The 72,089-nt window shown below is 38.7% G+C and overlaps 4 protein-coding genes, 1 long non-coding RNA gene, 1 other non-coding gene and 1 pseudogene across 8 annotated transcripts; 2 read left to right on the forward strand and 5 right to left on the reverse strand.

Moving 5' to 3' along the window:
* Positions 1-2,088: 2,088 nt before the first annotated feature.
* LOC126592128 (uncharacterized) lies at positions 2,089-7,707 on the reverse strand. The gene is made up of 8 exons (XM_050257882.1): positions 7,642-7,707; positions 6,997-7,107; positions 6,232-6,397; positions 3,875-4,020; positions 3,220-3,450; positions 2,897-3,115; positions 2,629-2,771; positions 2,089-2,541 (listed from the first exon to the last, which is right to left on the reverse strand). Exons 1-7 carry the CDS (start codon positions 7,705-7,707, stop codon positions 2,643-2,645), a joined length of 1,068 nt encoding a protein of 355 aa, XP_050113839.1. The 3' UTR covers positions 2,089-2,541; positions 2,629-2,642.
* A 21,406-nt stretch (positions 7,708-29,113) lies between these two features.
* On the reverse strand, positions 29,114-31,602 carry LOC126593880 (uncharacterized; annotated as a pseudogene).
* Positions 31,603-41,973: 10,371 nt separating this feature from the next.
* Positions 41,974-42,872, forward strand: LOC126594519 (uncharacterized). 2 transcript variants are annotated; one of them, XR_007613314.1, is made up of 2 exons: positions 41,974-42,226; positions 42,321-42,872. It is a non-coding gene; the product is annotated as an uncharacterized LOC126594519 (long non-coding RNA). The 2 variants fall into 2 exon arrangements; XR_007613315.1 differs by having other exon boundaries at positions 42,383-42,872.
* A 14,745-nt stretch (positions 42,873-57,617) lies between these two features.
* Positions 57,618-58,283, reverse strand: LOC126594012 (glucan endo-1,3-beta-glucosidase, basic isoform-like; the record flags this gene model as incomplete). Its single annotated transcript, XM_050260209.1, has 1 exon — positions 57,618-58,283. A coding segment is annotated over one exon (666 nt), but the record flags the coding sequence as incomplete, so codon positions are not given.
* Positions 58,284-59,550: 1,267 nt separating this feature from the next.
* LOC126592054 (glucan endo-1,3-beta-glucosidase, basic isoform-like) lies at positions 59,551-65,009 on the reverse strand. 2 transcript variants are annotated; one of them, XM_050257811.1, is made up of 3 exons: positions 64,835-65,009; positions 63,381-64,280; positions 59,551-59,754 (listed from the first exon to the last, which is right to left on the reverse strand). In XM_050257811.1, exons 1-3 carry the CDS (start codon positions 64,929-64,931, stop codon positions 59,699-59,701), a joined length of 1,053 nt encoding a protein of 350 aa, XP_050113768.1. In that variant the 5' UTR covers positions 64,932-65,009; the 3' UTR covers positions 59,551-59,698. The 2 variants fall into 2 exon arrangements, with proteins under 2 accessions (XP_050113768.1, XP_050113769.1); XM_050257812.1 differs by lacking the exon at positions 59,551-59,754 and having other exon boundaries at positions 63,231-64,277; positions 64,841-65,007.
* Positions 62,368-63,294, forward strand: LOC126592053 (uncharacterized). The gene is made up of 2 exons (XM_050257810.1): positions 62,368-62,747; positions 62,927-63,294. The coding sequence occupies exons 1-2, from the start codon at positions 62,373-62,375 to the stop codon at positions 62,927-62,929; spliced, it is 378 nt and encodes a 125-aa protein (XP_050113767.1). The 5' UTR covers positions 62,368-62,372; the 3' UTR covers positions 62,930-63,294.
* Positions 65,010-65,511: 502 nt separating the features above from the next.
* Positions 65,512-65,661, reverse strand: LOC126594670 (U6atac minor spliceosomal RNA). Its single transcript, XR_007613393.1, has one exon. It is a non-coding gene; the product is annotated as a U6atac minor spliceosomal RNA (small nuclear RNA).
* Positions 65,662-72,089: the final 6,428 nt, after the last annotated feature.

A 72,089-nucleotide genomic window follows, 5' to 3' on the forward strand; every position in this document is an offset into this window, starting at 1 on the left:
TATCCATGAATAAATGCGCGTATATGAAATTCAATGGATGATTGTAACAATAACTACTAAGGAAAGGAAAAAATTCCAATTCAGACATGTAATTATCAATCAGATTCACATGACCATATATTTGTGTTTGAGGATTTTAACTAATGAAGATACTAGCGTATGCGTAACTCAAGAGAGAGAAACGATGTCTTTAGGTCACTCATCTCAGTTAGCACTCTAGCAACTTTCTTGTGGCAATCAAAACATCTCTTGTCTCCGACAAGAAAATAGGGAAAGTGGAAGCATATATCGATAGAGAATGTACGAAAATGGTAAGGGAAAGCATGCGAGAAAAAGTAAAAACAAGGAAATTTTCCGAGCCACAGTTTTCCAAAAATAGGTGATAGTGGAAGTATTCAAAACCATCACTTTCCTATTCCCAGTAGGATAATGACAAACAGTTCCTAACACTACATAGAGTGAAAATACATGAGAGAAATGAGGTGCATAAATGAAAGGAAAAAAAAAAAAAAAACATGGCGAGAGAGGTAGAAGAAAAGTAACAAAAAAATAAAAACTATTTTAAGGTTTTTTTATTTTCAAGATTTTATTTTTCCTTCATACTTCTTTCATTTCTCTTGTACCCCATACTTCCTCATATCTCAAGCACAAGAATAAATAAAATAAAACGAAATAGCTATCAAAAGAACCCTTTGTTGCTTGAAAATATGAGTACATGGTGAATATGTAAGCAAGATTCGAGCAAGTTCTCTTCTGGAGTTGCTACACTAAGAGCAGTTCCACCGAGGGTGTGATAGGCCAGCACACAACCAAAAAAATGGCCTGGCACCTAGGGAAGTCTCTCCAGCCCAGCAGATTGCCTGGCACTTAGCCCAAGCTGGTCTTCAGGCCAACCCAAAATTGACAGACCTTGGGACTGGCCCGTATGATGCCATGCTGATGCCAACTCTTCCCACAACCTTCAACCTCCAACTGGAGGAATCAAACACTGGGAGTGGATTGCCCGGCGGCGCGAGGGGTGGATCCAGAAGAAACGTCCTGGGCGGTGTGGAAGAAAGTGGCAGAGCAAAGAATAGAAGCAATAAACGCAAAGATCCCCAAACGAACCATCGCTAAAACTCCGGCCACCGCCAAATCCAGTAAGCTCTGGATGCTCAATCCCATCATCCACATCATTTCTTTCTAAGTTTAACACCTGATTGGCAAATTGGAAAATCTGAATTGGGTTTTTTTTTTTTTTTTTTTCAAATTTCAGCTTGTGAGAGGATTGTGTTGCTCCGACTCCATTTACAAAGGCAAGGAGGTAAGGATGCAGCAAAGGAACAAAAAGAGAAGGAGGAAAGAAATGCAACAAAATTACAAAATTGACTAGGCTATTTTTTGTTAGTGGTGGAGATGCATTTAACCTATTACTGTTCATTGGGGTCTATCACTGTTCATTGAGTGGATAAATGCGCTGGGTGCTGGTGCATTTTTGTTAGGGGTGGAGCTGCTCTAAAGGATAGGGATGACAAAGCCGCACAACGTTTCAGTCATGATTGAACTCATCATTCACAATAGTCAAACCTAACACTATTATCTTAAACACTTTGTGCGACGAAGGAGTATTTGTCGCGCAAAGCATTTCCAGGTCGCACAAAACCTATGGTGACGCAGAAATCGTTGCGCAGAATTTGTCGCGCAAAGGTCGTGAAGAAAGACCTTGTGCGACAAAGAAGTGCACATTTGTCATGTAGCTAAACAATTGTGTGACGCCTTACTGCTCGTCGTGCAAAAGGTATACGGACAAAGGTTTTCGTCTCACGATATAAGAGGGTACAAATGTGCTTTGTGACGAGAAATTTTTGGGGACGTCTATAATTCGTCTCGAAAATGTTTAAGTGACGAAACATGAAAGATGTGCGATGACATGTCTTCAAGTGTAATTTTAATAAAAAAAAAATATAATAAATGTAATATTATTAAAAAGTATATTTCATACAATTGACAAAAATAAAACAAATTAATGAATAGAAAAACAATTTATTTTTTTATGTAAATAACAATGTACGTACAAAAACAAATTTTAAAAAGAAAGTTGGAAAAAAAACTACGAAAAAAATGAGGCATAATCTATGGGCAAGTCATTCGGAGGTGCTTGGTAATTTTGCTGCTGGACGGGGTGGGGTTGAGGACGAGGTTGGAGGTCGATGGGTCTGATAGCTGTGTATGCTCGGAGTGAAGGGGCTTTCACGGCGATGGTGCCAAAAAATCGGGGAGACGGATCTCGGAGGAACTGAGGACTTGTAAAATCAATGACATTTGAGTCTTGTATGATGCAAGGTCATTCATCAAGCCAGCGACTTCCTGCGTCAAAGCCGTAACCTTGCCCTTCGACTGCGAGGATGAAGAGGCTCCACTCTCCTGCCGCCTAGCATTTCCCATCCCCCAATAATATGTCCCTAGCCTCCGACCAAAAGTCTGGTCCAACGTCTCTGTAAGGATGTGAAACCTCGCATCCTTAGGGGGATGCACAAACTCGATCGGCGTGTCCAGTAGAAGCTAGGAGGCGGACTCCTGAAATAATTAGTAATAGCAAACAATTTGAAATAATTAGTATAAGTCTTTAATGCATAAGAAATTACTTACATGAAGGGACTCGGTCAACTCATTCCTGGGCCGAACATAAATGTCAGCAAAGACGTCAATCTCCAAGAATTTTGAACCCTCATGAAATAGAAAAAGATAAGGAGAAGAGTTTTCTTCTCTCGATTGATCTTGTTCACCTTAGCCTTCTTGTGTTATACACAAAATAAACGTATTAGTTGCAATATTTAAAGAAAATAAAAAAAATTCATAATAAACAGTAGTAAAAATTTAAAAAGTAAAACGAAAGAAGTCCTAATTAAAAACGCACCACATAGCCCGACTCCTGAAAATGACCGCAGAGCCAAACCCAACTATCTTGTCGGTCCTCGAACTTGTTCGAGCAACCTTCCTCGAGAATGACCTGCGGATCATCAAACATCTCGAAATACTGGTGCAGATCACTTTTCCACTGCTTGTAGCGTTTGGAGAAGAGCCGATTGAGGTACGCCAACATGTCATCATTGATGTCATCGAAATTGTAGTTTGTCTGCAGTGTAACAAATATTACGAAAGTATTAGTAATAAAAGACATTAATAAACATAAATATATAAATTTTACATGCAAAGCATTAAAAAGGCGAAGATACTTACCCATAAATGATTGCGCACCGTGTTATTTGCCTCCTCCGGCATCTTCCAAGACTTCCACCGCATAGGGCAATAGGTCGGCACAACGTGCCCAATGTCGTGGACCAATGCACTATGCTGCTCCGCAAGTGGTGCTGCCCAATGTCGCTCATCGTATCCGATTGTGATACGACCGTTGGTCACCTGGGTGACCTTCGCCGTCTTTAATTGCCGACAAGGTCCCCATATGTTTTTCTTGGCCACAAAGAAATGAAAAATTAACATTAACCCAAAACTAATAACAAGTCCTACTAAAATTTCGGCATAGCCTTCCTATAATTAAAACATTTCCCAAAACCCTGAAAATAACATAAACAATATATGTATCCAACACAATGATCACAACTGTGTAATAATAGGTTCGGAACGATGACAACAATAAACAATATATATATATATATATATATATATATATATATATATATAAAATAACTTTTTAATCCTTAAATGACATAACTTAACAAACTGAACTTAAAATAACAAAACTAAGTTAACATGGGAATGAAGGAGTAAATTAGGATGGTATACCTGGTTGTGTACCCGAGGCATCAGTTGTGGATCTCGATGGCGACATCTGCTGCCGAGTGCAGGGGCAACGATGAGCATGTCAGGCGCTAACAAGTAGCGCCATCGAAGAAGTCGAAGATGTCGGCGCCTGTGGGATTGGACGACCAACTGGGTCAACTGGATTCACCGGCCTATGGTCCATCTCTGCTGGAGCAGTGGCAACAGTAGTAGGTGTAGTCGTCGGACGAGGTGTGACATCTACAAAATTGGAAATAAATTTGTTAGATTACAAAGATTTAAATTATCGTACACATACATAATAATTTCTACTTAAATTAAAAAACCCTATTTCTAAACCCAATTCAAGTTTGGCAGAAACAAAACTTAAAACTGCATCTACTATACACAAACTAATCAAATGGTAGCTAAGACACTATAGAAACTTATGAAGATAGACTTCTTATCTTCAATTGTTAAGGCTTTGTCCTTAGAACTTACATAGTTCCATATAATTAACCTTTCAAAGTAGACAAGCGTTAACCCCCCACAACTCAATGAAACTGATTAAGCAAGGCACAATTTGAATAGGCATTAAACCATTTTTTACTGACCGCCAAAAATTTTCAGAAAGTATATTCTGAATTAATTAGTGTAATGTCAGAAAATAAAATGTATATATGCAGGTATCTATATTGATGGGACTCAAAATAAATATTGATAATTAACTAATTTACCTGAGTGAGAACAAAACTAGGAGAATTTAATTAGTGCAATGTCAGAAAAAAGTTCTATAGTTTGCACCAGGAGAATCTAAAGTTATCGTTGCAGCGCATGCTCCTTCAGCCTTATTTTAATGCCCGTTCTCTTAAGGACTAGGATTATCTTCCCTCTTCTTTCCATCCCTTTCCATCCCTTTCCATTCCTTTCTCTCACATTCTCTATTTTGTCTTTTTCTTTCTATAAAAAATTAATATAAGATGTTGACATAGTTTAACCGTGACCGTTCAAATAGGAGAGGAAGGAAAGGGAGGGAAAAAAAGAAGGGAGGGAATCCTACTCCTACCCTTTAAGTCCTTGCTCGTTCATAATCCTAATTCCAGAACCTGAAGACTATTTATTGATTCCATCTGGCAGTTTAAGTATCTAATAATTCTTTAATTATATGTTTAGCACAGGTCAGAGCTGGTCCCAATTCTTGGTTAAAGATTGAATTTGTCATATCTATCTTATATTATCTCTATTATATTCGTTGATAGGAAATAATATTCATTGGATAAATTTGAACAGTACATTAAAGACGTTGACAAGTAAAAGATACCAAATGTAAAAGTAATAATCTCAAAAGTAAAACTTAAGGAGGAACAAAACCACATAAGTGTAAGTATTAGCTCACTTCACCAAATTAAAGCATAATCCTAAACCAAACTCATGCAACCCAAAATACTCGAAACTGTAAATTAGTGTCCAAAAATCCACAAATTGGTTCTCCCTTACTTGTTTCATCAATGTCTCTTCATATACGAGTTCCAAATAACAATAATGTTTTGGTTCTTATGATCAATAATCATGTATTTCATCTAGTACTAAGTCATTCAATCAAGAGGGAAAATAAACCCATACCGAGTTGATTTTTAAGTTGTGTAATTAGTGTTAACTAGTATAAGGCTACCAACCATTTCTTCTTACAAGTTCACTTGAATTGAACAAGTAAACTCAGACCGTTCACTACAATTTCATACATCAAAATGCACACCCAAATGGGATAACAATCCAAATTCAAATTCTATCAGTCACAAACAAGGTGAATAATCACCAGTATTAATTATAAACAAATTATAATTGGTTTGTGCACTAATTTAATTAGTTTCTCCGATACAATTTCCATTAAAAGTGAAGAAAAAAAAATCATAATTCCACCCAAAAAAAAACAAATTGCAACTGTTAAAACAAGAGGAACATTGCCAGATTTTTCAGCTCCTGCCAGTACATGTTTGAGCACAGACTCCAAAGTACTAACGTCATAAGGAACATTGCATGTGTTGTTCAATCTAACCCCCAGTGAAGCACCCTAAATCTATCCCCCAATTTAAGAAAACCTAATCTAACTTCACTACCCAAAATCGTTCCCCTAATGTAAGACCTAAATCTAACCCCAATTAAGAATCCTAAAAACTCTAATTTAAGAACCTAATGGCGCGTTTACTAATCCGTAATCAAATTGAGAGGAATCGGATTGAGGAGGAATTTGATTGAGGAGGAATTGAAATGAGGTGGAATCAGAATCAAATTCTTATTGAAATTGTTTACTAAAACTGTCTGGAATCGGAATACAATTCCATAAAGCTGTTTACTAATTCAGCAGAATCGGAATATAAACCAGTATGGTTACTAAAATGCCCTTGTCCCAAATCAAATATTTTATATACTTTTTTTTAATAAAATTTGATATAGTATATAATAGTAACAAACTGATTCTGCATTGAGTAACAAACTGATTCTCCATGAAGTAACAAACTGATTCTGCATGAAGTAACAAATTGATTCTGCATTGAGTAACAAACTGATTCTGCATGAAGTAACAAACTGATTCTGCATGAAGTAACAACTTGATTCTGCATTGAGTAACAAACTGATTCTGCATGAGTAACAAACTGATTCTGCATGAAGTAACAAACTGATTCTGCATTGAGTAACAAAATGATTCTGCATGTATTTACAGAGTTACTTTAGATCGATTGAATTTACTCTAGGTCGACTGAATTAATCAACTAACCGTTCCAGAACGTTAGATATGGTAGCGTGAAAATGGAAATAATACTCTAGGGTTAAAAGGATAATCTTGGAAATAATGAAAGTAGGTGAGGGCATAAAGGGAAAAAAGTTAGCATTTTGATTCCCCAAGCCATCCGGAATCCAAATACCTCCTTTATCTTAGGAATCCAAATCAGCCAAATATTGGAATTGGATTCCAAAATTTGTGTGGGACCCACTAAATTTTGATTCCTCCAGATTTAGTAAACACCGGAGTATACCGTAATCGGAATTCAATTCCGTTTCTTGATTCCGATTACCCTTACGTAAACGCGCCATAAATGTAACCCCCAATTTACGAACCCTAAATCTAACCCCATTGCCCTAATTCTACCCAATTTGAAAAAAAAAACCCCTTAATCTATAAACCCTAATTAACATGGTAAATAAAGAAAATTGAAAAAAAAATGAAGAGGAAATTACCTCTTGGGGACGAACACGCAACGACCGAACAGAAGGACGGAGAGATGAGGTGAGCGATGGAGAGAGGGAGGGAGAGACGAGGTGAGTGACGGAGAGTGGTAGCGAGAGGGTCTGAGGGAAAAAGAACTAAGGGTGAGAGAAGGGCTGCAATGGCCTTGGGAGAGAAAGAGGAAGGAGAGAGAGGGTATTGCGCGGGGAAAAAAAGGAAGAAGAGAGAAGTGAGAGGAGGAAGACAACACACGAGATTAAAAACATAGAATCTTGCGTGATGGATGCTTTGTCGCGCAAGGTTAAAAAATTCGTCGCACAAGTTTTTTAAAATTTTCGTGATGAAATCTATGTCTTCGTCGCGCAAGTGTCTGAAAATTCAATCTACCCGCGTACAATTAAAATGCTTTCGCGACCAAAAATTGTTATGCGCCGCGCAATTATGTTTAAAAATGGTTTTTTTTTTTTTAGAATTTTCATTACAATTTATTATAAAATACTAATAAAACAAATTTATTTACAAATTAATTAACATATAAAATGGCAATCATTCATACTATTTTTTCCAGCCCTATATATAATGCATTAACCATTTAATGTGTTTTACAACAAAAGTTACAAATAAATTGCATTAATCTTCATTCGAACTATAATAACTTTCACTTTCGTCGCTATCATCATTTTCAGTGTCCCATTCCTCATCATCAATAGGTACGTCGCCATCGTCGTTTGTGCGCACTGGACCATTGTATCGCGGAAGATTGTTGAGGTTAATTGTGATTGATTGAATCGGTATTTCGATTGAAGATACTCATTCTATCTGAAATGGTTCTTGATTAAGATTAGTATCTCGGAGTGTTTCCGCACCAATTTCCATCGAAGATTCTAGACGTTGGTCAGCAAAATTGTCGATGTCATCGTCAGTAGAGTCTTGTTCTAGTATAGCATACACATTCCTATGATCCATTTTTTGAACAACTTTCCAACCCGTCCCGACTTTAGGGTCATCTAGATACACTTTGTTTTGCCATGTTTGCTAAGATGTAAGGGTTATCATCGTACCAAGTTTTGGTAGTGTTCACTGATAGTAATCCATGATATTTTTCACACTTCCCTGCCTATTTGGGTTTGTATCAAACCATCAACACTTAAATAGGATCACTTGGCACGGGTCTTTGTAAAGCAATTGCATGACACTTGTTAGTTTACCATAGAATTCAATGTTTGTACTTTTGCCTCCACCTGGGACATGAACACCATTGTTTTGCGTACACAACTTGTCATCTCATGCAGCCGCTAAGAACTTGACGTTGTTGACATGGCAACCCGAGAACAATTCAACGCGAATCGGTCCGAACGTCAAGTTATATAACTCTTCACTATATGCTGAGGAATTAGATGCTTTCAATTGATTCACCTAATATTATACAAACAATTAAATTTGTTAGTTTGATGAAAATAATTGGTACAATATATGTCTGATACAAAACACTTCAAACTTACATATTCGAGAAACCATCACGGAAACAATTCACTGTGTTTCTTGGCATACAAATGTGAAGGATGTGCCTGCTTCATCATATCTTCATGCTTTTCTAGGTATGCCAATGCCTCATCAAAATTGTTGAGTATGAACAAATGTGCTATCTCCATGTCCTTCTTGGAAAATGACACGCCGCATATCGGATCTTTGAATGGTTGAGCGGTTTGGGCAAAAATTGAAAGTTTCTCCTTTCTCACACCCCTGTCATTATTGCGAGGAGGATGATTGAAAGTTGTCTCAACATCCTTTAAATACATTCCACAAAATGTAAGCGCCTCATATGCTACCCAAGCTTGTATAATTGATCCTTCAGGCTTCACTTTGTTTCATACACTTTTCTTCAAGTCTCCGAGAAGCCTGCCAAAATAAAACGATACGATACAAATTTTACTAATCATAAGATATTGATGAGGAATATATACCTTTCTATTGGATACACCTATCGAAAGTTGACTGGTCCAGCAAGCAATGCCTTATTCGGTAAGTGAACCATCACGTGGATCATACTTGTGAAGAAAGTTTGAGGAAATATTATCTCAAACTTGCATAGAACTTGCACAATATCATGGCGCAACTGATTAATGTCCGTCTGTCTCAACAATCTTGACGTCAATTGTGCAAAAAAAATAAAAATAAATTGGACAACAACATGATTGGTTTCACTGCATCGGCTGGCAAGAAAGTTGAATACCAACAGGAAGTAGGCGTTACAGAACCACAGGGCATGCCATATAACCCCTATTGCTCTACTCGAAAACCATTGCTCTACCCCAGAAACCATTGCAAGCATGAATTTTTTCATAACCCAATCCGAAACCATTCAACACCTTTTGAGCGTTTCTATGGTCTTTCAGCAAACAATTATCCTTTAGTAGCATTCTCTTGAAAACCCCTAAAAAGTAATCAAAACACTGGTTTGACTTACGATACTTTATTTTCCTGTGCATTAGTTCCACAATAGCTGTGAGAACGAAAAATCCCTCACACCTTGGGTATAACTCTTGGTTGGCATTTTTTAATAATTTTTCATATTCTTGGAATTCTCCCCTGTCCATTGTTGTAGAAACGTCATCTTTCACTTCCTAATTGGTATTTGTTGACGCAAATGGAAAATCATCATTTAAGATTTCCATGACTTGTTCATTAGGATCCATATTAGGATCAACATTGCCCACTCTTGTCACATAATATTATAGGTCTCTACCATTCCATTCCTTACTAAATGAAATCGAATATTTTCAATAGTTTCCCTTAACGTGTTGTTACGCTTCCTACAAGGACACTAGATTCTAGTTGCACCCGGGTTGTGTGTGCGTGCAAAGTCAATAAAATCCTCGATTCCGTTCAAGTATTCGTTGGCGCCTAGTCGGGTTATGCATCCACATTGTATCCATCATTCTTTGAACCACAATAACAGTACAACAATCACAACAACTTCTACATGATCTTGTCACCTTCTGTCTCCGGTAAGGGCCCTATCTCATTCAGGTATGCAAAATTATGTCACGTAATTTATGGCTACTTCGAATTAGATTTCGACGTGGAGAAATTTCATCAACATCTCGAAACAGTTCTTAAAGTGCACGACATAGATATGAAATATCTATGTGCCACCCGAAGAATGTACAAAGATGACACCGAAATCCCCACGACCCAAAATCTAATCCTTTAACTGTAAACTACGCGATATAACTTTGCATTCCCAAACTATCCAAATAATGGGACAATTCACAAATCAATTGGACCTTAGTTATACTTTCACATCCATGCGCGACATCCAACTAATCCTCAAATAGAAAACTAAGTTTTACTAAAAAAAACAAGTACAAAGTTAAGTACAATTAACTGTGTACATCACAACACATATTTCTACGTCACGTACAAATTTGTACATATACAATTCAACATTATAAATAATTATAACATAATTTGTTTTGTAATAAATATAATTTAACAACTTAATATAAACATAACACCATAATTTCAATATAATTTAACTAATTCATATTTTTTAAAAATAAAATGAAGAAAATACCTTCTAAATCGTTATCCACCGAGCGCTAGTCACACACAATATCCCTATACACAACGAATTTTACAATTTTAGTATGAATTGACATTGATAATTTTAAATGAAAATAACAAAAAACCCTTACCAAACACAACGAAATAGCTTGATCAGCCTAGAGATTTAGATGGACGAAGTTTTAGAGGAAGAAATTGAGAGAAATTGGGACTGACGGATCTTGAATTGAAGAAAAACGAAGGGAAATAATTGCAAAGGAGAAATATGCAGAAAACTGCAGTTTTCTACCTCTGCAACTAAAGTCACGTTATAAAGATTACTTTTGGAAGAATCACTTTGCGCTACGAACATAGAATTCGTCTCGCAAGTTTTTTTTGCCTGACAAAATATGATTTCATCGCGCAAGTGTCATTTTTTTTTGTTGCAAAATTCTCTTTTTCGTTTTCTTTATAATTTAATAATGTAATCTATTTGCGCGACGAACACTATATTTGTGGCACAAGTTGCATTATTTTAGTTAATTTTATTTTATTTTTCCCGTTTTCTTTCTTACTAATGTAATTTTTTAATCCAATTAAAATTATCAAACCAAATTATATATTACCAAAATATTTATTAAAACTTATTTATTAACTAAAATATATATTATAACTAATGTAAACTTTAAGCCTTCCATGCATGTAACATAAATTTAAAAAATAAAGTCCAACATAACGTTCAAATAAATCTTATTTCATAAATAAATAAAAAATCAAATTAGGTTCACTCTTCCTCTGGGTCATCAGCAGGGGCCTCGGCAGCGAAATTGCTTCTTGAAAAGGTCGTCGACATATTTCCACTGCTTCTCATCGGTTTCATCAACATCCCAAACAACATGTAATGGCAATACAATTCAATTAAATATCGCAAAAATATTATTTTTAAACAAAAACAATTACACATTCTTTAGTATAAACTTACCGATAACTCCTGAACCATGGAGTTCTTCAAGTCCATATGCATCATTTTCTAAGAGTTAAACTCGATAGAACACATCTCCCGCACCAATCCCCCTACATGCTTCAGCCAAACTTTTGTCATCAAACGAGGGCAAACGCTTACTTCGGTTAATGACACCACAACTTTCTTCATTTTTTCCTACCACAAAAATTTAAAACGTAATAGCCTATTAAAACAATAATTTCAACCATATCAAATGTAAAACAATTAACTCAATAATATTTTTTTTTACCTTTCCCTTCACGAGAGCCTTCTCCCTCCCAACCCTTCGTTGAATTTGAAACTGAATCGGCCATAGTTTGATATAAAACCTTCGCAAAATAGGGTTATGAAACTGTGTTTATATAAAACTCGACACACTTTGCGCGACGAACCCTTAGTCGCGCAAAGTTATTATAACTGCGTGCTTTAATGGGAGCATTTAATGCGTGATTGACCAGTCTGACCGTGTTCAGAACACTTTGCGTGATGAACAATAATAGTCAACGCGCTAAGTCCTCTTGTGCGACAAAACTCTTCGTCGCGCAAAGGTTTTTTTTTATATTTATTCCGATGTTTGCATGACGTAAGTATGTTTCCGTCGCACAAAATAATTAAAACCTTAAATAATTACAAACAAATATTCAGTTATAGTATTTATTCTACAAATAATTAAAACCTTAAATAAATTGAATTAATCCATTCAATTATTTAAAAAACCAAACAAGAATTAAAGCCTAATTAAATCCAAATACATAACCTATAAAAAAACCTAAATTTAAATATTGCCCTCATAAACTTAAATTTAAAACTCTTGTTTTGATGGTCCTCCCTTCCGCTCCACGTCATAACACCACCACTTGTAACCTGCCTTCAACGCCTCCTCCATCAACTTCATCAACTCTTCGTTCATATCATCATCAATAGTATACTTACACTGTTACACATATATGCATATAATTAATTCCAACATATAACAAAAAAATTCACAAAATTATTTATTTATTTATCCATCAACAGTATACTTACTAATAATTGATCCATCATTGCCTTCTTCACATTATCGGGCACATATTTCCAAGAACACCACTCAGCAGTAGGACAATTATTCTGCATGGCTACACCAATCACATGCGCGAACTCCACATGTTGCCTCATATCAAATGAGTTGGTGGGCACGCTCTGATCCCAGTTGTTATCCTCCATTCCAACATAAACAGAATTGTGAAGAATAATGAGAGCTGAAGTGTATATTTATAGGAAGGTTAGGACCTTTGCGCGACGAAGGCTTTGCCGTGCAAACATCTGCACTAAATGCAATATTGATTCCTTTGATTCACATGCACTGAATGGCTTGAGGAAAAACTGACAGTAACTTGCGCGACGAAGCCTTCGTTGCGCAAAGCTTCCCCCTTCATCGTGCATGTTTTTTGCGTCAAAAAAATTACCCACATTTTTTTCTTACTGACTTTGCGCGACGAATATACTGTTTTCGTCATGCAAAGTTTTTCATTGCGCAAAGTTAAATTTTCTTGCACAACGAAGTTCCTGTTTGTTGCGCAAAACCCTCTTGCGCGATGATTTTTTCTTTGTCGCGCAAATAGTTTTTCCTACTAGTGTAATAACTCTCACTTAGTGGAGGAATGCCCACTAGACCTTGTAATAAACGGAGGCTAGAGATTGTCTTTCAAGATTTCAGTGACAGTAAATAATTTAAATTTTATTTTGTGTAAAAAACAAACCAGCTAACTTTTAATAACGATCTGTGTGTGGCAATGAAATTTCCAATTGATTAAGAAACTGCAGTACATCAATTTACTAAACTCAATAAATATTTGAGCTTCTCATACAATGCCACCCTCTTATTTGCTTGGAAGGGGAGTCATTCCCATACTTTTTTCTTTTCAATCTTTTTGGTTTTGGTCGCACTAGTCTTTTTGTTTCTGGCAATCCAACTCTTGGTATGTAAAATTCCATAAAAAATTGCAATCTTTTCTAAAATGATAACCATAAATTCCCACGAAGTAATAGATGAACCATAACAGAAAACAGAAGAAACAAAACTTTTATGCGGCTATTAATTCCTTCTGCGTAGTATAGTCCATGAGATTGTAGTCTAGTTATAAAAACATAGTATGTGTCTATATGTAATAACTAGATGTTCTTCTTTTCATTTTTTTCTTTTTTTTTTTTTTTTAAAATTTGAAGTAGGAGAGGAGTAGGCCAGATTAGCTAATAGTTGATGAAGGGTGCAAAGCACCCACCCTCCCCGGAGAGCGGGGACCAAGACTTCCCGTAGCCCCCAAACCCACCCCTCTCTCTTCAGGTGATGACTGGATATTTTATTTTTTAAATACATGTTCTTTTGTCACTGTCGCATAGTAAGAACAACCCTACAAAAGTTGTTCTCCTTTATCCATGAATAAATGCGCGTAAATGAAATTCAATGGGTGATTGTAACAATAACTACTACGGAAAGGAGAAAATTCCAATTCGGACATGTAATTATCAATCAGATTCACATAACCATATATTATTTGTGTTCGAGGATTCTAACTATTGAAGAAACTAACGTGTGCTTAGCTCAAGAGAGAGAAACGATGTCTTTAGGTCACTCATCTCAGTTTGCACTCTAGCAACTTTCTTGTGGGAATCAAAACATCTCGTCTCCCACAAGAAAATAGGGAAAGTGGAAACATATATAGATAGAGAATGTAAGAAATGTTGGAAATTATATATTGTAATATAAATGGGAATTGTTATTGCCACTCTAAAATTCTCATTCTACACTCCAAACTTTCTATATTTAGAAAGAAAAATACACTTGTGAGGAGTGTAGAATGAGATTTGTAGAGTGCCAATAACACTTCCCTATAAAATATTGTAATACATAATTTTAATAATTGAATGAAAAATAGTGTTAACCATATTTCTTAGAAAGGTTATGTTATTTAGGTGCATTCCCTTGTCAAATGATGTATACTTATAAATGAAAAGTTACATCTCTTTAATAAGAAGTACTTGGGTGCTATATAAACTCATGAAGCCATCATCATTAATATACAAAATTAGAGTTAATTTTTACTCTTGAGAAATAGGGTTTCCCCACTCTATTTCTTTCATTATTCGTTTGTCAAATTTCGAGTCATGTCTTAGTACGGAATATATAAAGTTCGCCAGAGTCCGAATATTGAAGTGCTTTGACTTCGGTTTATAGATTGTTGAATCTTGGGACACGGACGCCTACCACACTACAAGCACAAGAGTAGGGGCGAAATTCTGTCTTTAGGACGTTGCATTTATGCAAGCCTCAATCTCCAAGTTTGTCAGTTTTTCTAACTTTCTCTCTAGTTGTTTATATTAATCTCATATCTAATTGATGTTGTTCTTTATGATTATTATCATTGGAATTATATTGTTATTTGTCATATTAAGAAAAATGGAATCATAATTTGTTAATTGAATGTGACAATCAAGATGTCATGTGTAATTGTTTAAGGTATGACAAGTTAGATGCCTACTTACAAATACCTTAAATATGGGGGAAGTCTACTTCCTCATATTAGCAAATTATTGTGTAAGTCCTAACATTTGTTTCGAGGACTTAACATTGGAAAACAACTACTCTCATATGAATTAAAATTTCAAAAGATGGGTTGTGCACACTATTAAAGATAATCAACCTAGTAGTGGATTCAATTAATAAAGGTTAGACTAGAGAGTAAGTTGATCATCGAGGAGAATGAGGCTAAAGCCAACATAACTAATGAATTAGCCAGACGGTGCTAAATTTTCTAAAGCTCTCATGAATTCGGGATTTGTTCAGGATCAAAATGAAGACAACCGTATGAACCGTAATATATTAGGATTAGTGATGTATGTTGCTTATAGTCTCAGTTTACTGTTGCGGTGAACAGTTCAAGATCTTCCGCATCCATTACATCACCAAGTAAACCCGATAAGTATTCATTAGGGTAGGTTCAAGTCCAAAAGGCACCTCTCACGATGTATCTCTTTGTCTGCCTGTACTCTCAAATTCTTTCTAATTTTTCTTTCATGTGGGGGATTGTTGGAAATTATATATTATAATATAAAATATTGTAATACATAATTTTAATAATTGAATGAAAAATAGTGTTAACCATATTTCTTAGAAATGTTATGTTATTTATGTGCATTCCATTGTCAAATGATGTATACTTATAGATGAAAAGTTACATCTCTTGAAGAAGAAGTACTTGGGTGCTATATAAACTCATGAAACCATCGTCATTAATATACAAAATTAGAGTTAATTTTTACTCTTGAGAAATAGGGTTTCCCCACTCTATTTCTCTCATTATTCGTTTGTCAAATTCCGAGTTGTGTTTTGAGAGTACGGAATATATAAAGTTCGCCAGAGTCCGAATATTGAAGTGCTTCGACTTCGGATAATTATAGATTGTTGAATCCTGGAAGACAGACGCCTACCGAACTCCAAGCATAAGAGTAAGGGCGAAATTCTGTCTTTAGGACATTGCATTTATGCAAGCCTCAATCTCCAAGTTTGTCAGTTTTTCTAACTTTCTCTCTAGTTGTTTATATTAATCTCATATATAATTGATGTTGTGAATTTCTTTATGATTATTATCATAGGAATTATATTGTTATTTTTCATATTATCTAATATTACTCCAACTAGAAATAGTAAGGGAAAGCATGCGAGGAAAAGGTAAAAAAAGGAAATTTTCTGAGTCACATGTTTCCAAAAATAGGTGATAGTGGAAGTACTCAAAACCATCACTTTCCTATTCTCAGTAGGATAATGACAAATAGTTCCTAACATTACAAGAAAAACATCATTTCCAGACTAAATCATTTTGTCGGGCCAGAGTAACTTCTCGTCGCTTAAGATTTTACTCAATGGAATTTTGTCGCTCAAAAATCACCGCGTAAAGCAGGTCAGGCAAACTTTTGCCAGACGAATTTATAATTTTTGTTGGGCAAAATATGTTTGCCTAACGAAATTGTGTTGTCAACAAAAGCATGTTGACCACGTTTGCCCGACGACAGTAATATTTTGTCCGATGAAACTATTCGATTGGCAAACACTTTAAATTTAAAAAAATATTTTGCCCAACGAAAAGGTTTGTCTGGCAAAATTTGTTTTTTTTTAAAATAAATTTTTTATTTAGTTAATTTAAAAAACAAATTGTGCAGCTGATTCTAATTTCTAGCCTCCTTTATTCTAGCTTGAGCATCTGCCTCGGCAACCCTGACCTTGTCCTCTGGTCTCACAACAGCTGATTCTAATATCACAACGCACTCTCAAGCTTTCGCAACCTCAGAGCGCCATATGTGTGCCTCTTGGAGAGTAGAATCTCTCGGCCTAGTCAATTGTTCTCTTTCTTTCCTCAAGGTTTGCAACCTTTTCTTTAGAATAGAACAAATAAAAAAGTTCTCTCAAGCAAACATCAGCTTCTCTTTTTCCACATTAAGAATATGTAGTAATGGAAGGGGAAAAGAAAACAGATCGATCCTGTTTGGATCAAAACTTGAACTTTGGGCTCAAGAAAGGAGCTGGCCCGAAAGGAGGCCCAAAGGGAAGATAGCCGAAGCCCAGTCGAAGCTCAGAAGGCAGAAAGGGCCTTTTCTGACTTGGTGCAGCTCATGAAGACCACTTGCTTACCTACCCAAAGGCCAAGTGGTATAGACTGATCAGCTACACAGCCCATAAAGTACTTTATGATGGCAGTACATGTAAAAAAGCCTATTAGTCATCACCCTCAAACCGCATTCGGGCAAGGCCGCTGCTACAGGAAGCCAAGCCAAGTTGTCTATATAAGAAGAAGGAGAAACCAGGAATAAGGACACTCAATCAAACAAACAAAAGCACAAACTCTGCTCAAAGCCAGATTTGCCTTCAAAACAAAGCTGTAGCCAGCCTTCATCCCTTTCGGGACAACCCTCTCTTCAACCCTTGTAATAGCTCTGCTACCTTGTTCAACCTTGCTGTAGTATCGATTCATCTTTTGTAATCTCTCTCCCTCTATCCCTCTAAGCTTTCAGACCTTTGACAAAACTACAAAGATAGGAACCTGCAAGACGAGCAACCTTACCCGATAAAGTTTAACCTTGCCCGACCTTCTTTGCTTTGTTTTTGTCTTTTCAATATGTTGTATACTTCCAGTTATATGCAAGTTATTTCTAGCAATATGACTATTAAAAGGCTTTCTCAGTACTTGAATCCGATTTGAATATATCGTCAGTGTTCAAACCAGATCCAAGTCCTAAGCCCTCGGGCATGTAAATCTGATCAGTTAAAAGTCCTTGGCCTCAAGGCATAAAAAAGAACCTTATGTGGACTTAACCCATCCACGACGGTGCTTGATAAACGAGAAGTCCGAAGTTACTTGGGGCGCAAGTAATCAACCTACCCTCTAGTTTTCTTTCTATTATATCATGATTACCATAGAACGCCTGAACGTGGAATGGATTATAATGGAAAGCCTCAAGGCCTACACCTAAGGCCCCACAAAGGCATCTATTTGGATTCATTCCGTTCTGTGATCTAAAGAGTCGAAGTATATGAATGAACTCTGATGGGAAGCCTCAAGGCCTACACCTAAGGCCCCACGAAGGCACCTATTTGGGTTCATTCTACTTCTTGGACTCGGGTAATCAGAAGTATAATAGTTAGAAAACTCCGGCAATCACGAGAACGAATATGATGTGTTCGAGCACCGGTTTAGTTATTGATGGGAAGCCTCAAGGCCTACACCTAAGGCCCCACAAAGGCACCTGTTATAACTAACACAGTTTCTTGGATACATACATACATGCAATTAAAACGCGACATCTATTTTACATCTGCCATGCTAAGATGGCAGTGGCACGCCTGAGCACCTAAATGTTAACCTTGATGGGAAGCCTCAAGGCCTACACCTAAGGCCCCACAAAGGCGCCTCTCAAAGTTAACGCTGTCCTTCTCTTTCAGCCTTGCCGACGAGCCTTGCCCGACTAGCCTTGCCCGAAGAGTCTTGCCCGACGAGACTTGCCCGGCGAGACTTGCCCGACAACGCCCGATAGTGAAGCAGAAGCCCGATAGCAGCCCTCAACCGGCGCCAACCTTCAGGGGAGTTGTGTGCTCGTCGGCCAGGAAACATCCCCGACGGAAATTCCGGACGCGAACATAGTTTTGGCAGGCCCGGTGGGATACCTTCTGATCAGAAGATATATGTCAAAATGCCAGAAGGTTTACAAACCACGTGACTACAAATGTTGCAAAGGTTGGAGAAAGCTTCCACAGGCTTCAGAAAAGAAACAGACCTGGTTCCTCCCGAGGGAAAGAGACTTAAAACCAGCCCGCCTGAAGAGTTGGTGGTAGACAAACCTGCAGTTCCCTTTTCAGAAGTCCTTGTAAATATGATCAATATGACATGGGCTGAGAAGGGAAAAGAGAGAATTACAAGGGAACCAGAAGAGAAGAGATTGGCTGAAAAACCTACAGGAGGGGTGATTAAAACACCCGAATATCCAAAAGCAGCCATAATCAAGGGGATGGTTATGTGCAGTAAGTGCCAATGCGAGTGTGAGCTCGAAATTCCCCCGACTGGAGTCCTCATTGACCGTGAACTAATCAGGAGAAAGGAAGAAGACGTCAGAAGAGAAGCCCGCGAAAAGAGTAAGCAGGCAACAAAAAAGGACACTTCTCGAAGCGTTTTTCAATGACTAGGAGGTGATTCCCAACCCAAAGCTTTGTCAGAAGTATTTCGAAACCATGAAGTTTCTGAAGAAGCAGAAGATATAGAGGCCAAAATACAAAGGGGTACATATCATCCTCAATACGGCCAGATGGGGGGGGGAAATCAAGAGGATTGATGGCATGACCAATCCTGTTAGAAAAGAGCATCCTGCCCACCTCGGGTGAAAATGGTACGTAGTCGGGAAGAACGGACAGCCTACCAAACCAATGGGGGCCTCTATGGTCAGGAGGGTTCAAAGACAGCACAAAGCCTACATGAATGCCCTGAAGACCCCCACAACATCCGAATCCTCCAAAAATCACAAGTTGGAAAAAACAGCATCTGGGGGAAGTAGTCAGCTTCGTTGGAGAAGTAAGAAAGAGGTGGAAAAGGCCAACAGCAAAACAGAAGGCGATGAGGATCACGTGCCACATAGCCAACATCCTGGGAAGTACAGGATCTTAAGGAGAGCTCAAGAAGATCTAATCATGGTACCAACCCCTAGATGGAAGCCAGAGCCTATTTGCTTTGGAACTATTTCATCTGAAAAGAGACTTCCTTCTCTGCCATTGGTAGATCCTTTTGGTGAAGTTCCAAAACAAACACTGTATGCGGACTTGAACCAACAGCAACAGGAGGGGGCACCAAAACCATTACTTCCAGTTGATGCGATGGCCTGGTTGGATGAATTTATGGACCAGATTGGGGGCAATAAAGAAGATCCGCCCGAGCCTAGTAATTTCCATATCAACATGACATATGTGTTGTCCGCCACGTTTGGTGCCAGACCTGATCAACCCGCTACTATGGAGGGTGATTACTTGACAACTGAGCCAATGATGGCACATGTCAATGTAGAGGTAGTCGAAGAAGAAAGCTCGGGCAAGGCTGAATCTTCAGAAGCATCCAAAGGCGGTCCTCTAAGGATTTACACAGATGAGATGGTGTTTAGCTGCCCGAACAGCTCGTTGGCCAATCATCTGAAACCCATATACGTTACAGCTCACCTAGAAGGTGTGCCCTTCAAAAGAATTCTAATTGATGGAAGAGCAGCTATTAACATGTTACCAGCCAAGCAGATGAAGAAAATGGGAAGAGGCACGGAAGATCTTATTCCCACAGACCTCACAGTCTCTAGCTTCTCAAACGCTATCACTAAGACTCATGGGATATTGCCTCTAGAAGTGGATCTGGGATCTAAAAAGATAATGCTGGCATTCTTTGTGGTGGACTGCACTTCCACTTATGGGGCCTTACTCGGAAGAGATTGGATCCACCAAGGCTTGGCCATACCCTCTACTCTTCATCAACAAGTGGCTGTTTATCATGAAGCAGGCATAGAAGGACCAGGCTTTTGGGAGATGGTAGAGGCCGAATCAAGGCCATTTCTTCCCACAGCCAATGTTGCGGAAGCAAGTTTCTACAACCCCAATGTAGGAATTTTGAAGTGTTCAGGAGCTGACGAGAACGGCCGCCCTACCAAGGTGACGGCCCAAAAGCTTTTGGAACAAGGAATGCTCCTTACTAGAGAAGAGTGGGATAGACCTTGTATCCTCCCAAATCCCCTACACCATCAATGACTGAACAAAAGAAGAGAGATCAGGTAATGGCAGTCAAATCCCTGATTAAAAGACTGTTGGTGTATGGGAAGGGAAGAAGGCAAGAAGGGAGCTCTTGGACAGGGAAGAACAGGAATGGCAGGTGGGAACTTCAACCAGCCAGCATGAAAGCAAGGAGGAATCTTGCAGAGAAGAACTGGATAGGGCCATTCAAATGGCCGAGTGCATATGTGATCTAGACGGGCCAGACGACTTGCCCGAGAGCCCGGAGCTGGTCGAATTTTTGTGTACAGAACCAGATAAGCCACCACCAGAAGTCCAGGATCCTCTGGAAGTTATTAATTTAGGAACAGAGGAGGATCCAAGACCAATACAGATCAGTGGTTTAATGGGGGTTGATGATCGGGCAAAGATTGTTTGTCTGCTGCAAGAATTCAAAGACTGTTTTGCTTGGCACTATACCGAGATGCCAGGGTTAGATCCAACCTTGGTGGAACATAGAATGCCCATCAAGCACCACGGAGGATGTCAAAGAAGATAGAAGAAAAGGTCAAAGAAGAGATTGAAAGGCTAGTGAAAGCTGGCTTTATCAGACCAGCCAAATATGTGGAGTGGTTGGCCAACATCGTACCCGTTTTAAAAGCTGTAACAAAAGCGGTACGATGTTGTGTGGATTATAGAAATATTAATGGCGCTACACCAAAAGATGAGTATCCCATGCCCATGGCCGATTTATCCATAGATGCAATAGAAAAACATAAAGTCCTATCTTTTATGGATGGGAATGCCGGGTATAATCAGATAAAGATGGCTCCAGAAGATATACATAAAACAGGTTTTAGGTGTCCCGGTCATGTGGGGGCATATGAATATCTGGTCATGCCATTCGGGCTCAAGAACGCTGGTGCAACTTACCAGAGGGCAATGAATGCCATCTTTCATGATCTAATTGGCCAGAGCATGGAGGTATACATCGATGACATAGTGGTAAAGTCCAAGACAGAAGAACATCATCTGGAAGATCTCAGACAGACATTAGCAAGGATGAGGATCCACAAATTGAAGATGAATCCAAAGAAGTGTGCGTTTGGAGTAAGAGCGGGCAACTTCTTGGGATTCCTGGTGCATCAAAGAGGGGTAGAAGTGGATAAGAACAAATCTCGGGCAATAATGGAGTCACCTTCACCTACCAACAAGGTGCAACTCCAGAGGTTACTAGGCAAAATTAACTTTTTGAGGAGATTCATTGCTAATTTAGCAGGCAAGATCCAGCCGCTGACTCCTTTACTAAGGTTGAAAGATAAAGAGAAGTTTGAATGGGGACCACCGCACCAACAGGCCTTTGACAGCATCAAGGCCTATTTAACTTCTCCACCAGTGTTGGTGCCACCTCAAAGGGGAAAACCCTTGAAGTTGTATATTTCTACCTCTGAAAAGTCAATCGGGAGCTTGCTAGCCCAAAATAATGAAGGCGGGAAGGAGCAGGCAGTGTACTACCTCAATAGAATTCTGACTGAGGTAGAAACAAGATATTCCCCGGTAGAGAGATTATGCTTGGCTTTATATTTCACTGCCAGTAAATTAAGGCATTACATGTTACCTTGTCACGTGCACATCATCGCCAAGGCAGATGTGATAAAGTACATGTTGTCAAAGCCAATGCTCACAGGAAGGATTGGGAAATGGATTCTAGCTTTATTGGAATTCAGTTTTCAGTACGTACCCCAAATGGCAGTCAAAGGTCAAGCAATTGCCGACTTCCTGACCGAGCATCAAGAACCTTCAAATGAGGTGATCAATATCCCGGGAAGCTTAGAGGTTACTAGCATTTGGATCCCGCCAAGAAAAGATATTTCGGGCAAAGAAGATTGGGTCTAGCAAGAGATAAGAAGAGTAGCTGGTCTCTGGATCACTCCTTGGAAGTTGTATTTCGATGGATCCCACACTCAGAAGGCTTCAGGAGCGGGAATTGTAATTGTAAACCCTCAGGGAGTTTATCATTATTATTCATTTCTCTTGGACTACCAAGGGAATACTAATAATCGGGCAAAGTATGAGGCCTTAATTATTGGTCTGGAAATCTTGATGGATCTGGGGGCAGTAGAGGTAGAGGTCTTTGGGGATTCAGAGTTGGTAATAAACCAGTTAAATGGAGTTCAAGTGCAGACATATTACCATGGCGGGGTATTACTTGGCAGCTACGCAATTATTGAATTTCTGGGATTCTGAGATATCGGTCAATCATGTTCCTAGGAAATCCAATTTAGCGGCCAACGAGATGGCACAACTAGCCTCAGGAGTGCCAATACAGGAGAGGAAATATGGGGTGGATGTCGAGATCCAAAGAAGAAACCTCCCTTCCATCTTAGAAAGGGGATTCAGTCTAGATATAATGGTGCTAGAGGCCGAGATAGAAGATTGGAGGTCACCTATTATTCATCATTTGAAGGATCCTTCCTCGCCTACAAGCAAGAAGGATAGACAGCAAGCAACCAAGTATGTCTTATGGGCGGAGAACTTGCTAAGGAAAACTCCAGATGGGTTACTGTTGAAATGTTTGGGCCAAGAAGAATCCATGAGGGTAATGGCCGAAGTACATGAAGGAGTATGTGGAACACATCAGGCTGGAACAAAGATGAGATGGTTGCTTAGGAGGTATGGTTATTTCTGGCCCAACATGGAAAAAGATTGTAAGTCTTATGCCCGAGGATGTGAAGAATGTCAGAGGCACGGACCTCTCCAGCATGTGCCCTCAGTGCCTTTAAATCCAGTGGTCAAGCCTTGGCCCTTCAGATGATGGGTAATGGACTTCATCGAGCAAATCTATCCAGCTTCTAGCAAAGGGCATACCTTCATAATTGTTGCAACGGATTACTTTACCAAGTGGGTGGAAGCATCAGCAGTAAAATCCATAACGTCAGCCACAGTCAAGAATTTTATCGAGACCAAGATCCTGCACAGATATGGGGTGCCCGAAACTATTGTGACAGATCGTGGACCATCTTTTATTTCAAAAGAAGTTGAGGAGTTTGCAAGTAAGTACAAAATAAAGATGATCCAGTCCAGTCCATACTATCCGCAATCAAATGGCCAGGCAGAAGCCAGCAACAAGATCCTGATCAACATTATCAAGAGAATGGTGATTGATAGCCCAGAAAAATGGCATGAAAATCTGAGGAACACTTTGTGGGCATACATAACTTCTAAGAGAGCAGAAACATGGACAACTCCTTATGCTTTAACTTTCGGGCAAGATGCAGTGCTCCCCGTGAAAATCAATGTGAGTTCTTTAAGAATTCAAAATCAATTTGGATTGCATAGTGAAGAGCATGTCGAAGCTATGTGTCAAGGAATTGAAGACTTGGATGCCGCCCGAATTGAAGCTTTGAACCAGATTCAAGAAGGGAAGCGAGCCGTTGCCCGAGCTTATAACAAAAAGGTGAAGATGAAATCCTTCAAGGAGGGAGACTTAGTATGGAAGACAGTCTTCCCTCTAGGAGCTCAGCTCAAGGGCTTTGGGAAATGGAGCCCGACATGGGAATGTCCTTTCATTATTAGTCGCGTTTTGGATAGAGGGGGATACTACTTGGCGGACCTTGAAGGAAACAGGCATAGACATCCCATTAATGTTAGATTCTTAAAGAAATATTGTCCTACGTTGTGGGATGTCAGAGACTGTTATATCGAAGAAGATGCAAGGTAAAGCAAGCTTCGGGATATCAATGTGCAGTGTGTATTTATCAATCATTCAAGAAGATGGAAAGACAAGAGTTGCTGAGATAAGATATATTTCATTTCGACAAATTGATAAGATTTACAAATAGATCTAAAGTCAACGCATTACAGTCAAATCTCTTTCTAGGTGTTATGGGATCTTCAACTGATTTTTCGATGTCTTCATGGATGGAACCCGATTAGATGATCGAGTTGTGCGGCCAACATGGGCCTGGTAGAGGATCCTCAGACAGGACCATCACCATAGGTGATGATCAAGCCCAATTTATCAACGCAACAAGCGGGAAGACGAGCCTGCGAGAGGAAACCGTCTGACCAAGGGTGTTGGAGATAGTGAGGTGTTCGACCAAGGGTGTTGGAGACACCAGTCTTTTGAGGAAAGCCCTTTTTCTCACGAAAATGGAGTGTTAGGAAATCCCACTCAAAGCCTAAGGAACCCATTGCTCGGTTTTTGAAAGCTCGAAGATGATGGAAGAAAAGGCTAAAGAAAATTTGATGGCTTGACAGAAGAGATTTCGAGCCAGAATTTATAGAGCCCCAGGGGATAGTTCAAAGGTCGTGAGAAGAGCAAGGGGCACGGGTTGCCTTCATCCTGTCTAGAAAACACGAAGTTCCAAAAAATTGAGATGCACGCATGTGGATATTCAATCAATGATGGCACCTGGGATTCCAACCTTAATATTGATTGAAGGGGGCACTGTTTGGATCAAAACTTGAACTTTGGGCTCAAGAAAGGAGCTGGCCCGAAAGGAGGCCCAAAGGGAAGATAGCCGAAGCCCAGTCGAAGCCCAGAAGGCAGAAATGGCCTTTTCTGACTTGGTGCAGCTCATGAAGACCACTTACTTACCTACCCAAAGGCCAAGTGGTATAGACTGATCAGCTACACAGCCTATAAAGTACTTTATGATGGCAGTACATGTAAAAAAGCCGATGAGTCATCACCCTCAAACCGCATTCGGGCAAGGCCGCTACTACAGGAAGCCAAGCCAAGTTGTCTATATAAGAAGAAGGAGAAACCAGGAATAAGGACACTCAATCAAACAAACAAAAGCACAAACTCTGCTCAAAGCCAGATTTGCCTTCAAAACAAAGCTGTAGCCAGCCTTCATCCTTTTCGGGACAACCCTCTCTTCAACCCTTTGTAATAGCTCTGCTACCTTGTTCAACCTTGCTGTAGTATCGATTCATCTTTTGTAATCTCTCTCCCTCTATCCCTCTAAGCTTTCAGACCTTTGACAAAACTACAAGGATTGGAACCTGCAAGACGAGCAACATTACCCGATAAGGTTTAACCTTGCCCGACCTTCTTTGCTTTATTTTTGTCTTTTCAATATGTTGTATACTTCCAATTATATGCAAGTTATTTCTAGCAATATGACTATTAAAAGGCTTTCTCAGTACTTGAATCCGATTTGAATATATCGTCAGTGTTCAAACCAGATCCAAGTCCTAAGCCCTCGGGCATGTAAATCTGATCAGTTAAAAGTCCTTGGCCTCAAGGCATAAAAAAGAACCTTATGTGGACTTAACCCATCCACGACGGTGCTTGATAAACGAGAAGTCCGAAGTTACTTGGGGCGCAAGTAATCAACCTACCCTCTAGTTTTCTTTCTATTATATCATGATTACCATAGAACGCCTGAACGTGGAATGGATTCTAATGGAAAGCCTCAAGGCCTACACCTAAGGCCCCACAAAGGCATCTATTTGGATTCATTCCGTTCTGCGATCTAAAGAGTCGAAGTATAAGAATGAACTCTGATTGGAAGCCTCAAGGCCTACACCTAAGGCCCCACGAAGGCACCTATTTGGGTTCATTCTACTTCTTGGACTCGGGTAATCAGAAGTATAATAGTTAGAAAACTCCGGCAATCACGAGAACGAATATGATGTGTTCGAGCACCGGTTTAGTTATTGATGGGAAGCCTCAAGGCCTACACCTAAGGCCCCACAAAGGCACCTGTTATAACTAACACAGTTTCTTGGATACATACATACATGCAATTAAAACGCGACATCTATTTTACATCTGCCATGCTAAGATGGCAGTGGTACGCCTGAGCACCTAAATGTTAACCTTGATGGGAAGTCTCAAGGCCTACACCTAAGGCCCCACAAAGGCACCTCTCAAAGTTAACGTTGTCCTTCTCTTTCAGCCTTGCCCGACGAGCCTTGCCCGAAGAGTCTTGCCCGACGAGACTTGCCCGGCGAGACTTGCCCGACAACGCCCGATAGTGAAGCAGAAGCCCGACAGCAGCCATCAACCGGCGCCAACCTCCAAGGGAGCTGTGTGCTCGTCGGCCAGGAAACATCCCCGACGGAAATTCCTGACGCGAACAGATCCCTTATTATTCACGTAAGAGATGAGAGTTGTGTATCTTGAGAGAGAGAGGAGAGTTGCAGCTCGAGGAGAAAAAGAAAGGGTCTCAGTACTTGTAAAATATCAGAACCTTGAGAGAGAGATGAGACTTGTGTACCTTTGAATTTTTAAAACTTTGAGTTTATAGGAAAACTAATGAAAATGGTTTAAAAACTTTGAGTTTTAACGATAAAGACAAAATAAAGAGTAAAGTGAATAGTACCATGATTGACTTTTTAGTGTAAAAATGTGGTTTTTCGTTAAAGTGAACAGTACCGGGAACTTTTCGTTAAAGTTCCCGTTTAAAACCCTCAAAACCCTTTTGAACAGTGTTTTTAAGGAGAGTTCAAAATAAATGAAAATTCATAATAATTAGTGTACAAGTGTGAAAAATGTGAAAAGAATATACAAACGCTTGTGATTGCAACTCCACACTTGAACGGTGGTTACATCGTCGTTTTAAAACCCTCACAATGACAACTGTGAAAAATGGAAAAAAAAAATGACAAACGCTCATAATGACAAGCTCTACAACTTTTGTGAAGAGGTCAACTCCGATATTCGACATCATAATCCATAATCTATATTTATATTTAACTATCGATTGTCGTTTACGTTTATGTTCCATTTTTCTTATCGGATTTAGTTTTGTTTTCTTTAGATTTTCATTTTTGAAAACATGATCTTTTAGCAGATGCAGAAAGATGAATGGTTAGGATCGTTGATCTCATGTTCCATTATGTATGATTAACTGAAAAATGAGTTGATGTTATATAGTTTCTAAAAACTTTATGAACTCTTAGCAATAATTTCACTAACCACAAAAATCTAAACGTGATACCAATGATCTGAACCTTTCATCTTTCTGCATTCGCTAAAAGACCATGTTTTCGAAAAAGAAAATATGAAAAAACGAAATCTGGTGAGAAGAATGATGCATAAATATAAATGACAATCGACGGTTAAATGTAAATATAGGATTTATGGATTATTGTGTCAAATTTTGGAGTTGACCCTTGTACAAAAGTTGTAGAGATTGTCATTACGAGCGTTCGTATTTTTCTGTACATTTTTCACACTTGTACATTAATTATTATGAATTCTTAATAATTTTTCGCTCAAGCAAAAAACACTATTCATGGGGCTTTCGAGGATTTTAAAAATCTAAATGATGATGTAACCATCGTCCAAGAGTAGAGGATGCAACCACGAGCGTTTCTATATATAATTTTTTTTTTTAACAATTTTCACACTTGTACATTAATTATTATGAATTTTTATTTATTTTAAACTCCTCCTTAAAACATTGTTCATGAGGGTTTGAAGAGTTTTAATCTAAACGATGATATACCCATCATTAATAGGATGCAATCACAAGCATTTTTATTTTTATTTTTTTTCACATTTTTCATACGTAAATTAATTATTATGAATTTTTTAATGTGCTTTGGTCTTTTGTAGAAAAAAAAAATTCAAATTACATTAAACAATTCATAATAATTAACTTACAGGTGTGAAAAATATGAAACATATATACAAACACTTGTGATCGCATTCTTATGCTTTGACATGGTTACGTACATCGTCGTTTGAATTTTTAAAACCTTCAAAACCTTTGTGAACAGTTTGTGAGTTGAAAATGTGTAATAATTCATAATAATTAATTTACAAGTGCGAAAAATGTGAAAAAATTGTGTCAACGCTCGTGATCGCATCCTCTACACTTTGACTATGGTTTCATCTTCGTTTGAGTTTTAGGTGTTACGGTTTTGGGTTTTGGTTTGGGGTACGCAGTACTAATTTAATGAAAACGCACTACAACAAAAATGAACATTGTGCACAATAAATTATCTGTGCCCTTTGAGGCCAAAAAGCACCAACAATTGTGCTCATAGACCAATAGCAACAGTGCAGCTACTATATTTGTGTATGTGCCCTCTATGGGCGTCACCATTGCTCAGAGGGCACAATACTGAGTTATGTGCTCATGATGTTAGCACAAATAAAGGGTGTTTTGTGCCTACGTTCTGACAAAGTTGTCAAACTACCATTTCCAGCCATGTTGGCACTTAAAATGTAATTGTGCCTGCACGAATTAAATATTAAAAAAAAATCATAATTTGAAAAATTGAAACTGAAATTGAGGTTTTTTTTTCTTCATAAAATGTAGAAAGCCTACAATACATTCTCAATCTCACAAACATATATTGTAATGTTACATATTTAATCTCTAATGCAAAAAGAACTTGAAAGCAGACATTTTTGGACAGATGCATCTTCCCCAGCAAGCCTTGCACCTCATCGAATCTCTGCTGCTCCATAAACGAATTAATGAAGATGATCATCAAGAGAATATCTTCCATTTCTGTTTAAGTATTCCTTCAAATAGCTTTTCCCTATCCTCCTACACAACAACTTTAGTAAACTCAATAATTTAATGATTATAGTAATGTAAAACAAGATAATTTTAATACATAAGAATAGAACCTCCAACAATATGCAATTGAAATATAAGTTTTTCCACTATAAGAACATCACCGTACTTTGAAATTATGGACATCAGTAAGTTGATAAGCAAGACAAAAGTTGATACTTACAACAATAAAAGTTGATAATTATCCTAAATAATGTCATTTTGGCCTACAAGAGATCGCAGACCAAGTCACATTTTCACCAAGGATGGGAAGTTCATGAGTTGGAGGGCAAACATATTTCATAGTGGTAAGAGAAAGTAAACTTCAGAAAGAAAAAGAAATGTGCAAGGTTTTGAGAGGATAGATGTACATATGTCTCACCTGGCTTGCAACAAGGAGAACTGCATTGGCATTTTCTTTCTTGTAATTTATCTAAATGTGTTTTTGTCACCATTGCAACCCGATCAATGTATGGCTCGGTATATTTCTTAGCTTCCTGCCATAACACATAAATGCCATAAGAAAGAATTCCATCTACCAAATCCATATATTTAAAAAAGTTCTCTTGAGGGGCTCACTTTAATGTAAGGATCTGCCATATTTTGTGCCTTGAAAACAATTGGTCATATAGAACTGTTTGATGAACGATATACATCAACAATTTTTGTAGTGACTAATCAAATATTTGGTTCAAGATAGGCTTTAAATTCCAAAAATTGTTTCTTCAACCTTGGGATCCAGTTCTTCAAATTAAAAGAGGAAGAATTAGAAAGGTTGCCAACTTGGTTCAATATCTCAAATAGAAAAGTTGACTGTACACTAATTGTTCAGAAAAGAGGAAGATGTCAAACACCAAAGCTGAGTCTAATGACTTCAGAATTTATTAGTAAGATAGGCTCTTGCTGCTTTATGCTCCTCTTCAGAACTCGAGTTTTGAAACTTAAATTTTGCCACTTAATCCCATAAAACGCAACTCGTGTCTCACTTTGTATTTTGTATTATATGAAGAAGAGTTGGGGATAACATACTGTTCTGATTCTTTCAACGATGATCCCAGCCCAACCCTCACCACGAGCTTTCATTTTTAAGGCCTGAGGACAAACAATAAATGAATACTTGGCTATTCCAGTTTATTCACCTGGCAAGTGAACATCTTTATTGGAGAAGTTTAACGAATAAAGTTTGGAATATCAGACACACATTTTCAATTCCCAGATTGAAGGCTGGTCTTCCAAGCTCATTCCAGTAAGTCACAATGTACGTCTGTACATAAATACTTTGTCATGAAATTAGACTGACATTGTTATCTAACTAATCTGCGTGGATTTACCTGAAAATAGTCTACATGAACTCCAAATGTATGTGGAAGCCATCCTCAATGGACCTGATCATGGGTCACAGCAAGATTTAACTATTGGCAGTATGGTGAACTTAATTTTAAAGTACTTGTAAATGGTAACAAGAACATGATACGCTTCACTGTTATTCAAGCTTAAAAGTTTGCATATGATTAATAAGAGACGAGGCCATAACAGAATCCACCTTTAGGCAATTGATAAATTTACTAATTGACTAGTCTCACTAAAAGAGGCAAAGACACAAGAATTAAACCTAAAGTGATAACAACAACGTTGCCAACAACAGCAGGCATTAGAAAATTATAGCATTACCATTTCCTTACCTCAGTCAAATCTTCAAATATCGAAGAAATCCCAAACTTCTCCTTCACCATTTCTTCCTGAGATATCAAAAAAATTAATACCATATAGCAATTGATAGTTTTAGGTAGCAAATAAACGGACAAGAAACCTCTGCAACTTGAAGATCATGTTCAGTTTTCCGAATTCCAGTCTTTTGTTCATCATTTACTTTTCGAAGCTGAAAAAGAATAGAAAGAGAGATTAAATTGGCCAATTAAATTACACTAAAGTCTGCTTTTACAAAGAAATTTTGCACCCATGGAAAATTAAACTTGATTACAGATTGTCTAGTTGTATACACCATGTAGGACCTTGATCGTAGAACTCCATAATGAAGGGATATCTGATCTACAACTCCACAGATATTTAAAAGCTTTCAGAACTAATCAAAACAATTCAAAATAACATCAAATCCTAAGAGAAAACAGCTTCTCTTAAAAACACGCGATTACTAAAAGAAATAATATTGTATATCCATGGCACCTGAACAACCAACACACGTTTACAAGTATACAATCGTACTTTAAAAATGAAAGGAGATAAAGATGAAAGCACTAATCATCCTCTTCCTCTTCTCTTACCTCTCCTTCTTGTTGGAAATGTGCCCTAAAACCAATCATATGATGATACTTTACGGACATTTCACATGTTAAACTAATCTAGTTTAATATCAAGGGCATAGATTATTGTTTTAAGCCGTCTCATATAAATGTTATATGCTTAAACGATGAGTCCAAGGAATATGTAATTAGGAGAATGTAATTTAAACAAGTTAGATTAATGAGACCATTCTCTTTCGTATACATATCCTAAACGTTCCTGATCATAGGATTGCCAATTGGGCATTGACAATCTGTTAAGATCAGTACATGCTATGTCTTCTCTTAGGGAGAGTGACTAGTCTCGAGTCATTGGTGTGATTGACACCAAGACAAGCATGTAGGTGCTCAATAACGAATGAGTCCACTGAACACGATCAACGAGGAGTTCTCATACTCATGTCACATGAGAACTCATGGTTGGGATAATGCAAAGTAGTCATTTGACCTGAGGCATCATAGTTATCTTGTGGTTAGGTCCTTGATCTTTGACTATGTCAAAGTCACCCCGTCCGAGGGTGTCCACGACATAGTTGGGGTTAAGCCACTTAGCCATGGAGGCAAGTGAATGCGCAACAAGGGATCTCTAACCTTCAAACCGTTTGAGGGAGAATACTCTATGATATGATTAAGAATCTCTGGCCAGAGTATGAATGAGATTTAGGAAGTCGTTCCAAATCACATTCAAGATAATCATATAAGTAAATGAATCACATTGGATAGTAGACATGAATAAACTATCAAACCAAACAATGTGGTCAAGAGTATTGTATTAGAGAAAGACCGTATTGCATTGTAATCCTAAACTGAATAGGTTCTCCACCTCTTCTGATTAGCTTGGGTAACCATGATATGCTGCTAAGTGTCACTCATGGTTTGTGGAAGCCCTAAACGTGTATAAACACTAAAGGGAGAATTGAAAGTAAGTTTCAATTCACAATCGATTTGAAAGAGTTTTAATCGCCCACTGCCTCGCTAAAAGGAACCTAATGGATCGTACACCGTGTAAGGTAGAGATTGAAGAAACAACGGAGATGAGTAAGAATAATTAAATGGTTTAATTATATATGGCAAGGATTAATTAATATTTTAATTAATGAAATGAATAAGTTCGTTAAAGACCTCGGGATAGTATTGGACCTTAAGGCCCAATGGGTTTTGAACGTCAAGTCCATTGACTTAAGTTGTATGACAACTTAATGAATAATGATTCACAAAGGCCCAAATAGCCCAATAATACCCTAAGGCCGGCCATTTAGAGGAGGGTAGTGAACTTGCTTTAATTACAAGTTTGCCACTCCAATGAAGGAAGGTATAAATATGACTTTATAGCCAAAATTCATTTAGGGTTTTCTTTTGGGAAAGGATGAGAACACAAGCTCTCTTTTCTCTCTAAAGAGGCCGGCCACCCTAGAGGAAAATAGCTAGCAATCTTACTTCCTCTAGGTCACTCATTTCTTCTTAAAATCTTACCTTGGTGTGGAGACTTAGAGGTTCTCAATTTTGAGAACTTGGAGAAACCTATTCTTCCATCCAAATCCATGGATCTAAGAAGCAAGGAATGAATGCCCTATCTCTTGGGTGATTATCCTTTGCTTTTGCAAAGAGGAATCTACAAAGGTATAAATTTCTCAACTCACTTTCTTTTGAGTTGAGTCTTGGTTCACCTAACTACTAGGCTTTGAATTTAATGGGTAATGTTTTGTTTTGAGTGCATGCAAGCATGATTCCGCCTTTAATTTGTTAATTACATGCTATAGATGTTGCTCAAATGAACATGTTTTTCACAAAATTTCCTTCAAGTGGTATCAGAGCCTAGGTCTAGTAGTTGGTGAATCCTTTTGGGTTTTGTAGTTCATAGTCTTTGATTTGAATGTTGTAATTGTTACAAGCTTTATTCTTGCTTCTTTGAATGTAAATTTTGTTAGAAAATTTGTCATCTCAAATGTTGTAGATGTAGTTCATATGAGCATGAATTTTGGAGCTAAAATTTGGTGCCATGTTTTTGGGGATTTTCGGCCAAATCCAAAGGGTGATTTTTTGGGTTCATGTTTGTCTTATTAAAAGTGTTTTAAGGTGACTTTTGGAACCCCTAAGTACCCTAGGATGTTAACCCCATTTTGAGTAGTGAAAATTTGAGTTTTATTGAGTGAAAATGTTCATGGAACTCTTATGGGTTTTCATGGATGTTCTTCATTGTTCTTGAGGTTCTTACCAAGAACAAAAAGTTTGATGTTTTGATTCAAAAAGTCTTTGTTTTGTGTTGGTTGGTGTGACTTATCTATCAACAAAAACATTTATTGAAATTTTGAAAGGTGATAGAAATGGTGATGGGTGTGTAAGAAGTACTTCTCTTACACACACACACCACTTGCATGGCTGTATTCACACCAACTTATTTCCACTTGCATGGCTTTATGACTTTGTTGAAAAAATTTGAAAATTTTGTGGCTTCACTCTCTATAACCGGCCACCCTATTAAAATAGGGTTCTTTTGGGGCTTTTATGCAATTACATAAAGTTTTGATACTTTTGTGTATTTGTAGTTTGACCCAAAAGTTTACGTATTTACTTAAAGGCCCAAAATCATTAAAGGACAAATTGTTTTGTTCCTTTAACGTTTTTGAATTTGTTGAAATTTTTGGGTTCTAGTTGTAATTACATGAAGTAGTGGACTTTTGTGTTTTTACAAAATGAGCTCAAAAGTTTAAGTTTTGCAACATAGCCCAAAAAGTTAAGGTTATTGCATTTTGGCCCAAATTAAGTTGAGAACAAAATGGTTTTGTCTCTTTAAATGAGAATTGGATTTTCATTTCATTTAGCTCCATTTAAATCAATTCTATGGATACAAAAACCAAATGAAAATGTTGCATTCAAGTTTAATTAGTTAAAGCGTTAATTAATTAAAGAAAGGGTGATTATGAACCTAAGCCTATTATAATTGAGCTATGTGAAAGGCCGTCTCAAATTTGTTTGAACCATGGGAATGTGTAGATTAGATTTTGGTTGTAATTTGATATGATCAAATGTTGTAAAAGAGCATAAGCTCTTCTTTACTTTAAAGTAATTTGTTTTGATCAAATGTTGTAAAAGAGCATAAGCTCTTCTTTACTTTAAAGTACTCATTTTCTTGTTTTATTTGATATGCATGAAATTGGAGTAGTTGGGTCCAACGCGCAATAGGAAAAACACGCCTTAATATGATTAAACGCGTAACTAAAATCAATCACCATCCCTAGACCGAGATTCAACACTAGGCTCGTGTTGGATCTAATCAAAGGTTCATAGTCATCCTAAGGCCCTAAGGCAACTATATAGTCCATCAATGAATGCAAACCTTATGTTAGTAGTACCATATACTCTTGCTTTAAAAACCGTTTTACAAGCATAGTGGGAGTATCATGTACAACTAAATCAATCACATGGACCAATAGTTGTAATAGGACCAAATTGTTTTAATAAGATTAAAATGTATGTTTATATATGATGAGACCTAAAACCCTCAACCAAACTATTATTAAGTTGATAAGCGTGAGAGTGCTTTGAACACTCTTTCGTGGCCTTCCACCGTGGTAGGCTCTGATCGTTTATGACTCATACACCGGCTTCACCCTATCATGGGGGAGTACAAAGTGCGTGCTTACACTCAGGAGGAGTTCTATATGCATACATGATGTTGTGAAGGTAGGCAACGAGAATAGCCAACATCATATCATTGTGAGGTTGTTCTTGAACCCCTACTCGAACTTGCATGGTGGGAATGACTTAACTAAGTGCAATGGAGCCAACATCATATCATTGTGAGGCTTCATTCTCTAGAGGCCAAATAAGATGGGTACTTGCAAGAGATGCAAATGAGTAAGTGTACTCTCTCATTATTATTGATGCTAGCCAACATCATATCATTGTGAGGTGGGCTTGGTCATGATGAGTCTCCCATACCCTACTAAGAGTTTCCTCCAAAACTCTCGAATTCCGATGAGGGATATGGAATTTGCCAAAAATAGTGGGTGGTGCTATTTGATTTAAAGACCCGAATCAAATGGCTTAAAATCAATCAATTTATATTCGTTATGTATTTGTTTCCCAATATATTTGCAAACGCTATCCAAAACTTGACTAAGAAAAGCCGAATGCTTTAGTTTCCGGACTTGGTAACACAATCCCAAAGATTGTCTTAAATGGATTGTATATGTACCTAAGTAGTCTAATCCTCACAATCTTCCTATTGATAATGTATCATTGGAAGAACATGTTAGATAAGTCTATCATAAAGAGGACAACACTTTTAATGTCATAGTTCTTCACTTACAAATCGTTGTATGAAGAAATAAGAGTTGCTTTGAACAACCCTTAGCTAATGCAAACACTAGTGCTTGTTTCTTTGTTAAATGAACAAAGAACTTAAGAAGAAAGCACAAGGGCATGGACACTTTATGTGCCATGATTCTTCACTTACAAATTGTTGTATGAAGAAATGAGAGTTGCCTTGAACAACTCTTGAAAGTTTGTAATTATGTTTAGAACATAATGGTTGGTTGACAAAAATAGTCCATCAACATGGACTTATGATGATTTTGAATCATTGAGTGTTGAAGTGTTAAACCACTTCTAGAAACGGAAACTAGGCAAAGACTTCACCTTTGTGTCCCTATCTAAATGGTTCACTAAGTTTATTGTAAACTATATAGTGAACAATAACCACACACTCTCCAAATCGTTTGATGTGTATAACACAATTGAAATAAGTTTCAAGAGAGATAGTGGGAGTTTAGGGACCATGACTATTGTAGTCAAAGGAGAAGTCAAATGAAGAAAGCGAAATAAACTCCAAGGGAACAAACTTTCTTTATGAAAGAATGGACATTGGAAGGGGTATTTGCAAGAAGTGTCTTGCAAAGTGTCAAGAACACACCTTTCGAAGGTGTTGTAAATTGTTCTTGAAAAGTTCAAAACAGTTGGTTCTTCTACTTGAATGCTTGATTCCGTATTGGTAACTATGTTTTACAATCGTTGTAAAAGTGTGGCTAATAAAAAGTAGAAGATTAATGAGAGAAGAGAAAGTACTTCACATTCGGAATGTGAATCAAATATAGATCTCTGCGAAAGCAGATGGTACTTACTTCCTCATATGAACTACCAAAGAAATTGGAAAAACCAAAGATTGTCTTTACATTCCAATTTTAAGGAACTTAATTCCATCACTATAAGGGATGGATGAATGTTTTGTTTGACAAAACATTGTTCTTTATTAATGAATGATTAGATTATTGTAATCTAATTGATTGTCTCTATAGTAGAGATGATATGGTAGTGTTAACTGTTTAGAATATAACGATGCTTAAAACCCAAAAGGTTGCAAGGTAGTGACTAATCCCAACTGAGTTGTGATACCTCTAAAACATAAAACGAGTTGGTCATAGATGGATGCTTTAGATCGTTAGATCCGGATCCAATACCTTCTTATTAAAATTGTATAGAGGCGAAATGTTCGAATCTTTATTCTTTTGGAAAGGAAGAAAGAATCACAAAGTTGTTGAGGTTAATTCACTTAGATGTTTGTGGCACTTGTCCACAACATAAAACTACTCATGTTGTATGGCATTCACCGAAGATCACTCTCGGTTGGACTATAGTTTATTTTGAATAAACACAAGTCCGAATACTTTGCAAAAGGTTTCAAAGAATTCAAGAAATGTAAGTTGATGAGTAAGATGTCTAAAGTATTTACCTCCTTAGATTTGATCCAAGGAAAGGTAACACTTTAGAACAGTTTTCTTGAAATATATCAAGGAAAGAAGCATCATAAGATAATGGATTTCTCCATTAAGAGAAGAACGAACTTGAATAAGATTTAGTTCGTTGGATATTATCAATTACCCATATATAGGATATGTACTTCTAAGACAATATAATTGTCAATTAGAAGATCTTCCAAAATTTTCATGACTCCATAGGATGTAGTTGGAAAGAAAGACAAATCTTAATCATGTTAAGATTTGGGGTTGTGTGCTAATAAGCAATATTTGTTTAAAATTATCTTGTGGGTATCCTTAAATTAACATTTGGATATCACTTCTATAAACCAACTAACAAATGTTGTTTGTTGGGTAGTTCATTGTAATCCTACACTAGGATTTGCCTAAGATAGCGCAAATGAACAAGAGATAGAACTCAAAGAATGGGTTCTTTGAGAAACAAGATAATGATCAACAAATATAACAACCTAGTTCCTATACCACAAGCTCCAAGGTAGTCGAGAAGGATTTATAAACTGTCTCAGTTGAATGGTTTGAACTTTATGACTATGTCATAGAGTTACACCTCTTAATTCGAAAGAAATAAGAATGAAAATCCTTATGACTACATTGAGTGTATATACGACATATACTCAAGGAAATGGTAAAGTACCATTTGACCCGAAATAATGAAACCTCCATGGCTAATTGGTAGCTTAAGGTGACTACAATTAAAGAGATTGGTTGACTTGGAAGAAACCATCTTTGACGTAGTCTTGGTTTCAATTAATTCGAAGATTGCTAGCTACAACTAAATAAGTTCGTTAAAGACCTCGGGATAGTATTGGACCTTAAGGCCCAATGGGCTTTGAACGTCAAGTCCATTGACTTAAGTTGTATGACAACTTAATGAATAATGATTCACGAAGGCCCAAATAGCCCAATAATACCCTAAGGCCGGCCATTTAGAGGAGGGTAGTGAACTTGCTTTAATTACAAGTTTGCCACTCCAATGAAGGAAGGTATAAATATGACTTTATAGCCAAAATTCATTTAGGGTTTTCTTTTGGGAAAGGATGAGAACACAAGCTCTCTTTTCTCTCTAAAGAGGCCGGCCACCCTAGAGGAAAATAGCTAGCAATCTTACTTCCTCTAGGTCACTCATTTCTTCTTAAAATCTTACCTTGGTGTGGAGACTTAAAGGTTCTCAATTTTGAGAACTTGGAGAAACCTATTCTTCCATCCAAATCCATGGATCTAAGAAGCAAGGAATGAATGCCCTATCTCTTGGGTGATTATCCTTTGCTTTTGCAAAGAGAAATCTACAAAGGTATAAATTTCTCAACTCACTTTCTTTTGAGTTGAGTCTTGGTTCACCTACCTACTAGGCTTTGAATTTAATGGGTAATGTTTTGTTTTGAGTGCATGCAAGCATGATTCCGCCTTTAATTTGTTAGTTGCATGCTATAGATGTTGCTCAAATGAACATGTTTTTCACAAAATTTCCTTCACTTCTCTCCCTCCTCCCTCCAAGTCGCCGACTCCCAATTCGAAGGCTACGACGACGAAATAAATGAGGACAACGACGACTACTCCTCACTCCCTCTTCCGACTCGCACCCGCCTTTTCCTCACCACCGCCTCCTAACCCAACTCACCTTCTGATCTCTCCCTACCAAACCCAATTCCCGATTCGGACTCACCATGCATCCATCTTCCCAAACCTTCCTTCACCAGCTTCGTGTATTGGGATGAAGATGAGTTCGAATGCCTCCCACTCCAACCCTAGAAACTGCCATTCGATGACCCTGCAGTTACCAAAACTGCAATTACCTCCTCCGATTCTGATTCCAAACTCTTCGCCGATCCCAACCCCCCGCCACTCCGAGATCCTTACTTGTGGAGATCGTGTGCGGAGGGTTCCTGCCAAGGTTTTCTGGCGATGATGGAACTCAAGAGCCTCCACGATTTGATCTGGGTAAGGTAGTGAGAGGAAGGGGGTTGGAGAGACAGAAAGAGTCTAAAGGAGGCAGAGAGAGATGAGAGAACGAGAAGGAGGGGGTGCGGTGTGGGTGGTTAATGGGAGTGAGAGAAAATGGGGTGTGGGGCCATAAGTTTATGACAAATAATAAAAAACAAATAATTGTGCCCTTAGATGTAAAATATAGGCACAATAATATATTTGAGTTCATTTTTTTAAACAAAATTGTCAGAAAATGTGTTTGTGTCCATTTTTTTTTATATTGGGCACAATATGTAGTGTCCTTTATTGAATGGGCACTGTTTTAATCTTTTTGTGTTGAAAGACACACAAATCCCTCAATTGTGTCCATAATTTTGTGCCCAAAGGCCATTTTTGTTGTAGTGACGTGGTATATAGATATTAATTGATATAACGTTTTTCATTTGATTATTCATTGAAGCAAAATATATTTTCTTTAGCGGGTAACGGTCCAGGTTATATTACCAGTTAATTTTAACGGGTTGGGTTATTACTCGTTCATTTTAACGTGTTTGACAGGACATGACTTATTAAGATATCGGATATGTCATGAAAACAACACGAATACGACACAACCGTCAGATCTAGTAAAAATGCCACCGAAATGTTGTGTAGTGGTGCACGGTTAGCCTAAACTCTCTCACCTACACTACACGACTTTGCATTACTTTGGAACTTCTCTATGATCGAGTTGTCATGTCATCATTTCGACGGACTATTAAGTATTTTTCCTCTATCCTCGTTTAAAAAAAGAAGCAGCAGTTTACCATTATTATAGTTCACTAAAATGATGCCAAACACCACTAATGAGACCGTTACCAATTTTTTTTCAACATAATCATCAAGCAACTGCCATTGTGAAGAACAATTACATCAACTTGGCTTCGAATCTTTGTTGTTTCCTTGCGTGCGCCATGTATCTCATCAGATTCTTTAATATTTTTGTTTGAAAATTTTGTACATATGATTCCCCAAACGAAACTTGAAAAAAAACGAAAGGAAACTTTAAATCTGGAACCGTGATCATGCATTGTTAATGAAATTTATAGGTTGATTGTGTTCATGGAATGCTATCATGCTTTGTCTGCACGGATATACGCATAATGTATCCAATACCCATTCATGCGGAAACACGATGATTCGGGGCCAATCATCATCATTTGTAACTTTCCAAATGCTTCATTTTGTCTGTTAATTCTGAACCTGCTAATCATGATATGATTAGTTTACTAAAAACTGGGTCATGGTGATAAAAGTAGTAATAGCAGTGCGGACAAAATATAGTTGGTGCTTCTACCATTATTGGATGGGAATAGAAATTAGTTACAAGGAGGAATTGTTTATGTTTCCTTTAAGAGTCAATACTGGATTTCATTCACTAGAAAAGTGGCAGAATACAATGAATTATAAGTGCACACACATGTAAAAGAGGGAATTGCGAAAATGCAGTTGTACTCTGTAAAAACTACATTTTTTTTATTTATTGGGGAAAAATACTTGCTTGAATTTACAATATGAAACGTTGGTTTTTTTTTTTTTTTTTGTCTTTCATCACTTGATCGATCACGTAAGGGTTACCAAAAAAAAAAAAAAACCAAAAAAATTTAGTAATAAAACTGATTATCACATGAACAATAAGTAGAATGAAATGGAACTGCATAGAGGAAGCTATGGAATAAGCGGTTGCTTATGCAGTGAGCTATATTTCCATGAATTTCAGTGGTTGCTATCTCTTGGCAGGGCCGGTCTAAACATTTTGGAGGCCCTGGGCAAAAATAAAAATGGGGCCCACAAACCTACAATACACACACAAAAAAATTATGTTTTTCATGTGATTTTTTTTCTTAGGTATTTGAATTTTTAATAATTTGAACAAGTATTTTTCTTTATCGGATAATAAGTTCATCATATATAGAAAAACAAAGTTACATTGTAAAAGTGGTCATAAGGAAAAGAAGATTGTCATATGGTAAAAATACTAGTCAATCGAGCAATACTTGACGTCTAGTGTCTAAAGCACGGGACTTTAACAATTCAATTTTCTGAGCAAAAGCCTTGTTGATTTGGTATAAGTGAAAGTTCCAATTTTTGGAGCTGAGTGAAAATGATCTCATTTTTTGAATAATCTCTGTACTTGCTAAATTAAATTAGTAAACATTATTTTGTTGAAAGTTAAATTTGAATTTGAATGGATATAAACAATATGCACCTCTAGTTAACCTTGATGAATTAACCAAATTTTAGTAATTATAATAAAAGGTAAAAGAAATTAACAAGCAAACAAAAATTAGTAAAAAATAGAAAGAAAAACACGTAAGACTGATTCGAACTTGGGACCTCATAATTACTAGAAAACAACGCACCAGCACCTCTGGTTAACAATCAAACGAAAAATAAGTAAAAAAAGAGAGAAGAAGGCACAGAGAATAGTTCGAACATGGGGCCTCATTGTTATTGAGGAATAACGGAACCAGCGCCTCTAGCTGACCTACTTGATAAATTAACCAATTCGTATTTATTGTTTTAATTTGTTTTTTTAATTTACATGCTTACAAAAACATATATGAATTCACTACCCTAATAATTTTGCTGCCCCTGATTTTTTGAGGCCCCGAACGGTCGCCTGCACTGGGCTGGGGCCGGCCCTGTCTCTTGTCCTTGCCTGAAAACTGAGTGCCGATAAAGTGTAGTATTCTTGACAGTTTTGCTAGAGCTTTTCGTTTCACAATTTCCACAATTATGTGAACGTATCAAAAACATTATTGCTTATTTTGGGTGTTAGGTTGATCTAGTTAGACTATGGCAGAATCTCATCGATCGATTGTGTATGGGTACTTGGAGTATTTACATTGTCATAACAGAAAAGGTACCCTCTATGAATGCTCAATTTATATGCGGATTAACCAAAATCTCTGCATCAGTTTACTTATTACTATTTTTTTTTTAATTTTTATCTCCAGATCTTTTACTTTTTCCTTCTGAGGAGTTCTATTCTTTGATCAGAGCATAAATTCCATATTAGGTTACAGGCCTTGGGATTTCTGTGCAATGAAGAAAGCTGATCTGGGGATATAGTTTGGGAGAGGCTTACACTGTGAATCGGAGGTAACGCAGTTGGCTTGTGAGTTGTGAACATGGGGTCGTTGGCAAAGAAAGAAGCAACTACCTTATAGGATGAAAGGTTTTTAGTAATGAACATGCAGATGAACAGTATCCGCTGAAAATGATTCGCTTTTTGATAAGGTAGTCATGATCTTATTGAAAATACTGTTTGAAAGATAGAGTTATCTAGACTTTGACGGAACAAGTATCGGTTGCATAAAATAGTGGAGTGATTTGGCCACATCCCATGGCATGATGCTGCCTTGAAGATTGCGTAGTAACGAACCTACAAAACATTCGACTTTCACTCGTATATAAACTTTTGATTACGAGTTCAATTTTATTTCTTCCAATGCTTATGAGAAAGCAAAAACCTTTTTCTATTAATTAATTGTTTTTAAATTAATCAATTAAGTTGTCTTTGTTTTTGGATTTGGGCTAGTTGTTGCTTTCTATGAGGCCTTTGTTTTGAAATGTTGGTTGGCTGGCTGGTCCTTGTCTGTATTCTTGATGGGCTCATAGAAGGAACAAAAATTCATAAATTGGGGACATAATTGATATTATGAGAAAAGAGGTTTTAACTGACATTAATTGTCAAACACAATTTCGATTTCGTCAACAAAATCGGAGCTGGTCAATTGGCGTTGTCCTTGTTTCTGATTCACATCAATGTGACTGAAATTTAGCACACTGCATACATTTTGGAGGCATGGTGTTGCTGGGCCTTTGGCTACATATGCAAGCTTGGCTAGATTGGCGATTGAGGATGTACCTCCACCAGAAAATTTTTCCCAGCCAAGGTTCAAGTCATTTCGCTGTGATTTTGATCCTGACTACGACGTCATGCATTACCGGAATGCAATGGTGCTACACAGCAACAACGATGCGTGGATGTGCAGGATGTTCTCATCTACTCTTGAGGGACTTGCAATGAGATGGTATTCAGAGCTGCTAGCTAAGTCTATTGACTATTTTGAAAGTTTGGTCGGCATGTTCACAAACACCTATTCGTTTTGCCGACACATTTGCAAGCACCATGAGGCCATGTTTTGGATGGTCCCTCAGTCTAAGGATGAAAGCCTCATAACCTACTTGAAGTGCTTCCAAGCAGAATTGGTGGAGATGGAGAAACCTGATGACAAGTTAGCCACGATGGTGTTCAAAGGGTGTTCAAACAAGGGTTGTATGTTCATTCACCTCTTTCTCAGAAACTGAACAAAAGAAAGTATGATTACGCCACTTTGGCTGAGTGCTTTGATATTGCGGATAATCTAACTAACTGGAATGAAAAGAGCATGGGAATGATTGTCAAATCAGATTACTCTAGAAAGATTGATAGAAGAAGGGCCAACAGAGACACTCCCTATCCCTCTCCACGACACGTTGCTATTGGGGGTGCAGTGACAAATAGTCCCATTAAAACGAAAATAGTATATCGCTTTAAACACCGTAATTAACAACATCCTCCATAACATAAAGGAAAAACCATTCATCAGGCACCTAAAGCTGATACGGGAGAACTTAGCAAAGAAGAATCCAAACGAATATTGCTATTTCCACAAGAGTACTGGCCATGCCCTCAGAAGTTGTCGAGTGCTGAAAGACTGCATTGAAAAGCTCTTAGATCAGGGGCACTGTTGGGAATTCGTCAGAGACAAAAGTAAGGAAAGAAGGCTCAGTTAAACCCAGAGACATGAATCGATTTGACAAACACACTAGTGATGAAGACCGACGACATACAAAAAAATCATACCCTTAACATGAATTGCATCCATGGAGAGTGAAATACTCAAAAGGACGGAGAAACAACAAGAAAAGTCGCAAGAAACCCAATACCGATCACCCTGAGATAGATCCATCGTGAACGCCTCCAAATCAGTAAAAAAGAAGTTAATCCAAACTACAAGCGGTTTGATTCCCTTCTCGGGATATGTAGGTAGTCCAACCTGGACTCAATCGTAATGTCGTCGTCTGCGCAAAGACAAGTCCATGGATAACTCATCTCCCAACGCCCCATTATACGCTTATCATCAAAAGTGATTCCTAATGTAATTTTTACACCATATCATCTTATTCTTAGAACTACACCAGTGGTTTGATTCACTGTCCTGGATATATGTGGGCAATCTTTTTCGAATTCAATAAAAAAAAAATCACACCCCCTTTTCAATTAATCCTATTTTTATTATGAATAAAAGAAACTTTGATTTTCAAACATTTTTTCTTTCTTTCTTTCTTGGGTGATGCAGGGAATACCTTATTGACACAAACGCAAGTCTAAAAATTCAAAGCAACACTGTCAGATGAGTCTCTTTTAGCCCAATCCTCTTGAAGGGTTAGCGATTTTGAAGACTCAAACTGTAACAAGTGCGGCAATGATTGGTGGACTACGGGCACATACACATGGCCCCCTGACACGGAAGTCCAATGGACCATCCGACCTTCGAAAAGTTTAACAACTAGCAAAGTTGTGGGTTATAACATTCAAACCCCGACTCTACGCCATTCGAGGGAATAGTCGAAAGGGGATCCGGAAATCATCTGAAGGTGGCTCTGAACTCCGACTACTTTTATCCCGGACCAACATACGAAGTCAAGTATGCTCTGCAACATCATATGTTAACAGGTCTGAAGGGGGCATCCAGACTAAGCAATCCTCAAGAGGAATTTTATTGCAATGGAGCTCCGAAATGCGGAAGTGCTTTGGCCAAGTCAACCAAGGTGGTTTGATCGGAAATGCTCAAGTCCAATAAATAGGGTTCAAAGTGTTTTCCACCCATATGTAGGCTACCAGGTCTCCAAAGAACATTCATTTAAGATTCACTGGAGATAACCAAGCAATACGAGTTAAGAAAAATATGATCTCTTAACTTCATGTTGCAAAATCTAATGACCCTTCGACGGGGATTAAAGAGACCAAGTAACTGGAGGCCATTCCTAACTTCGAATCATAACTTGCCTTGGTCTGGCAACTACAAGAGGGTAAGAGCAGAGCAAAAGGTTATCCCTATTTGAATACCTGGTACGAGAGTAAGGTGATACTCCGGATATCGTGATGGAGCCCTTTATGGATACTAAGTTTAGGAGGTGATGTTAGAACTTATACCCTGATATGCTAGTAAGAAACTCAAACAACCAGCAATGGTGATTTTTGGATTATATGGGAGCTAAAGGAAATGAAGATGAAGAACCAAAAAATGCAGAGAGAATAGGACTCTAGCTGTTAGATCATTTCATTCCTTCACACACTGAGCATGTGAGCTCAGTCATTACAGAAAAAAAAAACTATGAGAGGAGAGAGAGCTAACAACAATCCTATTCAATCTTAACCCTTCATCATAGCTAGCTTATGAGCTAATGACAAATGTACATTCACCCAACTTCTAAGCTAATAAAAGTGTGGATGCATATTTCTTCCTCCTTATTCTTGGACAAAATTGCACTTACAAAACAAATAACACCTTAGGTCAAGGCCAAAAGCCTCACGCGACCATGATGAATGTTGGGGGGGGGGGGCTTTGGCTGAAGAACCTTCGATGCCAAAGTTAGAATTTTGAAGGAAAAATGTTCGGAGAATTTTTGAGTGTTTAGCAAGAGTGAAAACTTAACTTTTTAGAGAAAATGAGGTAGAATATATAAGGCATGGCCAGCCCCCTTGGGAGAGAAGGTGACTAGCCTTTTGTGTATTTGTTTGGGTGTAATTGGCCATTAATAGATTAATTAGGTAATAAATCCATTAATTAGCCAATTAACATAATTTAGAAGGAATGTTTTGGAGGTTAGCTTGTGGAGAAGATTTGATGAGGATGGATGGAATAGGTTTTGAATGTTACCTATTTTGGGCACTTTTAACTTGGTTGATGGATGATTGCCCATTGCTCGTGTGTAGGAATCCCGATACTCCTCAAGGGTATTTTTGCCCTTTTCTTATCCAAAAATCTACGTGCCGCCTTGTGATTATTTTTGGCTCCACAAATGCCCCCACACCTGTTGGGCTACTTGCAGAAAAGGGCAACATGTGTAGAGATTTCCTTGCTTTAGGAAACTTAGGACTGCTTCCTATTTTGATGTAGATTCTCTCTTTAATAAGAAATTAGATCCTTCTAGGAAAGGGAAATAAATTTCTCTCAAATCCTATTTAAGTCCACCTTAAGTGAATTATAAAATTAACTTTAGGGAGCAATTTATTCTACCCTACAAGAGAGAGAGAGAGAGCTTAGAGGATATTTGTTCCCCCTCCTCTAGCAATCTTCTACATCTTGCCCTTGCAAAGGATCGTCTTTCACTGCTTGCTTCGTCTTCTTGTTGCTTCTAGGTAAGAAAAAATTAATTTTCTTGTCTTCATAATTTTTTTGGAAGCCTCGGGGCTTGAAATTGGGCTGAACGAGGGTCGAGGATTTGTGAAAGAGGACTTGGGGTGGTTGCTGAAGGAAATTTTGTGAAAAACATGTTCATTTAAGCAACATCTATAGCATGCAATTAACAATTAAAAGGCGGAACCATGCTTGTATGCACTTAAAAATAAAACATTAACCATGAAATTCAAAGCCTAGTAGATTGGTGAACCTTGACTCAACTTAAAACAACATTTGTTAGTTGAGAAATTATACATTTGTAGATTCCTCTTTGCATAAGCAAAGGCTAATCACCCAAAGAGAGGGCCTTCATTCCTTGCATCTTAGATCTATGAATTTGGATGGATGAAATGGTTCTCCAAGTTCCCAAAATTGAAAACCTCTAAGGGGGCGTTTGTTTGCCCTCACTAAGTGGGACTGGACTGGATTGGACTAGCTGTTAGTCCAATACTGTGTTTGTTCCATGCTAGGACTAACATTAATGAGACTAAAGGGGACTATCATGGACAAAACCCTTCACTAAGAGGTCTTAGCGAGACCCCCCAATAACCATGGGACTAGCTAAGACTATCCTCTCTCGTCCTCGTCATGCTCAACAACCACTCCCGATAGACTACTCGTCATCTCCGGTCACCTAGATCATAATAAAATATTAATAATTTATATATTAAATAATATAATATTAGAATTTGTTATTATCCAGCTTCTTAGTCCAACACTGCACCAAACGCTTCACTAAGTTAGTCCAGCTTAGTCTAGTTTAAGCCAGTCCAGCTTAGTCATTGAAGCTAGTCCAGTCCGAGATAGTCCGGCGCAACAAACGCCCCCTAAGTCTCTTCACCAAGGTTAGATTGGAGAAGAAATTAGTGACCTTGGAGTAGTAGGATTGCTAGCTAAACCCTCCAAGGAGGCCGGCCTCTTTAGAGAGAAAGGAGAGCTTTGTGTTCTCTCCAATTTTCTCAAAAGAAACCCTAAATGAATTTTGGCTATAAAGTCATATTTATACCTTAATTCATTAGGGTATTATTGGGCTAATTGGGCCTTTGTGAATCATTATTCATTAAGTTGTCATACAACTTAATTCAATGGGCTTGACGTTCGAAGCCCATTGGGCCTTAAGGTCCAAAACAATCCCGTGGTCTTTAACGAACTTATTCGTTTGATTAATTAACATATTAATTAATCCTTGCCATAAATAATTAAACCATTTAATTATTCTTACTCATCTCCATTGTTTCTTCAATCTCCACCTTACACGGTGTACGATCCATTAGGTTCCTTTTAGCGAGGCAGTGGGCGATTAAAACCATTTCAAATCGATTGTGAATTGAAACTTACTTTCAATTCTCCCTTTAGTGATTATACACGTTTAGGGCTTCCACAAACCATGAGTGACACCTAGCAGCATATCATGGTTACCCAAGCTAATCAGAAGAGGTGGAGAACCTATTCAGTTTAGGATTACAAATGCAATACGGTCTTTCTCTAATACAATACTCTTGACCACATTGTTTGGTTTGATAGTTTATTCATGTCTACTATCCAATGTAATTCGTGTGCTTATATGATTACCTTGAATGTGATTTGGAACGACTTCCTAAATCTCATTCATACTCTGGCCAGAGATTCTTAATCATATCATAGAGTATTCTCCCCCAAACGGTTTGAAGGTTAGAGATCCCTTGTTGCACATTCACTTGCCTCCATGGCTAAGTGGCTTAACCCCGACGATGCCGTGGACACCCTCCTGATGGAGTGACTTTGACATAATCAAAGATCAAGAAATTAACCACAAGACAACTATGATGCCTCAGGTCAAAGGACTACTTTGCATTATTCCAACCATGAGTTCTCATGTGACATGAGTATGAGAACTCCTTGTTGATCGTGTTCAGTGGACTCATTCATTATTGAGCACCTACATGCTTGTCTTGATGTCACACACACCAATGATTCGAGACTAGTCATTCTCCCTGAGAGAAAACACATCACGTACTGATCTTAACGGACTGTCAATGCCCAATTGGCAATCCTATTATCAGGAACGTTTAGGATGTGTCTACGAAAGAATGGTCTCATGAATCTAACTTCTTTAGATCGCATTCTCCCAATCACATATTCCTTGGACTTATCGTTTAAGCGTATAACATTTATATGAGACGGCTCAAACAATAATCTTTGCCTTTGATATTAAACTAGATTAGTTTAACATGTGAAATGTCCGTAAAGTATCATCATATGATTGGTTTTAGGGCACATTTCCAACAGTTGCGGCACTATTGCCACATGTGGTGAAAAAGTATAGGCCAAGCTGTGAGGCCTGGCTTGGGCGCTAGGTTCTTGCGGCTTTAGGCTTCCCTCACCTTTCATCATTTTTTGTTGTTGTTGGGCATGGGCCTACACCTGATATAGGAGGAAAGGAGAAAGGCCAAAGGCTTGACCTGCTTGAAATTTGGGCTAAGAGCTGTTTTTTTTTTTTTTAACAACCCTCTAACGAATCCCTCTTGTGTCTTTGTAGAATTTTTCAAGCATGTCTTCCCCGAGCCACAAGAATGATGATGGTGTGTCGCCTTTGTATCGTCAAGGCGGGTCTTTGAGCAAGGTTGGTTACTTTAAGGCTGCTCACTTCAAGATTAGCTTCGATGACTTGTTTAGAAATTTTCTCAAGGCATATTGGCACGCAATTCTGTCGAGAGTACGTGTGAAGTGTGTTAAAGATGGTAGCAGTCATGAGCCATGTGATGGGGCTTGGAGAGCCATCAAGTTCCACCCGTACTATTTTATGTTGGGGTTTACTTTTCCTATGTCGCGTTTCTTCCAAGAAATGCTATGCTCCATGAGATGTTCTCCAAACGCGACCCGTATGATGGTGGGATTCCACAATCTAAGCCAATTCTTTGACTTAGATCTAACCGTCAACGAATTTTGGTACTTCTTTGACATAGGTCACATTGATAGAGGTTGGGTAGCTGCAATCTCGCCATAGGCTTTTTGATAACTCGAGCAAGGGAGATCATGACTGGGACAATGAGACTTTGGAGATAAGTGGAGAATGGGAATCTGATTCTTCCCCCAAGTTGCGTGTACCAACAATCTTCATATCTGGTAAGTGGGCTGCTTAATCTTCTCGGCTGCTTTGTTTTAGTGCTAAGTTGCTTTTCAATTTTCTGATTGTCTTCCGCTGCTTTTGTAGATTCGAACTTCGGCTCCACTCTTAAGACTTCTTCGGACATGAAGAAAGAAAGTGCATGTTGCTTTGGGTATCCTTTCTGAGTACCATGAATGACGCTAGTTGCTTAGTCTTCTTCGTAGGGAAAAATGTGGGCTGCCCTCAAGAGAAAAGATAAAATGAATCAAGGATGAGGCGTTGGCTTGTCTTATCAATGTGGTGAAGCTTACTACAAATAAAGGTGGGAAAAAGAGGTCTTCCCCACCTGCCTAAGAGACGCATGTTAAGAAAAAACCGAAGACTTCTTCCGCTGCTCGTGAGGATTCACTGGCTGCTTCCGAGCTTGTGATTAACTTAACTTCCTCCAAAGGTGAGAAAAAGAAGGTTGCTAGATCTGTGCTGGTGGCACTTTCTGTTCCAAAGGTTGCTAGCTTAATTCCTGAAAAGATTGCCTGGCGTAGAAGTTTCTCTGTGGCTTCAATGGCATAGGTTGCGCCAAAGCGTCCGTTTAGGGCTAAGTCTAGTTCACATTTGGAGAAGCTTGCTACCATGAAGACTGACAAGGTGCCCCTGCCTGCTAAAGTGGCACTAAAATTTGTTCCCTTTGTTGCTGAGGCCGACTCGTCTACTGAAAGGAAACTGCTTGTGCAAGCAGTCGTGAAAAATCCACCAAGTCTGTTTCTAGGAAAGCAGCTGAGATTTGCGATCTTTTGGAGCCAGACCTGCTCGAGGACGTGGACGTATGTGCCAAGTTTGTTGATGACGTCAAAGGATTTGTTGGGCCAAGTTCTTTTGAGAAGCATACGATCGAGTATAAGAGGACTGCTCTGCTGGCCATGTTGCAGAGAACGACGATTCTGGCAGCTGATTCAATACTTCTTGATTAAGAAGATACCAAGGCTGCTAAGGTGGTGGCAAGAGTTGTGGTAGCCGAAGCTTACTACTCGACCGAGAAAGTCAAGAAATTGGAATCTGAACTTGTTGCTTTGAAGGGGTCTAATATCTTTGCCCCCACTTTTCTGCAGCTTGAAACTGCTCACCAGGAGATCGTGGATTTGCAGACTAGGCTTGACGCGATCCAAGTAAAATATGAAAGTGTAAAGAAGGAGATCAAGTGTTACATACCTCAAATTCAAGATCTTGAGCGCGCTATCTCTGAATTTTGTTCAACTGCTTATGCAAAGGATGAAGAATTGATTGCTGCTTACAACCAAGTGATTCATTTCAAGAAGGTTGTTGATAGGCTTGAGCCTCAAGTGTTGGAACTCTAAGGTGCTTTGAAGATCATTGACAATCTGAAGAAGGAAGTGGATGAGCTGTAGTGGGTTTGTGCTTGCCTGCTCGAGGATAATAAGCAGTTGAAGAGTGAGAAGGCTGGGTTCAAGGCTTTGCTTACTCAGAGTCAAGCTGATTTCTAGAAGTTGGGTTATGTAGATCATCTATTTGGGCTGCTGTTTAACTTTGAGTTTTCTAGTAAAGACTTTGAGTCATTCTCTATTTCTCTGGAAGACTTGTTTGCCTTTACTTTTGTGTATTCTATTGATGAAGTAGTTGGAGAGGTTAGTGCCCAGGCTAGGGCAACTGAGGGTAAAGCGTCAGATGGTGCTGTTGCTGAAGGTGTGGTGACCGAATAGTTGTGGAATGTCCAAGCTGTTGAAGAGTAGTCTTCTAGGTAGCCTTTAAGATTTTCTTTGTTTTTCCTTGTTGCTTTTGCTTGAACTTCTTCGATCTTTGCTAGTTGTTTATCAATTTTGCTACAAAAATTAATAAACATGTTTCCTTCACTTTGGAGAGCATGGTTAGTCCCTCGGGGGGTGTAATTCTTGTGATGAGTCCCTAGGAAGGGTGCGGCCTTCTTTTGAAGTGCAGGAGAGATAAATTGTTGTAAACATGTAATCAAACCAAGTGGTAAATTACTTCTGAATTCCTCATTGTGTAACTTAGCTGTAAAAGACTGCATAACAACTGGATTGTCCTCGACTTGTGAGGTGGTGCCCATTGAGCTGCTCGAGTCTTCAGGTCTTGATATAATGGGCGGTCACACATGGTACTTCCTCAGGTTGTAGGCGTTCCATTACTTTTTGATCTTTTTGCTGATCTTGTACGAACCTTGCCAGATAAGATCCATCTTTTTGGAGCCTTCTCTGCGGGCAGTGATGAAGGCCTTTCTTAGGACTAGATCTCTGGGTTGGAATTGCTGGTTCTTGGCCCTTTTGTTGTAGTTGGAGATGATCTGTTGCTGGTAGGCTGTGATACGGGTGATGGTTTGCTCGCGCTTCTCCTCTACCAGGTCTAAGCTTATGGCTATCTCTTTACTGTTCTGCTCAATGCTTAGTAGTTGAGTGATGATGCTTGGCACAATGATGTTAGGAGGAATGATTGCTTCCGAACCAAATGCCAAAGAGAAATGAGTCTCACCGATTACTCGTCTTTTCATGGTGCGATATGCCTATAGACATTCGAGGAGTTCGTCTAGCCATTTTCCCTTCTTTTCGGTGAGGGATTTCTTAAGGCAGTCGAGGATCGTCTTGTTGGATGCTTCGACTTGCCCATTGCCTTGAGGATATCTCAGAGTGGACATGTGCTGCTACCATACTTTTTGAAAAACTTCGCCAAATTTTTTACCCACAACTTGTTGGCTGTTGTCGGTGACGATGGACTTAGGAATGCCAAATCGGTAAATGATGTTCCTCCATATGAAGCGCTCTATGTCCGTCTGAGTTGTGGTCGTCACGGGCTCTGCTTCTACCCATTTGGTGAAGTAGTCGGTTACCACGATCATCATGCCTCTGCCCCCAGTAGCAGGCGACATAGGTCCTACTAAGTCGATTACCCATTGCATGAACAGCCAAGGACTCGTCTATGGGTGTAGCTTGCTGGCAGGCAATGTTGGTACCGACTTGTAGCGTTTGCAATAGTCATACTTTTGTACTAACTCCTTAGCATCTTGGTGTATGGTAGGTCAATAGTAGCCTACGTTAAAAGCCTTCTGTGCTAAAGATCGACCTCCGGAGTGATTTCCACAAATGGCTTTGTGGATTGAGCTTAGAACCTTCAAGTCATCGGGAGGTGCTAAGCAGCGGAGATGTGGTCCGGTGTAGGATCTTCGGATGAGAATGTCGTTCCAAATGTAGTAGCCTGCTGCCTTGATTTAGAGTTTCCTAGACTCCAGTCTTTCCAAGGGGAATGTGTCGTTAACCAGGTAGTCTATAATAGAACTTTGCCAGTTAGGAGTTACTTTAACCTGTGACACTTCGGCTATCGGCTCTATCTTTATGCTTGGCTTGTCTAGATATTCCACCAAAATAGAGCATTTGAGTTGGTTGAGGGCAGAGCCTAGGCTAGCTAGCACATCTGCGTTGGCATTGTCTGCCTGCGAAACTTGAGTAAAAGTGTAAGTCTGAAATGCCTCAAGCTACTTGCGTACCTTCTCTAGGTATTGCCTCATCCTTGGATGTTTTGCCATGTACTCCCCAGTAGTTTGGTTGGTGATTAGTTGGGAATCGAAATGAATTGCAGGCTTCTTCACCGCCAAGTCTTTTGCCATTCGGAGGCCTACCAGTAGGGCCTCGTACTCTGCTTCATTGTTGGATGCTTTGAAGCCTAGAGTGATTACCTACTCGAGCATTTGAGCCGTCTGGGATGACAAAGACAACGCCTGCTTCTGAGCTTTTGTAGTTGGATGCGCCGTCGACATGCAAATGCCATAAATCTCCGTCAGGGGGAGCAGGCGGCTAAGGTGCGCTCGGCTACTTCTGGGGCGTTACTGGGCTGATCTATTACGTCGCCTAGGCTAAGTGCGAATTCTGCTATGAAGTCCGCTAAGGCTTGGGCCTTTATCGCCGTATGGGGTAGAAAAACTAAACCGTATTGGCCAAGTTCCAACGCCCACTTCATCACTCGTTGAGAAGCGTCTGGACCATGTAAGATTGATCGTAGAGGATACTGAGTAGTGATGATGACTGTGTGAGCTTGAAAGTATGGTCTGAGCTTCCAAGCCGTAACAATTTGCGCCAAAATTAATTTTTCGATCTTTGGATATCTTGTTTCCTCATCGAGAAGAACTTTAGAAGTGTAGAATATAGGCAATTGGGCCTCCAGCTCTTCTCGTATGAGGGCAGAGCTCACTGCTACTTCGGAGACTGCTAGGTGGATGTATAAATCCTCCGCTGCTTCCGGCTTGGATAATAAGGAGGTGATGTGAGATATTTCTTCAGGTCTTGGAAGGTTTTTTTGCACTTTTCATCCCATTTGTTACATTGTGCCCTCTTGATAGCCTTGAAAAAGGGCTTGCATCGATAGGTGGACCGCGAGAGAAAGCTGTTGAAGGCAGCTGCTCGTCCGGTCAAGCTTTGGATCTCTTTCAAGATAGTTGGAGACTTTATCTCTAAGATCTCTTGGATTTGCTTGATATGTGCTTTAATTCCTGGTTGGGTTACTAAGTACCCTAAAAATTGACCTGAAGATACTCCAAATGTGCATTTGGTGAGGTTAAGCTTCATCTTGTACTTTTTGAGGATGTTGAAAGTTTCCGCCAAGTTGCGGATGTGGTCTGACCATTACTTGCCCTTTACCATGATGTCATTGACATAGACCTCCATGGTTACCCCAATTTTCTTTTTAAACATCATGTTTACTAACTTTTGGTAAATGGCTCAAGAGTTTTTAAGGCCGAAAGGCATGACCTTATAGCAGTAAGTGCCTCTCTCGATCACGAACGCGGTTTTCTCTTTGTCGGGCTCGTACATAGCTATTTACCTGTAGCAAGAGTATGTGTTCGAGAAGCTGAGTAGCTGGTTCCTAGAAGTTGAATCTACCAATAGATCGATCCGAGGGACAAGATAAGGATCTTTTGGGCATGCTTTGTTGAGGTTGGTGTAATAAATGCAAACCTTCTATTTGCCCTTCTCTTTCGTCATGACTAGCAAGATGTTGGCAAGCCATAGGGGTTGACATGCAGCTTGTGGCAAGCCACCTTGGGGTTGATGTCGGGCATGTTGGATGGTGACCATGCAAAAACGTCTCGGCTTTCTCTAAGGAAAGCCGTGAGTTCTTCCTTCTTGGCTGGGCTTAGACGTGAGCTGATTTTAGCCGTCTTTTCTGGCTATTGAGGATCAAGAATGATGTCTGCAGCGTCCTCTTCGGGTTTCCATCCTATCTCCTCTACTTGGGCGCCACCTTATCGATCCGCCTGCTGTAATTGCTATTTGGTAGCCTCTTCGTCCCTATGGACTTCGGTAGCCTCCACGGGGGTAAAGGTTTTCTTCTTTGACTCTTTCAACACTTGCACAGTGCATCGTGAAGGAAATAATTGTGAAAACAAGTTCATTTGATCAACATCTATGCATGCAATTAACAATTAAAAGGCGGAATCATGCTTGTATGCACTCAAAAACAAAACTTAACCCATGAAATTCAAAGCCTAGTAGTTATGGTGAACCAAGACTAAACTAAAAAACAAAGTGAGTTAAGAAATCTTATACCTTTGTTGATTCCTCTTTGCATAAGCAAAGGCTAATCACCCAAGAGATAGAGCCTTCATTCCTTACTTCTTAGCTCCATGGATTTCTTAGAGGATAATGGTTGAAAGGATTCTCCAAGTTCCCAAAATAGAGAACCTCTAATTTTCCACACCAAGGAAAGCATTGATGAAGAGATGAGTGACCTAGAGGAAGTAAGATTGCTAGCTATGTTCCTTTAGGGTGGCCGGCCTCTTAGAGAGCAAAGAGAGCTTTATGTTCTCATCTTTTCTCCAAAGTAAATCCTAAGGATGAAATGGCTATAAAGTTGCCCTTATACAACCTCATAATGGAGTGGCAAACTTGCAATTAAGCCAAGTTCGCTACCCTTCTCTATATGGCCAGAGAAGGGCCGGCCACTTAAGGTTTTATTGGGCTTTCAAGCCCTTTGTGTATTCAAGTTGTCATACAACTTGAGTTAATGAGCTTGACATTCAAATCCTATTGGGCCTTGCGGCTCAAAACTAACCCGAGGTCTATAACGAATTTGTGTGGCTCTTCGGCAGAGTATCTGTGAGTGGACCCCTTCTAAAATGCATGTTTTAATAGTAGAAATGCATACATGATAAGCATGATTTAATGATTACATTTTATGAAACATTTTATGAGATAACATGCTTAAGGAGGCTATTTTGAATTATTACTATTTTTCTTATAACCCGTGTTCTTTATAGAATATTTGATGGATGACGATATCATATTTAGAACATGTTTCAAACACCTCTTTATAGTAAAGATGATGGGTGACTTTATACTTTGAAGTTGCTTTTCAAATATATGTATGTTCCATGATTTTGTACTTACGTAGTGGTCCCTATTCCACTACGGGGCGAGGGATAGATTCTGTCCTGAGCAATAGTTAAGGTGTTGGCATAGGGCCTGAAGGGTTTTTCCCCTGGCAATTAGCCCAGGGACGGGGAGCTGGCACGGGGCCTGAAGGTGATTGTCCTCTGGCAATTGGCACAGGGACGGGGAGTTGGCATAGGGCCTGGAGGGATATTGGACATTCCCTAGTGATTACTATATATACGAGATATGCTTTGAGACATTGCATGGCATGCTAGGTTTCGGAAAACCTATTTTTATCATGTTATATGAGTTTTCATAAAACTTGGGGGTTAGTATGTTGATAACTGTTTTATTTTATATATATATATCAACTTGGTCCACTCATGTTTGTTTTGCTCCCCCTTCAGGACTTAGAATTGAGGCATACAATCCCAGTGTCTAGGTACTTCCACATCAGCATCTTTAAGTCCTCTCAGTGTATGACCCATCCTCTTATTCATTCAATTTTATATTATTTCTTTTTAGTATTCTAGTTAGTTGTATGCTCTGAACACGTCCCTTAAATACATATTCATTATATTTAAATTTATAAGTCTTATTTATTCATGGCTCTCAGCATTTGCATTCAATAAATGGCTTTCGTCACCCTCAAGTGTCGGCCAGCACGTGACCATCCCGATGTTCCGAGGACATTGGGATCGGGGCGTGTCAGTATGGATGAAATGGAAGACTACATTAGGTATGTTGTGCGACCGCTCAAAGAAATTACTAGATTAAGAATGAAGATATCTGAGGTAAAGTAGGATTCGCTGCAATCGAAGATAAGATGAGAGAAAATTAATTGACATGGTTTGGATATTTGAAACGAAGACCTATAGATGCTTCGATTAGAAAATGCAATTATGAGACAGAGGCTCAAGAAAAAAAAGGTAGATGAAAATCTAGGAAGACTTGGACAGTCTTTAAGAAAAGACATGAAGTACTTTGAGCTAATTGAATACTTGGTATAAAATTGAGGGCAGTGACGTTTTAGAATTCATATAGCCGACACCACTTAGTAAAATAAGCCTTTGTTGTTGTTCTAAAAACTTTTCCTGTAAGTCCAATCTGCCATTAAAATGATTAAAAAAAAAAATGTATGCATTAGTTTTCAAATCCCTTACATAGAATTCCATTATCTAAGTAAAGACTATTGACTCTCGACTAGCATTTTTTGGGTACTTTACTAGGCGCCTTACAGATAACTTTGCCATCTTTTATTAGTGGTTCGATCGCAAACCAATGCTGGCCCTTATTTTCACAATTCATTTAATTACTAGCTAATCAATTGAAATCAATTGGGTATTTAGGCTGTTTGTTTGGGGAAAACAGACCCCAATGTTTTTCAAGCTCTGGGGTCTTTTTATTCTCATCAAACATGGCGAAAATGCAAGTTTCTATGGGCTTTCCAGGTTTCCACGGCGTCCCTTTCTTCACATGTTTAATCAAATTTGAGTTGTAAGTCCTTGCATTATCAATTGTTGTTGAATTTGCACCAGCTGATGGCCAGCCAGTCTCCGATACAACAATTGCCAAAGACCCTGCACCCGCCCTCTCAAGAGCTGCATAAGCACTATCCAAAATTGCATCGAAAAGATTATTGTAACCGAGGTTGCCATCTTGTACTACAACTGAGGGAGCTGTGAAAAGAGCATAATCAAGACGAACGTCCCCACTGCTGCCACTGTAAGCAAAATAAGGGTACATGTTAAGGAGTAGCGGAGAGTTGTTGTCCACGAGGAAAGCAATGAGGGGATTCAAAACTGCTCTATATTCGGACCTGAATACGCCTTTTGATGGAGGAAAGGACACTCCAAGTACTGTAGTGTCAAAAGCAGTGGAAACTTTGATTTGGTTTCCAAGACTACCACTAGAAATTGCATTTTGAATGTTTCGCATTGCCGGGACAAGAAATTGTGCTAATGAGTCCGAGAGCTTGATTTCATTTCCTACCGCATTACATCATCCAAATTGTGTATATTATCATGGCATATGATTCTCTTAAAAAAAACAAAAGGAAAATAGGCTTTTTAGCCAAAATGGTCACTGAAATTTGCATAACACATCACTTTGGTCCCTAAGATTGAAAATGTCCATGAGATTGTTCACCATCCATTATTTTGATCCTTCTATTAAAAACTTCGTTAAGTGTCCGTGAGCTCTTGATCGGAAGTTTGAGCAATTTTGGAAGTTTGAGCAATTTTCAAAGCTTCGTAACTCAATCGTTTCTTAACCAAATTCGACCTATAATATATCAAAATGAAGATAGGAAAGTGTAGAACAAGGTTATACCCATTTGGAAGGTTGTCTTAGATGACCAGAAAATAGCCTGAAAGGTGACTCATCTACGGGAAACTGAAAAACTCGTCGGAAACTGGGTAAATTTTAAATGTTCATAACTTCTTCAATACTCAACAAAATCAAGTGATTCAAAAATGAAAATCATACTTCACAATGAGAAAAAGAGAATGGTACCTTTATCGACGGCTAACTCGCCGTGGTTTGGTTGGAAAACGGCTCGAAAGTGGCTAACTCGACGACCAAGACAAACACTTTTGAGCCATTTACCGGCCAAACCACGGCGAGTTAGCCTTCGAGAAAGGTACCATTCTATTCGTCTCATCTAAAAGTATGATTTTCGTTTTTGAATCACTTGATTTCGTTTAGCATTGAAGAAATTATGAATGTTTAAAGTTTACCTAGTTTCCGGCAAGTTTTCCAATTTTCTAGCGGACCAGTCACCTTTCAGGCTATTTTCCGGCCATCTCTGGCAACCATTGGGCGTCCAAATGGTATAATCTTGTTCTACTCTTTCTATCTTTATTTTGATATATTATGGGTCGAATTTGGTTAAGAAACGATTGAGTTACAATGCTTTGAAAATTGCCCAAACTTCCGGCCAAGAGCTCCGGGACATTTAACGGAGTTTTTAACCGAATGACCAAAATAATGGATGGTGGACAATCTCAGGGACCATTTCTATTGGTTTTCAATCTTAGAGACCAAAGTGATGTGTTATGCAAATCTCAGAGTCCATTTTGGATAAAAAGCCAAGAAAATATAAAGACATTCGTGTAGATAACATATTAGAAATAAAATATCATATAAGAGAAAGTGGAAGAATAGAGAGAGACGAGAGAGATTGGGAGGAGAAAACCAAAGTGTGTTCTCTTCTTATTAGAGTGCCTATTCATAGGCATTGAATTTACATAAAAGGTGTTAAACTATTAAGATATTACATATTGATCCAGCATGTGAACACGATAAGTATTATTAATAACAAGTGTCCATATATAATTCCATAACATAGTTGAGTTTCCACTCTTATTGAAATTAATAGGATATTTAGGTTTGAGTTTCCCCTCTTAATTGAAATCAATGGTATATTTAGGCTGTTTGTTTGGAAAGAAGAGCCCCCAGTCAGTGGCGGATCCACAGTGGGGTCATTGGGGTCGCGCGACCCCTTGGAAGCCATGGAAGCAACCTTCGAGACCCCTTGGAGATGGTGGGGCGACCCCTGGTGCGACCCCGTTGCCGTTGGAGTCGTCGGTTTTCTGGGCAGGAGGACGAACGAAGAAGACGAAGGCGCTGTGCGCCAGTTTTGATTTTGAAAAAACCTGGGCAAAACGACGTCGTTTTGGCCCAGGAAATTTTTTTAAATGACCTGGCCAAAACGACGTCGTTTTGGGCCAGGCCGAAAAAAAAAAAAAAAAAAAAAAAAATTCCCACCGTGTCCCTCCCCATCCCAGCCCTTCCTACCCGATCCCTATACAATTAAAAGCCCCAAATTTTCATCCTTCAACCCTAACTCAATCCCCCCAAATCCTCAACTCCTCTCCTCCATAGCTGCTGCCGCCCCCAACGTGAACTCCATCTCCTCCCTCCTCTGCTGGCGGCTCCAACTCCATCTCCTCCCTCCTCTGCTGGCGGCTCCAACTCCATCTCCTCCCTTGGTTTTTATATTGTGATGTGAGTATTTATTTTGAATATTTTGTATATGTAGAATATATTTAATTAATTGAAATTCAATTCATATTTATCTTGTGAGTTTTTATTGTGAGTTTTTATTGATGGTTTGTTTATATTGATGATTTGTTTATATTGTGAGTTTTTATTGGTTTGTTTTTATTGATGGTTTGTTTATATTGTGATTTTTTATTTTCATTATTTTGTATATGTAGAATGCAAGATGAGATATTTAATTTAATTGAAAATCCAATTCATATTTATTTTGATTATGTTTATGGTTTGTTTATATTGTGAGTATTTATTTTGAATATTTTGTATATGTAGAATATATTTAATTTAATTGAAATTCAATTCATATTTATTTTGATTATATTGATGGTTTGTTTATATTGTGAGTTTTTATTTTCATTATTTTGTATATGTAGAAATTAGAATGCAAGATGAGATATTTAATTTAATTGAAAATCCAATTCATATTTATTTTGATTATGTTTATGGTTTGTTTATATTGTGAGTATTTATTTTGAATATTTTGTATATGTAGCAAGCATTATTATGGAACGGTTTTTTAAGAGAAAGTCATCATCGGGTTCGGGTAGTTCGAATAATGTTGATAGTTCAAATACTGTTGGTAGTTCAAGAACTCCAAGTTCAAGACAAAGTCAGTTAGATGATGTTTTGGGTAATCTTCAAGCGGATCCTGGATTAAGAACTCGAATAATAGATTATGACGCTAATATGAGAGATGAGGTCCGAAGATTATATCTACAAAAAGGACCTTGTCAACCTAGAGGTCATAATTTCCCAATAACTAATATGTCGGGAATTAATCGACGCTTCATTCCCCAATGGTTTGATGAGTTTGATTGGTTGGAGTATAGTGTATCTAAAGATGCGGCATTTTGTCTCTATTGCTATCTCTTTAAAACCAATTTTGAACAAGTGGGTAGTGAAGCTTTCACTGGAGATGGATTTAAGAATTGGAAGAAAGGGAGAGAAAGATTTAAGATGCATGTTGGACCGGTTGGGAGTGTTCATAATAAGGCTAGAGAAGCTGCTACAAATTTGATGAATCAAGCTACACATATTGAAACGGCAGTGAGCAAACACTCTGACCAAACTCGTAAGGCTTATCGCACATGCTTGATTGCTTCAATCAAGTGCACTAAGTTTTTATTGCGACAAGGTCTTCCTTTTCGTGGCCATGATGAAAGTGCCACTTCAAGCAATAGGGGAAATTACTTGGAGTTATTGCAATTCCTTGCAGATAATAATGATAAAGTTAGAGAAGTTGTGATGGAAAATGCTCCGGGGAATCTCAAATTACTAGCTCCTTCCATTCAAAAAGAAATTGTGAATTCATGTGCCCTTGAAACACTTGATGCTATCATGGATGGTCTAAAAGATAAATTCTTTTCAATATTGGTGGATGAAGCACGTGATGTGTCTGTGAAAGAGCAAATGGCTATGGTGTTGCGTTATGTGGATGACAACGGGCATGTAATTGAAAGATTTGTGGGTATCCAACATGTTACCGACACTACTTCAAGTTCACTAAAGGATGCTATTGACACATTGTTTTCTCGCTACGGTTTGAGCATTTCCAAGCTACGAGGACAAGGTTATGATGGTGCTAGCAATATGAGAGGTGAGTTGAATGGCCTTAAAACAAAGATATTGAGAGAACAACCTTGTGCATATTATGTTCATTGCTTTGCTCATCAACTTCAACTAGCTCTTGTTGCCGTAGCAAAGAATAATATAGACATTGCCTCTTTTTTTGCAACGGCTAATAATGTGGTTAATCATGTTGGAGCATCTTGTAAGCGGCGTGATTCACTTAGAGGGCAACTTCAAGAAGAGCTTGTGATAGCTTTTGAAAATGATTGTCTTATAACGGGGCGAGGCTTAAATCAAGAAACAAGTCTCAAACGTGCCGGTGACATACGATGGAACTCACACTATGGTACCTTGATTAGCATCATTTCTATGTTTTCATCCGTGGTTCATGTGCTTCAAATGGTTATTGATGATAATCCCAATGAAAGTGTGGGTGAAGCAAATACGTTAATGAGAGTGATACTTACTTTTGAGTTTGTGTTTCACCTTTTCTTGATGAAAGTCATATTGGGACTCACAAATGATTTGTCACAAGCATTGCAAAGGAAAGATCAAGAAATTGTGAATGCAATGGCTTTAGTGAAATCATGCAAGGAAAAGCTATATTGGATGAGGAATAATGGGTTCGATGCATTGGTTGATGAAGTATCTTCTTTTTGTGAAAAACATCATATTGATGTTCCTAACATGGAAGAGGCATTTATACTTCCAGGGAGGTCAAGGCGTTATGCTCCAATAAAGACAAATCGTCATCATTATCGTGTGGAGCTCTTTATTTATGTCATTGATGAGCAAATTACGGAGTTAGAGGATCGCTTTAATGAGGTAAATACCGAGTTGCTTATTTGTATGGCATGTTTGAGTCCGAAAGATTCATTTGTAGCTTTTGATAAACCAAAGTTACTTCGTCTTGCTCAATTTTATCCTCAAGACTTTTCGGATGAAGATCGTTTGGCACTTGAAGATCAACTTGAGATTTATATTCATTATGTGTGTTCCAGTAGTGATTTCTCTCAATTGGAAGGGATTGGTGATCTTGCAAAAAAAATGGTGGAGACAAGGATGCATCAAGTATTCAATTATGTATATTTGCTCATTACATTGTCTTTAGTTTTACCAGTTGCAACTGCTTCAGTGGAGAGAGCATTTTCTGTCATGAATATTGTTAAGGGTCCACTTAGGAACAAAATGGGAGATCAATGGTTGAGTGATAGCTTGCTTGTTTATATTGAGAGAGATATTTTTGCTTGTATTGAAAATGAAGCTATAATGCTTCGTTTTCAAAATATGAAACCTCGTCGTGGACAATTATAGTTTGTAATATTGTTTCCATTATGAATTATGAATGAAAGTACTATGATTTCATTTTCAATATGTTTTTCCATCCTAAATTTTTATTTGAACTTTTACACTGCGACCCCTTGGGGTAAGATTCCTGGATCCGCCACTGCCCCCAGTGTCTCTCGGTCTCTTCTCCAGGTTTTTGGTTCTCATCAAACATGGCAAACACGTAAGTGTCTATGGGGCTTTCAGGTTTCTTCGGAGTCCCACCCTTCACATGTTTAATCAAATTTGAGTTGTAAATTCTTGCATTCTCGGTCGTTGTCACTTGCTCATCTCCGCCAGCAGAGGGCCAACCAGTCTCCGATACAACAATTTTCAGAGAGCCGCCTCCAGCCTTCTCTAATGCTGAGTAATGTGCATCTAGAATTGCATCAAACAGGTTTTGATACCCAAGCCGATCGTCATTGACTACAACCAATGGAGATGTAAAAAGAGCGTACTCGAGTTTAATCTTCTGACTATTTTGAATGTAACTAAAATATGTGTACATGTTAACAAGTAAAGGAGATTGGTTTCTGACTAGGAAGCTTATGATAGGATCGAGAAATGGTCTATAATCCGGCCGGAATAAGCCTTTTGATGGAGGAAATGATTCCTTGAGAATTATAGGAAAAACGGCAGTGGAGACTTTGATTTGGTTTGCAAGACCAGCCCTAGAAATTGCATTTTGAATATTGTCCATCGCAGGGCCAACATAGGGTGCTCGGTTACCCAGGGCATCTACTTCGTTTCCAACGGCGATGTATTTGAAATTGACATTCGGATAGCTTTTGACATTTCTTTGAACCCAATCATCTGCACGGGCTTGGTTAGAAGAAATGTCTTGAAGACGCTCATTTTCGATGCCAAGCATGACCTCGATGGTGGAGCCTTGAAGGGCTCGGAGAGCGTCGTCGTTGGGAGCATATAGCCGTAGTTTTTGGATGTTATATTGTTTGTAGAGAGCTATTACTTCTCCTGAGGGTGGCAAGTTTCCAAGCGTTCCATAACAAACACCAATGCTTGCTCCTGCATCAGATTCAAAGTTAATGATATTTATAAGATACAGTATCTTAAAAGAAAAGGAGTTTTAATACTCTTTGTTTTAACCGAATCACACGCATAACAATTGTCAAAGTTTATTGTACAACGGTACATAATAGTGGTGAGGTTATAAAATGATAGTGTTTTTACACTACCAACGTTGATTGTTACATCGTGAATGTCTTGTTACATTATTGACATAAGTTAATATTAATGTGTGTGTGTGTATGTATGTATATCTATATATATATATCATGAAATCTATTATCGTTGTTAACTTTTAGGCTTCCTACCATCATGTTTAATGGTGTTATAATATGAAAGTTATGACATAACGTCTTAATTATAAGAAATGTAAGGTTACTAAAGCAAATTAAGATACAAAATAAATAAATAGATGTATATTACAAAAAAGCGTAGTAGCCCTTTGATTTATGGAGAAGCAACTTATGACTTGAAAGGTATGCACACATGGTACGAACATGCAAGTGTGCAATATTTGAGAGAGAGAGAGAGAGAGAGAGAGAGAGAGAGAGAGAGAGAGAGAGCCTTAGTGGTAAAGGTAGCCATTAGCAGACCAACAAGTAGCATTATGGAAACCATGGGAGGGCTTTTCCCAATCAAATTGGACGACTCGACCATTGTGCAATTTCTTACACAGCTAGCCAATTAGATGGAGAAATGAAATAGTTAACAAGGAAAGACACTGCCTCTCCAACTTGTGAGGTGCCCTCTTTATATACAGCTCAAGTCACGGACTCAGAAGATAATTGCATGCATAGGGGGTGGTACGTACTACTCGAATAACACCGTTTGGTCTTTCTTTTCCACAAAATCAAGTGGTGGATGTGTAAATTGACTTATATGGTCTTCTAACGAAGTCTCCTCTGTCGTCTCCAGAAAATTCAAGCATTACACTGTATTGGTCTTTTTTTTTTTTTCACAAAGACAAGCGGTGGATGTGTCAATTGATGTATATGGTCTTCTATCGAAGTCTCCTTTGTAGGCTCACATTTAAGGTTTACAGGTCGGTAATGTGCATGTCTGAGAGATTTTTCAATTAATGTGACCAGCACACGAGGTAATATACCATGTGTCATTATACAAATAATGGGATATATGTGTTAAAAAGTTAATAATTTCACTACTTACATAAAAACACGTGGTGTATCACTCGTGTTCCCACCACAATGAAAAATTTGTCGTGCTTGTCGACCATGCAAAACATAGAACACTACAACACGTTATTTCATTAATTGATGCGTTGTTTTGTTGTTGCAACTTAGTAATCGGTGTGTAACTGCAGGTAAGCTCAAAAGTTGTTCCCGTCCCTGTAAGGGAGATGTCAACCATCTCTCCTTTCTACGAGCACTATAATTGCAGCAATTGAAGTAAGGAATGAAGATCATCTTTCAAATTTGAAGATTAATAGGAGGGACAAAATATGTTTTAAAATAGGATATACCATTAGATAAAATACTTTTTTATGACATTTGAATCAATAGCATTTTTAAAATGTCACGCGGGACTCCGCTATTTCAGGTATCTTAAAAAATTTGACTTTAACATGACAACAAAAACACATCATACATGACATTTAAATAATGTCATGTACAAATCAAGTTGGATGACATTTTGTGAGTGTCATAAAAATGAAAACTAGTTTCCATGGCGCTGTGTTAATGAAGAAAATATTGAAAATGCCATCTGGTACAACTTTAACGACCTGTGTGCCATAAACGCCATTAACATGCGTCATTAAAAGTCTTTTTTAATTTTTTATTGACATTATATACTCTAAACTGGGATATGTGATTCCAACTTGATTGTAAGTAGACTAACCTAACTCATACTTATAAGATTTTTTTTTAGTGAAGGTACGATATTCATTGATAGAAAATCGAATACATACAAACATGATAGGGTGCATACAATGGGCTTCGATAAAAACCTTGTAAGGGATTTCAACCCGGACGAAGGAAAAAGAGAGTCCTACACCATGAGAGATTACATATGATTACTATCCTCAATTAAAAGGTCTATTATTACATCAAAAGGTTCCTCGAACCAAGCTACCGAAGTATCAAGGGCTAAACCCAATCTAGCCAACCTATGTACTACCTTGTTCGTCGAGCATCGGCCAAATGTAACCTTGCACTGAGAAAAACCATTTAAAATCTATCTAGTATCTGCAATAATGTGCCTCAAAGAAGATGAATCCTTTAGGCCCTCATGTTGACGTGCCGTGGTCACCATCAAAGCATCCCCTTCAACTTCCACGTATGTAGTCTGCTGGTGTTGTGAAAAAAATCACTGCTTCCCTTGCTGCCATAATCTTTGCCAACAATGGAGAACCAGTTCCCTCAACTCTCATTGCTATTATAGCCATGAATTCCCCTTTGTCGTTTCATATCACTACCCTCATTCCTCAAATCTCTAACTGTTCATTCCACGTCGCATCAAAATTACTTTTAATCCACCCATTTTTTTGTCGCTTCCATGGCTGCCTAGTGACCATGTTGGTGTTCTTCCTCAACCCATGCCATTTAAGGAATTCATGTAGCCATGTATGCACTTTACAGTGCATTTCCGAAGGCTCCAGAGCCTTTCCATTCCACAACATTGCATTACGTTCTGTCCATGTGCACCAAATTAAAACCATTACCAAGTCAAAACTCTCCCCCGACATTGAACCTGCAATGGCAGCTATCTATTCCATCAAGCTCTACTGCCTATCCCCTTGGCTTCTGATACCTAGTGGACTAGAAAACCACACCACCATCGCACGGGGACAGAACCTCATCACGTGATCAATCGTTTCCACATCCCCATCACAAAACACACACGTATGTGTAATTTCTTTTTCCTCAAGTTGTCCCTTGTCGATAATGCATCCAAGTAGCATCTCAACACACAGATTTTTACCTTCCCCGACACGTGAGCTCTCCATATCACTTTCCACAAAAATTTGACCTCCGCTACCATTATCGAACCACTAGGTTCATTCCTATTTACTTCCCCATAATACCGTCCCAAATGGTATGCACTCCTCGTTATAAACTTTCCATTTGACTCCACATTCCATATTAAGATATCATCTGTACTAAACATGCAAAGAGAGATGCATTTGATTAGTGCTACCTTTTCCTCCTTGATCTTGGACAAGATTGCACCTACAAAACAAATAACACCTTAGGTCAAGGCCAAGAGCCTCACGCGTCCATGATGAATGAGGGGGGCTTTGGCCGAAGAACCTCAGATGCCAAAGTTAGAATTTAGAGAGAAAAATGTTTGAGAGTTTTGGAGAATTTTAGCAAGAGTGTGGACTTAGCTTTTTAGAGAAAATAAGGTTCAATATATAGAGTATGGCCGACCCTCTTGGGAGAGAGAATGGCCGGCCTTTTGGGTAATTTTTAAGTGTAATGGGTGATTTATTTGGTAATTAATGGATTAATTAGGTAATAAATCCATTAATTGGCCAATTAACTCAATTTATATGGAATGTTTTGAAGGTTATGGAATAATTTCCTTGTAGGAAATATAGGATGAGGTTGGATGAAATAGTTTTGAATTTGTTACCTATTTTGGGCACTTTTGACTTGGTTGAGTGATGATTGCCCGTTGATCGCGCGTAGGAATCCCATTATGCCTAAAGGGTATTTTTGTCCTCTTTTATCCAAAAATCCACGTGTCGCCTTGTGATTATTTTTGGCTCCACAAATGCCCTCACACCTGTTGGGCTGCTTGCAGGAAAGGGCAGCAGGTGTAGAGATCTTCTTGCTTTACGAAACTTTGGATTGATTCCTATTTTGATGTAGATTCCCTTTTTAATAGGAAATTAGATCCTTCTAGGAAAGGGAAATAAATTTCTCTCAAAGCCTATTTAAGTCCACCTAAGTGGATTATTAAATCAACTTTGAAGAGCAATTTATTCTACCCTACAAGAGAGAGAGAGCTTAAAGGATATTTGTTCCCCCTCCTCTAGCAATCTTTTACATCTTGCCTGTGCAAATGACTGTCTTTCGTTGCTTTCTTCATTTTCTCTGTGCCGCACTGATGTAAGAAAAATTTCTTTTTTCTTGTCTTGTTCTTGGATAATGCTATCGCGGGGTAGCCGTCAGGGTGGTGTGTCAAGTCGGATGGGACCATTGCTTTAGGCTGCTCAGCTTGGCTAGAACCAAGGGCAGCTTGTGCGGCTGGGACCGCAGATTGTGGCACTGGGGCACGGTACTAGGCGAGCCGTATGCCTCATGTCTTTTGAGAGAAACGAGGAGGTCGCGGGCCTTATAAGCTGCTAAAATGCTGGGCATGTAGGCCTCCTACCTGCTAGTCCGAGAGAAAAATGAGGGAAAAACCGGTATGGGTTGAGCTCCCTTGCTGAGTACTATGAATGACGTTGGCTGCTTAATCCTCTTCATTGGGAAAAAGGTAAGCTGCTCCCGAAAGATGAGGTAAAGAGGATCAAGGCAGATGTATTGGCTTGTCTGAATGCTGTCGTGGAGCCTACTATGAATGAAGGTGGAAAGAAGAGATATTCTCTGCCTGCTCAAGAGATGCCAGTTGAGAAAAATTGAAGACTTCCTCCGTTGCTTGTGAGGGTCCGCTTGCTGCCCAGAAGCTTGTGATTGACATGACCTCTTCCAATGGGAAGAAAATAAGGCTACTAGATCTGAGCATATGGCGTCTGCCATGTCGAGAATGGCTAGTACAATTGGTGCATCTCCGTTATTTCTTCACTCTCTTCCTTACACTATGTACGATCCATTAGTTTCCTTTTAGCGAGGTAGTGGACAATTAGAACTTTTCAAATCGATTGTGAATTGAAATATACTTTCAATTCTCCCATTAGTGATTATACACCTTTAGGGCTTCCACAAACCATGAGTGACACCTAGCAGTATGTCATGGCTACCCAAGCTAATCAGAAGAGGTGGAGAACCTATTTAGTTTAGGATTACAATGCAATACGGTATTTCTCTAATACAATACTCTTGACCATATTCTTTGGTTTGATAGTTTATTCATGTCTACTATCCAATGTGATTCATTTTCTTATATGATTACCTTTAATGTGATTTGGAATAACTTCCTAAATCTCATTCATACTTTGGCCAGAGATTCTTAATCATATCATAGAGTATTCTCCCTCAAACTGTTTGAAGGTTAGAGATCCCTTGTTGCGTATTCACTTGCCTTAATGGCTAAGTGGCTTAACCCTAACTATGTCGTGGACACCCTCTGACAGAGTGACTTTGACATAGTCAAAGATCAAGGACCTAACCATAAGACAACTGTAATGCCTCAGGTCAAATGATTACTTTGCATTATCCCAACCATGTTCTTATGTGACATGAATATGAGAACTCCTCGTTGATCGCGTTCAGTGGACTCATTCTCTATTGAGCACCTACATACTTGTCTTGGTGTTAGTTGCATCAATGACTCGAGACCAGTTACTCTCCCTAAGAGAAGACATAGCACGTACTGATCTTAATAGACTATCAATACCTAATTGGCAATCCTATGATCAAGAACGTTTAGGATATGTATAGAAAAAAAAGAATGGTCTCTAGAATCTAACTTCTTTAGATCACATTCTCCTAATTACATATTCCTTAGACTTTATCGTTTAAGCATATAACATTTATATGAGACGGCTTAAAACAATAATCTTTGCCCTTTATATTAAAGTATATTAGTTTAACATGTGAAATGTCCGTAAAGTATCATCATATGATTGGTTTTAAGGCACATTATTAACACATAGTCGAGATGCGACCTCGTCAGATTTGATCTCTCCGACTCCTCTTCACGGGATGCTGAATCAAATTTTTTGATACTTAACGGAAGTGACGGCATCTAGCTTAAGCAACCAAGGTCTCCTAAGAATCCCATTGTAGGGAGATGGGTTGCTTACGATCGTGAACATCTGCTTTGAGACAACTGGTAATGTTTTCATTTTCACTTCAAGTGTGATGTGGCCGATGACAGTTGAGGTGTGTTCATTGAATCCGGTGAGTACCTCTGCTCGACGTATGATTGTGCTTTCCATGCCCATCTTGTGAATGACTGAAAGTTGAAGTAGGTTGACTGCACTTTCGTTGTCAACCATCATTCTGTCGATTATGGCATAGGCTAGTTGGACAGATATTACTAGTGCGTCGTCGTGTGGGAAATCTACGCCATCTGCATCTTGCTTGATGAAGTCAATAATAGGTCCAGGTTGGGTGTTAACTGCTTGGACATGTGAGACTAATAGAGCCTGCTGGATCTTCCTCTTCTTAGAGTTGCTGGTGGCCCCCAAGTGCTCGGAGTCGGCAAAGATACCATTGATTCGAATCGTCTTAGTTGGTGGCTCTTCGTCGTCGTCTGCGTTCTTTTTTTGCTACGCAGTTGGCTTGTCCAAGTATCTGTCGACCTTACCTTTTTTCACGAGCTTCTCTAGGTAGTTCTTCCAAGTTTAGTAGTTGTCATTTGTGTGACCTCTAGGTGGAATGCGTAATATTTGGTGTGGTCTAACTTGGAAGTATCTCATTTTGATTGTTTCGGCAGCTTGAACCATGGCTTGTTCTTGATGTCGCGAAAGATTTGATGGATCGAAATTGAGAACTAGAATAGTTCTTGGTTATCGGGCCTTCTTTGGTTGTGGGTCGGTCCCTATGCTTGGCCTCCTGCCTACCCTTGCTGGACTACTTCCCGTCCTCCTTCCTTTGAGCCACTTCTGACTTTTTTCGAGTCTATTCGGGCGTCTTTTCTGCTCGTTGAGCCTCATCCCAAAGTGCATGCTTCTCTGCCAAGGCAAAGGAATCTGCTAGAGTTAAGTTTTCTTTCATGATCATTTCTTCGAACAGTGGGTGGTCTGCTGGGAGTCATCTTTGGAAGGCTGCACTTGCTATCGAGTCGTCGCATCCGACGATCTTTGCCTTTTCTGCATTGAACCTCTTTACGTACTTGCGAAGCGATTCCTTTAGGTTTTTCTTCACATTGAACAAGTGGTCGGAATTTTTCTTGATCGAGCGGTAAGATGAGTACTCTTTGGTGAAAACCAAGGAAAGATCATCAAAATTTCGGATGGATCATGGTGGTAATGTGTGAAACCAATCTTGCGCCTCGCCTTGTAGAGTGGTGGGGAATATTTTGTACATAAGGGCATCGTTGTTTCAATAAAGGACCATCGTGCTTTGGTAGTGCTTCAAGTGTCTTTCCAGATCTCCATCTCATTTGAAAGATGTGAAGTGTGGCATGCTAAACTTGTGTGGAGGCTCTGCTTGCTCGATCTCGTCCATGAAGGGTGACCTGCTCATGTTGGTCGTATCCCGTCGTAGTGCTTCATCGGCCACTTGCTTGCGTTGGAAATTATGTAATCGTTCGTTAATAAGTCTCTGTACTTCTTCTTGGATTTACCTTTGTTGGGGTAGTAGAGCTCTCGGTTGCCCCCGGTCTTGACCTGTTAGTCTAGGCTGCTCTTCTATGTTCTCGGCTCGTCTATGCCACGGTAGCGGTGCATGTGGTTCGCTCTTGGTAAGCAAGGAGATTCTTCGCAGGCTACCGGTTGAACTTGAGCGAGATTGAGTGACTGCTTTTCTCCGTCTATTGTGCTTCCTGCTCCGATGTGATGTGGATGATGCTCATTGAGGGCCTAGCTGTGAATAAACGCTTTGCTTGGAAGGCTGCTCATGTTAATCATCGGAGTGTGGCCCCAACCGTGAGTGTATACTTGCCCGTGGGCCTAGTCGAGAATGTACGTTCCTTCGCACGCTAAGACGGGAGTATACGCTATCTTGGGGGCATAATCGGGAG

The sequence above is a fragment of the Malus sylvestris genome, chromosome 12 (assembly GCF_916048215.2).
Source record: "Malus sylvestris chromosome 12, drMalSylv7.2, whole genome shotgun sequence".
Taxonomy (NCBI): Eukaryota; Viridiplantae; Streptophyta; class Magnoliopsida; order Rosales; family Rosaceae; genus Malus; species Malus sylvestris.

Bases quoted from the DNA above. Each gene is read 5' to 3' on its own strand.
- LOC126592128 (XM_050257882.1), bottom strand. From the start codon at position 7,707: ATGGCGACGTACCTATTGATGATGAGGAATGGGACACTGAAAATGATG. The intron at 6,398-6,996 runs GTAATTTCCTCT...TTACTCATGCAG, and splicing joins TGCGTGTTCGTCCCCAAGAG to AATCAGTTTGTTACTCAATG. The intron at 3,116-3,219 runs GTAAGTATCTTC...GTTACACTGCAG, and splicing joins CGGTGCGCAATCATTTATGG to ACAAACTACAATTTCGATGA.
- LOC126592053 (XM_050257810.1), top strand. From the start codon at position 62,373: ATGAGAGTGATACTTACTTTTGAGTTTGTGTTTCACCTTTTCTTGATG.
- LOC126592054 (XM_050257812.1), bottom strand. From the start codon at position 64,931: ATGGTCGAGTCGTCCAATTTGATTGGGAAAAGCCCTCCCATGGTTTCC. The intron at 64,278-64,840 runs AGGCTCTCTCTC...TTGAATCTGATG, and splicing joins AATGGCTACCTTTACCACTA to CAGGAGCAAGCATTGGTGTT.